Here is a 60948-nt window from a genome sequence, read left to right as displayed (position 1 = left end):
TCAATTATTTAACTGCAAAAAACAACAAAGAATTTTACGAACATTGAGATGGTCCAATTTGCACATTTTAACAATATTCTAAGCAGCCACGGAGGTTACCGCAATGTTTGTGATTACACGTGCTCTGTGACGGAACTTGGTTCCCTGGACACAGCAGTGGATGATACATTCCCTTAAAAAGAACAATAGACTTGTGAAAAAAACACATCTCAGGACTGAAAATTAAGTCTGTATTTAGATTACAAATATTCGCTGATGATATTTAAGGCAAGGTGGGGTAAAACCTACCAGCTACATCACTGTGAGCTTATTTAATGAACGAAAACTGAACCGCTTATTGTCAGCGTGGAAGATTATGTGCAAAGTGCTCAATTTAGTAAAGGAAAAATAAGATCTAATTTTCCTGGCTCTGGTTAGAACTTTTGTGGAAGCTTCTGGACCCACTGGAGGGTATTTACTGACTCAACTGGGCAACCTATTTGCAAATAGAGTTCCCAAAACCATGAATATTTTTTAGTCTGCAAGCGGTAGGAAATTATTGATTTTTATATTATTTCGTCAGTGGGAAAAAAAGCTCTTCTTGGCATTTCTATTTTGGAACTAAAAGGTAGCTCTTGATCCAATATAACGACAGGATTCCTCACGGTGCTGCTGGAGGTTATTGCAAAGCCGTTTCGAGCAGTTACTGTATATTATTTGAGACCTTGCCTCTGAAGTGCTGGGAGCCAAGGACTATCATTTCAGTTTTATCTGAGTTCATTGATAAGAAATTACCAGTCATCGAGTTCTTAATGTCTTTGAGACACGCTTTGAGTTTGGATTGCTGACTACTTTCATTCAGTTTCATTGATGAAGTCGCCTGTCAGCTGCTTGCTGTAGAAGTTAACAGAGAGCTTTCTCATAAAGAATTACCAATACTGGTAAAACCACAATGCCATGCCAACGACATGTTAAGTCGTGTCCAGTGGCGGAGCTAGACTGTTTTTGGTGGAGGGAAGACTATCGCACTTCAAGCTAGTTTATCAAACACTGCACAGGCGCATGTGCCTACTAGAATGTAGTCTCTGGACTCGTCCACACCAAAATTAACAGGAATATTTAGTTGGAGGGACAAAGACTTCCTTTGGCCCATTGCTGATTTGCATTCACATGAGGCTGATATGCCTGAAGCATTTATGTAAATCAAGATGATGACAGGGAAGAAGTAATTGCTCTACACTACAATGTAGGTTGGAAAAAAAAAACCATCAAACCTTTCCAAAACCAATGATGTCATCGAAGCAACAAGGATAGATAATAAGTTACAATTTACAATTAATTGCACCAATTTTCTTCAGGCATGAATAAAACAGTCTAATTTGTGGGACTGTGTTTTATGAAGCAAAAAGGAAAAACAACGCATCACCTAAAATTTGTATGTAGTCCCATTATTCTTTTTAAATTACACTTATTCTTCTAATGCATTATTTCAAATGATCAAGTCATCATTTTATTTATAGAATCTGTGGTGATTATAATTAAAGGAGTAATGTAATTAAACTTAAGCCTCGGCAGAATACAGGAATAGGCGAAAGACATATTTGGCTAAGAGCACCTTACACGTTGAATCTTGGACCTCAAAAACAACTCGATTGAACAGAACAAGAGTTTTCTGGGTATGATTTGTCTGGTGTTTTGAATGGACCAGTCTTTGTCTCACACTGTTGCCAGGTTGGAAGGGTACCACTATGTGGTGTTAACAACAATATTCCGAGGAGAGAAGCCATCTACATAAGAGAGTGTGTGCGCGTGAGTGTGTGTGTGTGTGTGTGTGTGTGTGTGTGTGAGTGTGTGTGTGTGTGTGTGTGAGTGTGTGTTGGGGGCGGTTACAAAATTTATACTCCAGTGTTGTCCCTTTCATCTCTGCCCAAGAGATTCAATCATTTAGCCTCAACAAAATAAACACAACACAGCCACAGTTGGCCTTCAGGTGCCTCTATGACTTGTTACAAATGAATGAATACTAACAAGAGTGATACCACCGAAATGAGACTGGCAGAAGCGTATGTCCACTAAATGTTAAAAAAAAGACACGAGCCACAAGACGCCAACATATGAATATACCAACAAAATTAGTTCAGAAAGACTAGAAAGATTTAGAGAGGGGGGAACAAAAGAATTGCACAAGATAGATACAAAAGACACACACATAGGAGGATGAGGCAAATGCAGCTACTCAACATCAACAACAACTCAAATGCAGCTACTCAACATTCTGGCTGAAGTTATATATGGTATTTACCGAGTCCATCTGCAGTCTACCTCTGACAATTCTTCTAAAATTGCAGTAGCTGTATTTTGCTAATTGTAATTGAAATGTTCCTGGGTCCTCTCTGAAGTACTGCTACTACCCCAAGCACATTACAAAAAAAAACAATTTCTAGTTCTGTGGCAAAGTTCTTGTTAGCATTAACAAATCCAAACACAGATTTGGAGCCTTCAGTTAACCTCAGAAACATGTTTTACGGATGTGGGAGGGAGCTGGACTGTCCGTAATAAACCTATGCAACCTTCATCGTCTGATTGTGTGACATAGTATCACAACTTATTCCGTTCACGGTCGTGTATCCCAGCTGACTTACGGCAAAAAACGAACAACATGCTGAACTTGCCACCAGTACAAGGCACATACAGAGACAAATAACCATTCACACTCAGCCTCATCATGGCTAAGGAGGAACTGAACCCACACTGCCGGCAAACAAATCAGGTGTACCACTATACCCTCAGTGAAAACAATTTAACTAATAGATTACATTTACAAATTAATTCATTTAAAACACAAATGTTTTCAAATGAATGACAAAATTGATTAAAGAGTCAATATACCAGATTACAGGCCTTTTTGGAAAATATGTTTTATTTTATGCTGCTGTCAGACAATTAATAAAGGGTGATATAAATTGTGCAGCGTCTGACAGACCTGTCTGGCTGTTTGACCTGTAAATATCAGAGACTGACATTCAAAGGTCATCTGAGCATGTTGGCACATTTGATTTGAGATTAATGAAGTGAATGTATCATCAAAAGTGCACATGCAAAAGTAGAGGAGATTTACAACGCTTGTGTCTGATCACATGCTTTCCTGAATTTAAATATGCTTTTACAGGAAATCTACCTGACCAAGATAAATAGCATTTTGAAAAAAACACACAGAATAAACTTGTATCATCATTGTGGTGGAATATTCCAGTTACTGTTCTGAAGAAGTTAAACTGTACAATAATATTAATTTTGGCAATGTTATATGCCCCTAACTGCAATCTTATCAGACCTAAAAAATTGCGGTTGGGTAGATGAAGTATACCGTTCTCATAAAAAAAACAATCGCAATGATATAAACGCCCGAGTCACATTAAGAAAAAACATGACTAGAATACTGGATAATCACCCTGTGTCACATATTCTTCATCTTTTAAGTGATTTGATCAAAACTTCAATATTTTACAGGAAACGTCAGAGTTAAGAAGATACCCAATAATCTAATCCTCTATCTAGATCAGCCCATAAACCATTTTGCTTCAGATGAATCGTGTCACAACAGCAGAGCAATGTCGACACAAATCAGAGAGAAGAAAAAGCAAACGAGGAAAACAACTATTTTATTCCTCTTAAGTGAGAAATCAAATGAAGGAAGATGGGCCTGGGCTGTGAAGACATTAGGTCATTATTAATTACAAAGATGTTTCAACTGATTTGTCTTTCCAGGCTCTCACACCGCAGGCTGGATTCCTTATCAGCAGCGAGGGAGAGCGAGGAAGAAGGAGGGGCGTGCTAACGGAAAGAAACAAGGCAGAAAAATCTTTATAATTAAACCATACTGGCTTTTAATTAAATAGTGTGTTGTTTAATTAAGAAAATTATCACTGAAGCTAAATCCATCATTACAGACGTTTCAGCAGAAAGGTTTTTTTTTTCTTAGGGTAAGCCGTAGTGGGGGGGTCATTACGCAAATGTAATTTCCGCCCATTGTCTGAAATCTTCATTTTCATGAGGGGGAAAAGACAATGAAGCAATTAGGCTACAGCTTGTTTTTCAGCACGGGGACTTACAAGGGGTAAGGTACTGAATGTAGGGTGGCAGAGTGCTGGCTTGTGAGCACAGGTCCAACTATTTCGGATATCATGCCATAGTCAGAGTCTGTTTCTGAAACGTATTTAACCCTAATATTGTGTCCGGGTCAAAATCGAGCTGTTTTCAAGTTTAGGCGGCTAAAAACGAAACTAGTCTATCCATGACATCAAATTCATTATGCTGACAAATAACTGACACGAACATTACACATGTCTTATTGTATACGAGCAACCCCAACAAAGGCCGCCCTGGTGGTCACATGAGTGACTCACTCAGATGCGTTCTAAATACGTCATCAACAGCATGTTCTTCAGCAGTGGGCTGCAGTAACATATGTTCTTTCCTGTAGCATGGTGAATCTGTATGCTTTTTATACCAAAGGTTTTTCTGTGCAAAGCAGAAATACTATTTTAATAGTGCTATATTCACACAATTAGAAAAGGTTAGATCATGGTATAACCTTGGTAAGCTATGAAGCTGCTCTGGTTGATGGATTGTCAGATCATTATGGATACAGTAGTCAGGAGCCTTGCGGAATAATACTTCAACATAATATTAAGAAGGAGAACATGAGTGACTGGCTGAGAGAAGTATACGTCAAGTGATCTGATGGCTTTTCCTACTAATCTCTGCGACTCAGTGAGCACCCATCTCACTGAAACTGTCATCCGAAGTGAACTACTTCCAAGCTTGCCATCATTCCGGGTGGATTAGCCAAGGAACTCCAACAGCTTGTTATTGGTGTCAACAGGTCGTTCAAAGTTAAACTGTGAGCTGCGTGTGAGCATTGGATGAGAGACAGACAGGCGAGTCTGCCAGAAGATTGTGGCTGTCTGGGGTAAGGTATCAGTCTCAAATTATCACCGAACAGCTACAGTAAGTATCAGCAACGAGAACAACTCAAATAATGACAAGAGGGATCCGGGCGCGATCGATGTCAAAATCGCCCAACTGTGAAACTCAGACACTGAGGACGAAGTATTGGGTGGATTTGTGGAAGACAAACTAAAAAAGTGAGTGTATTGTTTTGTATTGTGAGTGTTAGAACTGAACAATGTTGAGGGTTATTGTGGATTAGTTGAATACAAATTTGACTTGTTTGACTGTTTTTATTTTTTTAATGTGCTTGATTATCCGGTGCAATTCATGTATGAAAATAAACCAGTTCATATGTTCATATTGCAATTAATAATCGGGAGCGTCTTCTAGTCCCTACCTTGTACTTCAACAAGCACTTATGCATCTGAACACAATTTAATTAGTTCAGCTACATTTAAGATCACAGAGTAGTTCAGTGAAAACTCGTTGTGACCCTTAAAAATACCCTTTTCTGATTATTTGATTTTGATGCCTCGTCTTAATAATCAAATGGCGATAAGAAGCCACTGGGAGGATAGAATAATTGATGTGCAAAATTGAAAATATAATGAGTATTCCAGATAAATTGATTAGACTGGTATGAAGACCCAGTTCACAGTGAAAAAATAAATTTAATTTATCTTTGGTATTCAGTGCATCAGGCAAGAGAGGCCCATGAGGGGATCCTTATCAAACCCGTTTCGTTCAGAACGGGGTAATCAAAAGCTTATGGGTAGTTAACTTACTTGCACATTTTCATCACTGAGAATGTTGGTGGAGAAAAGTTACTCGGGCGAATCGAGTGAATAATTGATGCTACTCAGTTAAATGTCTAGTAAAATCCTACATTACATAAAAGGGAACCATGATAAGCAAATTCATTATGTGACACTTCAGAAAGAAAGCAGAGAAGGAAAACTCATTTCCCCCCTGTAAATAACTATAATCCCATTTCATCCTTCACGGCAAAAGTAATTGTATTTTATTTCGAAATTTGCATTGAAAATCACGACTTACGGTTTTAAACTATATACACTTTGTAGTGCGCACTGGTCTGGGATTACGTATCACAGACCAACCCACAAGAGTGGAACCCTTTTAAAAAACTGGGACATTGGAGAACAAATCTAGGCTAAGAGTCAATCCAAACACCACAAATGAAGACTCTGAAATGTATCACTGTGTTTAGAAGAGTGATTACCATACTGTCCTCTATATGTCCCTTAATCCTGCATTCAACCCAGGTTGTTTTTTTACTATGATAGTAAATTTCATGACATTCTCTTGATTCACATTAATAATTAAAGTCAACCTTATTGCCGATGTAATTCACGTTTTGTTTAGTTCACATGAATCCGGGCATCCTGATGTTTAATTTGGAATTTTATGTCACCTGTAGGTGACAAGAGACCCATTATTCCCCCTCCAACACCTGTCGTCCACCAAGGTCATTGTCAATAAAGTCCTACCCAGGGAACTTGAGGGCTACCCCATTTGCATGCATAATGCAATAGTTATATGCTAAATACCTTGTCTAAAGGGTAGAGATTTATCAGGCAAAGGAATGGTTTGACTTTTTTTGGGTACAACTACGTTCCTTGCAGTCCTGTACTATGCCAGGTGTTATTTGTGTGTGTGTGTTTGGTAAAAGAAACTTTCTTATCAGTAATACAGATTATATCCTAGAGAAATGCTATACTGATACAATAATAGTAACACACTTCATGAAATTACACATTTAAGGTTAAATTCAAAGAGCTGACTGCTCCAGGCAACATATTTTCAGAAAGGGGAAAATAGATCTGGTCAGTGTGATGTAGTGCAAGCAATGAAATGCCATTTTGGCCGATTGAACGTGACATTTCTTCTCCCATTTACCTCCCTGTACCTCTCAGTGAGGAAGTGAGCAGAATGACCTTTTGTAGTTTGCTCGAGGCTTTGCCCGAGCAAAACAACCCTCGATATTTTGCAGTGCATCTAAGCTAATTGAATCTCAAATAGAGCTTACGAACCCAGGCCTTTGGTAATGAGAGAAGAACTGCCTTCACACAAAAGGTCTCCAAAATGATAGAGGTGGGAGATCCCTCTGACAATTTGACTCCAAAGGTCATTTGCCAATATGATATGTTTTGAGAACCATCTGGATACATTTTGCATTTAACAAACAGGCAGGGAAACACACATTTGCGCTACAAAGCCAGTCACACAAAATTAAATATGTACTAAGACACATATTTAAATCCTGACTTGCCAACAACAAAGAACAGCCGGCTCATGCAAAGGATTTGCGGCCATTTTCAAAATCAATATCAACATTTCTTGAGGATGCAGCTGATATATAAAATCAATACATCAATTGCTGAATACATCAAGTAATACTATTAAAATAACAGTAATATTCAAGTGTGGACAGAAGCATTTTGATTCTCAAATGAGCGTTACTTGGAATATTTAAATTACCCACCAAGCCTATGTCAAATCAATCAAAATAAGAAATTTCGTACATTTTGAAATCCCACATCCAAGAAAACAATTATTTTTCAAGACGTGCAAAAGGTCAGAGTAGAGGACCAAAATTATGTCATCTACTATGTCACACGAGAGAGGTTCTTACTCAACTGTGATTTGCTCAAGCAGCCTACAACTGTTCAAAATACTAACTCTATTGTCTTAATTCATCATTTCTTATCTACACTTTAACTATAAATCATAAGGCATGATTCATGATTTTACAAATGACTTCAGAGTTTATTAAATAAATCACCACAGAAAAAAACCTGTTATGAGCTGAAAAAAAATCTTGCTGAATGCAGTCATACAGCTCGGAAAATGCATTTACTGCATTAATTATAAAGGGCCTACATCTAATTTCCGACCATTATGGTACAAGACCTTGTACTTCAGTATATAAATGATTTATTAAGCTTGCAAAAACACCTACTGAGAAATGAAATTACGAGACTTTAGAAATATGAGTGCGGAACAGGAAAAGACAGAGTGAAATGAAAATTCAAATGTCTATAAATAGCTCTTTAACACCCATATTGAACCATTAGTCGTGTGGCTCATGCAAGATAGACCTTGTTTAAACTACCTATGGCTTTGTGTGTCTTGACATATGAAGGGATTGACAATAAAGCTGACTTTTTTGACTGACTTGAAATGCACTCATTAACATTCAGTTATAATATATTTTTATATAAAATGGGATTCAGTTGACAGAATTATACGTTCAGTTTGTGGTTAAAATGCAATGTGGCATTTGGTGCAATGTTGTATTTACTTCCTTAGTGTAGGTCGGATATTTTATTGAGTTGGCACATTAGAACATCATTACTTTGAACTGTCACCAGCCAGAGGCAATAGTTATCGTTTGTTTTAAGTGCACGGGTGCTTGATGAGGTATTGAAATTTAAATCATTACATGTAAAGATTATCAACTCACTCATAGTATATCACTCATCAATGCAAATGAATGAATGCAAAAATTTTTTTGTTCATTATCAATGACTAGACATACATTTGTACTACAATTAATTATTAGTATTGTTATTGTAGTCATTAATTAATACAATTACTATGGTATGCATGCTGGTATCATGCATTCCTATTAATAGTCCACGTTAATAATTTTTAACGTATGGAAGTGCTATTAGGAAGTGTGCTCAAAGATTGTGACATGAAAGCCGATAAATAGAGTTGTTCACAACCAAGTAAAAATACTATATGCCTTAAATCAACTGGTTATTCATTGAACATTTCTGCATTTAATTTTTGCTTAAAAAGAACACTTTCAGGAATATTACAAATATAAAACATTTACGAGGCAAAACTGATTTGTTTAAGTACAATGTGTGTTCAGGGAGTCTGTACAAAAAGAAAACATTTTTCCCCTTTATTGCCCTACCCCAAGTGGTGAACAATATAATCAATAAAAGTGGAAACAATTAAACAATCTCCAAGTCTTTAGTTAAAAAATAAGCCACATACCATAAATGTCCACTGAGCTGCTCTGTCGCCTGTATGACATAACCAAAATGGTGTATACTGGTTTGGAGGAAAATTTAAACCTTAGTATCCTGTTTCTTCTCTTCCCACATATGGTTTTCTCAGTATTTTCTCTTGTCCAGTCAGGGTGTCTAGATCAGGGACTGTCCTTAATTATTGTGAACTGAACTCTATAAATAACCTTTATTTGACACAACCAGTGCATCTATTTGCAGTGGGAGCCCTTTCTGCACTCACGCATATGACAGTGTGATCTAACTAGAATATCAGTGGGGATCCATATCAGCTCAGATAAGAAAAGCTCATAAAATATATTTGGATGGAATTTGAAAATGTTTCAGGTGTCATTTTTTTCCATCTCCCTGTTTTTACTGTAGTGTCAGGTTGTGAATAATTTCCTGTCTCGATGCCAGCACATTGTCTCATAGGTCTCCTGGCCAAGAAGATCCATGGCAAACCAGATATATCGACACATGGAGAATAAAGCATTTACATTTTTATATAATGTGTTCTCTGCTTGTCATCTGCATCCATGTTATTGCATTTCTCTTTGTTTCTACCTATTCCATCAGTTATTATCATCCTCTATGCTTATTTAATAAAACATGCTAACCTCTGGCCAAAATCTCCCAGCCACTCAGAATGGGGAATCACATTAAATTTGCTATTTTTCAGCACTGTGTCCCTCAAAATAAAAATCTCCAACAACCTCATGCTGGCTGATTGCACCCCACTGTGTCCACCAAGACTACAGCACTAGCTGTATTGCATGACCCCAATGATCAAAACAAGACTGAACACCCAGAGGCCATGTGTGTTTGCGGTGACCCACAACAAATAATTGGGGTTTTCTGCAAATAACGGAAGATCTAATCCCATCAAAAAGTATGAATAGGTTAATTTGTGAATGCCCAACTGCAAATATGTTGAGGTCCCAATCTCCTGTTGCATAACAAGACTGTTTGGCAGTATAAGGCATTCAAATCCAGCAGCTACATACTTCCACTGTAAATACTTCAAAACTAAGCTGCCCTACAGGTTAAATAAAAAAATAAAAACAACTATTAGCTTGGGACCTCCTTTAAATTCTGGTCACCAACCTGAGCACATGCTCCACTGGGATGGAATGTTCAGGTTCCAATAAAGACGCTACAATACCAGCACAAACAGGCTAAACGGTGACAGGCCTATGAGCCGAGAGTGTGGTTTCTTCCGACTGCATGGGCAGAGAGCCTTGTGGCATTCAGTTAAATTACGAAAAATAAAAAACACATTAGCTCAATTATTCAATTATTTCAACATCCTAAAGCATAAATCTGGAAGAAAAATGAATTTTCTTATTTGTATACAAATATACAGTATAATCATTTTTTATCCATTCATTATCTGAACTGCTCATCCTTACTCTTCGTGCTTGCTAGAGCCTATCCCAGCTGACTTTGGGCAATAGGCGGGATACATCCTGAACTGGTTGTATAAATAGAAAAACAAGCATCCAGACTCACAATCATACCTAAAGACAATTCAGAGTGCCTAATTTTTGATTTATCCAAATTTCAGGCCATTGCTGTTGATTATGACATTTCAGATTTTTCAAGATTACAGCCCCACTTTATACAACCTACTTCCAGATTCTGACTCAAGTTTAAAAAAAATAACCACCCAGCCACGAGAAGATATCAGTAAACAAGGCTTGGATTTTTGTTTTACTTATGTGTAAACTTCATCTGGCAACAAAACTGTTCTGTGAAGTATGGAAACTGAATTAATGATCTGATATATAGAGACAGTTTGGAGTATTCAATCATATAACAAATTGATTGCAAAATATTCATCAAATACACACTCAGCCAGCATGAAATTAATTAAGTTATTTTGTATGCATGTTGTGTGGTCACCGTTTGCACATCAAGGTGTATAATTCGTGGGCCAGGTTGTAAGTGTCTTATTCTACGTCTGCCCTCTGGACCCACAGGTCACGTGTTTACCGTTTTTGACCAAGCTGTACAAGATCACAGTGCACAGAAATGGCTTAGTTGATGTGTAGCTGGCACATAAGTAAATGGTGAGCTTCAGTATCACACACTTGCTTTGTGTATTACTCAGTTCCCATTTGTCAGCCTTATTGGACATTTGATTAAAGACGATACAAACTCAAAAAATGCCAGTTGCTTCCTCAATGTGAAATTACAGCTGAGGGAAAAAACCCAAAAAACACTTACTCATTAAGCTCTGCAGACGGTGACGCTCAATCTTCTGGTTTGGTTGGATGGTCTTCAATCTCATCTGAAAATGTATAGTAGAGATGGGCAACTTAAATGATGTAGGGGGCTGCAACCTTTCCTCATCACAATTTGGGGGGCTACATACAACTTTACACTTCAAAAATAACCACCAACTGTGTTGTTTTTCCCTTGTTTAAAGGTCTCCTATTCAAAGATGGCAAACACTAAGATTAAAAACAATAACTCGTTTGTACGTGTTCACAAAAATTGACTGAATCAAAGATTTTAATATTATATACTACAGTATGTTTGTCCTGCATTTGATTTAAAATCCCAACAACAGACTGGCATACTTACCTGCGTGCAGTTTAAAACAGTAAAGTTCTTACCTGATGCGTACCACCATACTTGCTGCTGGATTGGTATGTGGAGACAAACGTGGGGGTGCTTAGAATACATTATCGAAGAGTACTTTTGACTTTTGCCCTCTGAACTGATGAAAAGTCACAAAAATGACAATGGCTTGGTAAAAAGCTATACATGGCGAATGATGAGGCAAGCTAAGGAGAACCTGTGAAATGGTAAACAAGCTCCTTGTGTTTGCCTTACTAACGGTAATACAAACCTTTTTCATCACCATATACATAGTACATGTATGAACATACTCATCACATTTGAAGAAAAAAAATAACTCCATTATTTCTTTAACATTGCTAAGTACTAAAATCATGATGACTGCTTATGTCTATGTATAGCTTTTTTTAATTAGAAATAAGACACATTCACTTTGTGCTCTGAAAACTGTACATTACCAAACAGATGGCCCCAGATAAAATAAAAAAGGCAAGTCAGGAGGTGTGGGAGGGCTCTGTGAGAAAGGCTGGCGATCGAGCAGATTACAGGACAGGGGACAACAGCAAGGAGATCCAAGAGTAAATGGTTGTGGTATAAAAAACACACAGGTTACATTGTGATACAGAACACGCATATAGTCCAGTATCTTGAAAAGACAGGAACGGGAAAATAAGGAGATATATCACAATAGATCTTTTCAATAATAACTCTTCCCAAGCAGAGTATGGGATATATTTAAATGCTGAAATCCACTCTGTAGAACTCTGTCAGTAATTACAATGCTGTACATCATGACTCCAAATGAGCCTTGTGCTTTCATGTTCCTTTTGTGTATCACAACATATATGGTATATATTTATATATTGAGTCACATATCCATCTTGGAATTTTCAACATACATACTGCTTTCTGATACCAATGTTAAACATTTAATGTTAGCTATCGTAAGCCTGCCTGCTTGTCTTTGACAACAAATGCCACATCATGGTCGGATAAAATGACAGACAAGATGCGAGGTACCCCCGATCTTCAAGGGTGGTAGCATTGAGGTCGAGGCCCCATAAGTCAACAAAGTTTGCAAGAATCTCAGAGAAGGCCTTTCTCCATTTGCGTACTTGATTTTGGTTTCATCCACATTCCCCTTCACTTGTCTCTCACCACTGCCAACAGTGTCAAGGTGGAAAAAAATGTCAGAGCCAAAAGGATAAAAGGTGAGTTGTGCAGGGGAAGGGATTGCCTTGAGAAGGGTAGGAGTGGGTGCTTGGCAGCCTGTCCTCAAACTATTTCAATTTATCACCAAAAATGTATCTTGATCCAGTGCTGATTTGGAGAAAGAGCGGGTGCAACAGTGATGTAGTAACACTGAATGGAAAGAAGACATGACTAATTTGTACATTACAACCATCACATACATACTAGACAACAGTGTGTATGATACACAATGGAGTCACCAAATCTCCAACCCAACTGTCTTCCACGTGAGCCAGAATGGTACTCCTGGCCATATTCGGAGAGGCAGTTCATGTCTGATGACAACAAGGTCCAAACATTAAATAAAACAACATACAAAGACTTCATGATACCAGTTCTTTTATGTCAATGTCCTGCATTTATTGTCTTTTTTACTCATTTCTCCTCACATTTGCAGCGAAGCCCCTCCAGTATATGTGACATGTTCCTTATTTGTCCAAGAGTGAAGTGAAAGGTAAGTTGAAGAAACGGTTTATTTTTCACACCTCCGTCTGCAGGTCCATGATATCCTGGCCTACCAAAGGAATAGTTGCACTGGTCTTCTCCCACTCCACCGTCTGCAACTCCAAAGGGGAGATCACTGCTTTTGCCGGGTCTTTTTTTCCCCAGGATGAAGGCGAGTGGGTGATTTGAACACCCTCCCATGCCCTCTTACTTGGGGTGTGCTGCTTATCCTAATGACAGAATGAAAACACATTTGCTAATTATTATTATTATTGTTTCCTATTTTGATGACATGAGCCATCTTGACCTCTACAGATATTGTGGATAAGTCAAACTGATCCATGATTGCCAGTATGCAATTAATAAGCTACTTCATTTTAAAAGAAACTGTGAAATGACGATTAGGCCTTTCATTTCTATTTGAGAGAACTACACACACACGGCGAGGGTCCTTGTACTACACATGAATGAACGGAATGATTCAATGAATGAATGAATTGAAGATAGCTATGGCAAAGGACACTAACACAAAAGTAAAGAAATTGGTACAAAATACACAGGATGTATAGGTATGGGAAAAGTCATAGCAAGCCGCTTTTAAAGGAAAAATGAATCCTGGTTAACAGTGGTGGTTAATCACTGTAGCAGATAGAACTTCCCTCGTATTATTAACTTCCTAAATAGTTGATTCAAAATTCAATAGTGGCACTTTTGTGTGTTTGCTAATTTGGAACATCCCTTTGTGACAGAATTACATTTTTGATTATCGAAGCTTCAACTCGATATATATTTGTATTGTATATATATATATATATATATATATTGTTGTTGATCAATACTCCACACCATCAGACACTTTTAAGTGAAGAATCAACGTATCATAATTACTGCACAACTAGTTACCTTAAATAGTGCAATGATTGTCTGTACTATATGTACAACTGACATTGTATTGTAATTATTATCCTTTTTTTCTTCTACCACTTGGTCAACATAACTCAGATTCTGATATCAGATCAAGAATTAAGGTTCTCTCATCCCACAGTCATTTTTTTTAATGTTAAACTGAAACAATTTAATTCTATGGACAAAAAAAAATTGTCCTCTGTGTTTCAATATTTTTGGGAAGTAGTGTGTTCCTTCTTAGCATTTCAACAGAGTACATCTAGAAACACCATGCCAGCTTGGTACATTACACATGTAATTAGTCTTTTTCTACAGAATGATAGCTACACAAATGCTGTGTTTGTTTAAGGTACTACGTTTATTGAATGTTCCTTCTAGTCACCGTTAACCAGTTCAATTTGAGTGGCAACAGTGATTGAACTCTATCTTTTCAGTCTGAAAAAGCCCTTTCCAAGGGTTTGGGGACTTCAGGAAACAATTATCCCCAAATGGAGAAACCAGGGTGAACATCCACAGAACACCAACCAAAATAGCTTTTAATGTGCAACAATGACTTATCCAGGAGGTCACAAAAGAAATCAAAGTGACATTCGAAGAACTGCAGGCCTCACTGGCCTCAATTAAGATCAGTCATCATGGCTTAACCAGAAGAAAGAAACTGGACGGGAGTATTTCAAGGATAAAAACATTGCTGAAAAAAAAAAGAAAATGCTTCTCACCATTACAGCTGGCATAAGAATAACACTTTTTGATGAAATGAACATCTTCAAAAAAACAAACAGAGCTGTATCAGACTCCTACTTTTCTGCTTCACGACCCTGACAACTTGGGAATGATGACTAAGCAGAGGCTCACAGGGGCTCAAGAATCTTTCATTTCCTGTTTTCTAAGCCCCCTCTCCGTCCATCTTTAAAACTGTTTTTGGCATTCGACTCAGCCTGACACTTGGAATTGTTTGTTTTATTGTGTTGACTATTTTCAATGTTATTAATTTATTGGTTTTAACTGTCTGTCTTTTCACGTCTGAGTTTCACTTTATGTGCAGCACTTCGTATGCAGCTGTGATGCCACGTGCATCGTGGTTTGAAAAATGTTAATAGCTGCCAATGAAACACGGTGTAAACAGAAACTTTAAATTAGCCAATACTTACGTATTGCCTGATCTGTCTATACTGTGATCCCACTAAACTAAACAAAGAAAACAGGTGTTGTTTACCCTTAATAATGGAATTCTAAAGTGCAGGGAAGTAGACAGGGTATTTTTTAAACCATGGTTGAAATTCCAATGATTTCTACTTGTATAAATAGAAACCTGATCACTCCACTACAGGGATAATAACTCAAACAGTTATAAACATTGACTGAATTACATCCAGTTTGAAATAATACATTCTCTATCAAGCTTGGACTGTCTCATCTCGTCAACAATAATCTATAGCAGGACCACCAAAAGAACACTACATGGGCAAAGCTACACTCAACCATCAGGCCTGGAAGGGAGGAAAACAGCGTTAACATCCCTTTTCTCGGGAGGTTTTCTCACAAGTATGTACCTAGGTATTGTCGCCATCTAATATATCCATAAAAGTTCAATTCCAAAGGAGTTTTGATTGAGGTCAGAGCTTTGTGTGGGCCTGTTAAGCTCCTCAATGCCTAACTAATTGATTAAGTTAAGATGAAAGCTAATTGGACCTAAAAGAAACAATGCCACCCAATTGTTTAATTTTGGCTTGTATTAGTTGAAAGGATAACATTATTAGGTCGGTGGGGGGTGGGGAGCAGAACAGAATAAATTTAAACTGTTTACACTTATGTTGGTCTTGTCGCTGCTGGCAGAGGACACACTCCATCTTTTAGTAGCTTTGGCATCAACAGGTGGAGACTCTACAGCCATGTCTGCACTGTGAATCTTCCTGTTCAGGTCCTGAAACATGTCCTGGTGGCGTTTCCGGGTGTGCATTATCTTCTACACAGGAAGATTGTACATCACGCACAAGGGAAATAGCACAGACGGCCATCAATACCACGTTACCCTCAATTTATTAATCTCTGATCTCTCGAATAATGTTCCAAACCAAACAGTGAATAATCAATGTATGCAAACATCTACATAATATTATACTAAAGAGACAAATCAAATCTCTGTGTATGAATGAAAGAAACTAAAATTACCTCAAAGTCAAGCTCTGCATAGCGTGATTTTCGCCTCTGAGGGGGGGGGGGGGGGGGTGCAGATGATACAGACAGATTAATGACTTATAGTAAAGATATCATGTGCCACGTGAGAAGTCAAATGCTTGAGTATCCTGAATACATTTCATTCTGGTGGAAAGTCAATAAGGGATTTCGGCGACTCACAAGAGAGTAGAGAATCACAAAGGGAGAAAACCAGGTTTGTCGCTGGTCATTCCAGCTCCGTTGGCAAAAGCTTACATTTAACAGATTGTGACCGAATGACCTTTAAATCAGCTGTCACTGAATAGTGAGGGAAAACCTGACCTTCAGGCTGCCCAGTTGCTCTGGCAGCTGCTGCCTCACACGCCATTATGGGAGTGTGTTTTGCCCTGAAGTGAAAAGACACCAGCCGACAGATGTTGAGGCCACTGTGTGCGGCTCACTGTGTTGCAACATCTTGCGACTGGAGTCAACACTAAAAACTGGGACAAAACTATCCTTTTCACCATCCAGGGTTTTCCTATGGCCAATCTGGCTTATATTTCAGGATGCTGTTTTGTGTGCCCATGAAATAAGATGCTTTTGTGTAATTTAACAGGATCATTCGAGCAGTGTGACCTGAGGACGTGAGAAATGTATTGAGGTGACATATGGATAGAAAACACCAACAAATCAAAGTGGATATTATGTGATGAGACGAAAGGATGTTCAACATACCAAAATTAATTCAAACTTTGACCCATGTACATTACAAAAATCCTACTGATTTGGCTACCATTCTAGGTGTTGCTACTAAAAACAATATGTTTAATAGTAACACGGCAATAAACTGCCAGCGTCTCATGATGCCACAAAACTCTGCAGAGTTCCTTTTTTTTTTTTTTATTTTCCCTCTTGTTCTTGTCACTTGACTCAATCTATCTTCACCAATAATATGCCACTAGAGAAATCCTCATTATGTTGTTACAACATACCAGCAGGATCTGTGATCTCCCAGAATGCGGCGGCCATATGTTACATTCACACAATAGCAGACAACAAGATAGATGGTGTTACTTCTGAGGTATATCAATATTCAGTGGTGTATCCCTGTACGTTATTGATTACACTATATAAAAATGACCTATATATATTTAAACAATTATTACATAACATCAGTGCTAATGTCAATACGCCCATGTATGCGGCTTGACAATATACTGTATGCAACCATTATGGTAGCAGGCTATTTATTATATGATTTATTATAATAATGATAAATATACAATGTTTGTTTTAGTTTTACAGTAAACTTCAACTGCGATTTGCAGTGTATGGTGGATCTGACAAGTGTCTTCCTTAGCTTTCAGGTGGCGTACCTTAATATTTGCTGTACTTTTGTTGTGTTAGATCGAAGATGGAGGCTGCATAAAGTATTTTACAGTCTACTGAAGTGTGCTCATCCAGCTCAAATTCTTTCTACCTTCAAATACACATTTTAATGAAGTGACAAACATCCCGCAAGAGGTGTTCTGGGTTACATGAGCAAGGAGCTCTGCAATGGATGAGTTTCTCTTTTCAAGCATATGAATACACAGCTGTCGAATTATTGTGTGTGAAGACTGGGTAAAAGTGAATTTATCTGATGCTTATTTGAGTCATCCTCAGTTTCATACAAGTTTTACTGTATTCTTCGGAGAGGAGTTGTAAAACAACATATTTGGAAAGGTATTTATCTAGCCAATAGATAGTTGTGTTTTATTTTATTTTTATTATTTCTTCAATATATTTTGTAAACAAATGGAAGCAGGGTGGAAGTTTGAGGAATTCTTTTTCTGATACACTATGTTATCGATAGATATAAAATCAGTAATAAAGTGATATAAAATTTTGGCAATATCGCACACCACTAAGTACTGGTGTACTGTAGAACCTTACCAGTATCTTTTGATGAGTTTAACCATCAATTTCCAAATTGCTCAGATTATTGCTGTTGTTCATTACACATCTAGTTTATTTTTTTCATCAAAGTTTATATGAGAAAAGCCATCAATAATTTTCTTTTTTGCTTTTTTGTTGAATTGTAGGTAGAATTTTGTTAGTAGCACAATAAATATCTGATCCACACAGAATTATGTCTCGAAAGGTAAATTGTATATTTAAATTTAAAATATAACAGTGTACTGCTTGGTTAAGAACACGGAAGTCAGCGTACTCACCTCCAGGGAGCTTGTTGATAGAGTGGAAACAGTTTCACTCTTGGTCATCACAGCAGAGTTTCCGGATTCTGCTCCATTGCAGGTGCTGCTGTCCACTTGAGAGTCTCTTGGTAGGTTGTGACGGTTATGTGCAGGTGATTCTCTCTCTGAGCATGACACACTGACCTGGTCAGCAGGCAGGCTCTTCAGTCCAAATCCTAGCACTGGCTCACCGGCAACAGGGTTAGCCAGGTGGACAAGCCTTGTCTGAGGTAGCTGTTCAGCACTTATGTTATACTTGGTCGGTTGCTCTTCTTTGCCCTTGGCTGGCCTTAGGGTGCCTATGTTGTTGGTTGGTAAATGGACGAGCCCCGGGGCTTTGCCAGTGCCCTCACAACTGCTTCCTTCTCCATTCCTTTGTGGAAGCTCACCTTCTAGTTGTTTAAAGAGATCACTATCGCAGATGTAAATTGATTTGGCACCTGGCAACTCAGTGCTGATTCCTTTAGTGGTACATTTCTCTCTACGTAGAGTCAGTGTGTGGCTATTATAGTCAGCCATCTTCTGGAGGTGGACTTTGGCCATACTGGCTGGCATGGTATTGAAGTTAGAGCCTCTTTGGAGGGTTACAGCCCCAGAAGAGGCTTTTTCCTCTCCCTGGAGGGAGGAGTGCTTCATAGTGCCTAGATGAGCAGAAACGAAACATGAGAACAAAACTGAACCGAGATTTTCCAGACAATATTTTTTAACACAAAATGTTCTGTTATAAAAGACAGAGTTTTAGTTGTGACAATATTTTAACAACACAAGAGGTTGTTTGGCCCCAAAATGTGGTTATAATAACTGTGACCACGCCTCTCATCTGTTAAATTCCAAAAGGGCAAAAATGAATCAAAGTACAAGACTAAACATATTTACCTGATCTGCAAGCCATATCAACATCCTTCTCAAAGTCAGTCTGGTGACAAAATGTAAAAGGAAATACATTTTATTCCAAATATCAACAATAGATAAGACAGATAAGATGCCATAGATGGAGTTGATATGAAAAGTCCACAGATTCTTGTTCGACTGTCAGTTTTTGTGAAATAATCTTATGCAGTATTAATGTGATCATACCCTCTAACACCCAATTGAGATTATGGAGATTATGTGAAAACTCCGACTGGTATTTGGAACTATACATGTGATCCTGCAATATGACTAAAACCACAAGTTCCAGTTGGAGAAAGACAGCCCTGTGTGCTTCCCCATAGGTGTGGTGGTCTTTTTGTCATAAGCAGTATAATTTTTGTGGCACACATATGTTCGGGGGATTCCAAGTCTGTGTTTTTCCCCCTCTGTAAGATAAGGTTTGCATCTTGCATGCTGGTATACAGTACTTGATATATTAGCAATTATTTTGTACCCTTCTCCTGACTGAAATACCTTGAAAGAATCAGATCATTTGGATGATGTGGAAGCTCTCTGTGGCCCTTGACTTGTGCTAAGAGATGTTACAACGTAAATGTCAGAAAAAGTCTACTAAAATATTTGAACATTAATCAAGGTTAAACAGAGACATTTTAAATGGTGGCAAGGTGTACAGACTAAAACTGTAATATGAACAGAAGTGTGTAGACTTTTTGTATCCACTATAGATCAAATGATTGACACAGTAGACAAGCTGGCCAACGGGCAGGCAGGCAGAGGTAGGCAGGCAAGCAAATTAGACTGTGAAGTAACAATAGATGAGAAGACATCAATAATAACACATTCAGCATTGTCATTTTTTTTCTTTTGTAACATTTTGAGAAAAAGAGTCTACAATTATCCCTATTTTTTAACGATAAATCAATATTTTTCCCTTGATTAGAACCATGAAGATTATGTTTAAAGTTACCGAAATTCAAATAAGAAATGATTACAAATTTGTCCAAACTGTATATAATGTTAGTATTGACAGGGAGAACATGGCAGATATAACATTCATATGCATACCACAAGCTGAGCATGTCCATTCTGGAAAGAGCCACCAGAATCCCCATTACCATCTTCCTGGCGATCTACCACACGGCATTTTACTGCTTCCTGAACCTGTTTAACACAATACAGCTCCTGGCTTTACATCTGATGTGTTAAAGAGACATTTCTTAAACAATGGATGAGCCCAACTTAATAAATGACTGGAACATTTTCAGTTCAAAGGACAATCAAGATTATTTTGTGTTAATATTTTATGTTGATCTAAGTAGGCTGGCACCTATTCCCTTTTTGTATCTTATCTTGTGTTGAGCTTTACATGAAATTCCTATTTGTGGATCATAATCAGTATAGCGGTTTAAAAAAAATACAATTTTCATAAAATATAGAGAATAGATGTATCTCAAAATCTCCTCGCTGTGGCGGAAATCACTCTCAATAATATAAAGCATCCGCACCAAGGTACTAGAAGCAGTTTTAAATGTTGAATTATTCGCATCCCAATGAGAAAGAATCAGAAGTAAACGGGCTTAAATTTCATCCTTCTTGATATTTCCAAATGGGTTGTATGGATGCCGAGGGAGAACCAAAAAATTTGTAGCGCCTGACAAAGCCACCCCGTGGCTCCTAAATGCTAATGAGACATTTGGGAGCAAGAGTGCGGTGAAGGAATGAGTGCAAAACCTTTAGATATCATCCCCTTAGGAATAACAACATAGTAGGTGAACACAATGAACCGGAACAATTAAAGAGCAAAATCGTCACTATTGTCTTAAAGGTAGGTGAACAAAAAATGGTGGAAATGTATAGTGTTGTTGGCATGATGATGTTAACATACCTCTCTTCGCAGGATGCAATGGACCATGACGATGACAAAGCCTTCCATAGAATCAAAGACAGCAAAAAGAATCTGGAATAGTGCAGAGCGCCGATCAGTGATGGCAAGTACGGCTGACATCCACGTGAGAGCCAGAAGGGGCAAAACCACACAGGAGCTCCACAGTGAGGCCCTGCAGAATGGGAATAGGATAGCAGTCAAAGACAGCAGCAATAACGTTTCATCAAGCCCAGGAAGAAAATGATTATGCTAATTGAAATCTACTGTTTTCAAGTGTTGTTAATGTTCAAAACACATTTAATTTCTATGATCTTAAAAAAAAAAAAAAAAAAAAAAACACTTCTCAAAGCTCCCCTGTATAGTTCATTCATTAAAAAGAGCATTCTACTTCAACGGTGCATGAACACATCACAACACATTCTTTGCACTACAGCCACCTTAGGAAAACCATACATCCAACTCTCACATATATGTTTATACTTACATATATTCCATGCATGTATGTTCAAGATGGCTCAGAAAAATTGTAATATATATAGTTTTAGAGGGAAAAGAAGGACGAGCAAGGGTGAGGGGCACCGGGTATATCAGGCCAGGACAGAATGTAAATAATAACAGAAAGAAATGGCCAGAGAAGGACAAGCAGGACAGAGGCATAGGCTGAAAAAATCCCAAAACTTGACTTCTTTTTACAAACGTCTCCCTTTCCTTTTTAAGTTATTTCCAACCATTCAACATAACTTCGATATAAGAGGAAAATTACAAGAAAAATAGGTTCTTTATGCTTGCAACAGAAAATAATCAAGATTAAAAAAAAAAGGACATCTTTGGTCATTTCATCAAAGTTCTCTGACTTTACCTTAAGTAGTACTGTTTGACTAGTTACGAAAAGGGTATTAATTGTTTTCTTCTGTGACTTCTTTGGCAATCTTGATGCTATGATGTGAATGAAGTCAACCCAGGCCAAAAGTGTCTTATTATAGTAATCACAATCCACTGATACTAAATCTTTAAAATAGGCCTGAATCATTAATTTGAGGGAAGCTGGACTGATTAATATTTTGGGTTTAGTCATCGACTTTATCCTTAGTATGGACTTTTTGCATGTTCTCTCAGTGTTTGTGTGGATTTTTTCTGGTTAGTGTTTTTGAACTTTTAAAACCCTTTGGAAGCAATACATATTCTGTTGATATGTATGTATCAATTACAGTCATAGTCATGAACATAGAAGATAGATTAAAAAGTAAACTAGGATGCTAAACCTAATTATTCCAACAGCAAATGTTTTAATTTTCCTATTGGTGCTATTGGGTTAGTTTGCGTTTAAAGACATTGTTGTGCTATAACTCTAAAATATACTATTCACAACATTTGTTTTGCTTTCGTAAAAAAAAAAAAAAGGGGGCCAATTTAAAAAGATCTGATGTGCCAATTACTGTATTTGCATATATTGCATATTAGGGATAGGTATGGCACACTGGGACTTATGTTTGACTTTCCAATACCGCAATCTCAGATCATGCAGTTACAACAATACCCATCAACGACCACACATGCACACACTCACAGCGGGACGCACACACAATCTGTCCCTTACAGATTAGGAATGTGCTTTTCAGTCACCACAAAAAAAAAACACTGACATAAAAAAAAAAGTTTTAAATCCCAAACTTCACTCCTCTTAAACATGTAATTAAAATACTGCCAATAGTTTTGTTGTTTATAATTGTAATGAATATCACTAACTGAAACATTTAGGTTTGACATTCAATGATAAATATGAGACAAGTGCTCATCGTTTCAGATCTTTCTTCTCGGTATTATATATCTGACTAGACAACCTACAATATCACGCATTTTGTTTGAACTCACACATCTTTTAGGTGAGCAATAGTCGTTAAACATGACTGGCAGGTTACCAAAGTCTGTGTAACATATCTATTCCATTCTTTTGGTTCACACAAACAATCAATGCATTTTGTTACCAATAACATCAAAGTTGATTCAAAGTTACAAAATTCCTGTTTATAAAAACTCAACGTGGCTCTCTTGTCTCATGTTTAGCTTTTTATGTCAAACCAAATGTTACAAACTGTCATCAACAAAAAGGAAATAATTTGTGTCACTGTTCCAATACTGTTGGAGGGGCAAATATATATCCTGAATTGGATGCATATAAAGCTAGGTTTGAGTAAAAATGAGTCTGAGAATGAAAACAGAACCAATCGAGTGAGGGAGAACAAGAGAGGTGTACAGTTGAGAAGATAGAAGCAAGAAGAGTTAAGGAAAATAATTAGCGGGACTAACATGGCGTTACTGGTAGCTGTGGTGGATACGTCAGCCGACGAGATAACTCCACACTTGGCACATTTGAGCGTCATATTGTACAGTGGCACTGTCATCTGACTGCAAAGTCAAATTAACACGCTGTAACAACAACACAAACAGATACAAATGCACCTATACACAGATTCATACATATGTACATACAAGCACACAAAAACAAAACAGTCACGCCAACAGTGAGTCACAGTAGTCTCGCACAATCTCTCTCTCAGGGTTTTGAGTCAGCTCAGAGTGTTTGTGTGTTAAGCTTTTATCTAATATGACTTGGAAGAAGATCGCAGCATGGATAAGACTGTCATCACATATTTGATTTTCTTGAAAGAAAGAAAAAAAAAACATGATAGCCTGCGATGTTTGGGACTCTGCACTGAGTGCTCAATATTATACCAGCTAATCGTTCATCTGCTTGTATTACATGAAAGCCATATCACATTCGATTTTACGTACATCTGGTGATTATCTCATCCAAAAATCAACAACACATTTAAAGTCCATCTACTGAGGATATAGCATTTTAATTCCTTGTATACAAATATTTGACTCTCTGGAGAAAGCTATCAAGTGTGAATTTACACCACCAACTATATCTTTCATGAGCAGACAAATTCTGAGAATTTGTCTCTGGGCAAGCTACTCTGATGCCACTGTGCGGTTAACATACTGAAAATTCGGTTATGGGAAACAGAGGCCAGAGGCCAAGTGAAATACAGCTTCGGCAGTTGTTGAGGCAGAAATTCAGGCTTGGGAGCAATTTGGCTAGAATGTGGGCAAAGGCTTCCACATGGATCTGAGGAAATTCTGATTCTCCATCTGACAGCTCAGGAGGCGGTAGAAGCTGTGCACACTAAACACTGTGTATAATGGAGATTGATCTGTGGTGACCTTAACTCTGAATATTGTAGGTCGGTGAGGAGAATATTTCAAAACCTCCTCGGGTCCACCGACATCACTTCCATGAGGAAACTGACTCCGAGGTAAACTGTCTTATCTCAGGGATGTAAGTCGGAAAGGAAAAAAAAAATCTCTTGGGTAGTAAGGCCCAGGAGTGCATGATATGTAAAGGCTCTAGATCAGTGGTTCTTAACCTTGTTGAAGGTATCGAACCCCACCAGTTCATATGCGCATTCACCGAACCCCTCTTTAGCAAAAAATAAACAAAAAAATTTAAATTTAAGACAAAAATGTTTTTTACTGGTGCACAAAATGAGCCGTGCATGATCATCACCTTGTTCAAAGAACAAAACCAACACAATGCATGAACTCAACAAATTACATACCTGCAAATCAGTGTGCCTTTGCGAAATCAGTTCAGAAATGCATTATCATGAATTTACGAATATATGTATGCTACAGGCACCAATAATAAAAATCAATAAAAACGAATGTATTAAAACACAAACACACCATTTACGTGGATATGAAAGTCAAAAGGTAAAAAGTGGCTGGGTAGATGGATCAAAGATACTACAAAGGAAAGCATTTTGAAAAATGAAGTCAAACGATTTATAACAAATGACACCCTACAGTCAATGTGTTTGAGTCAAAATGAAGGGATAAAACCTGCAACGGCATAACATTCAACCATTAGACGAGTTGAATGGCTTTAGTGTTGTCTAATTTCGTGAGGTCAAATTAGTTTGCTTTTGTGGTACAGATACCAATGAAGCCTGTCTCCAAGGGAGAATCTGCCTAATTGAAATGTTTCTGTGTACTTAATTGGATGCTGAATAAACTAACTTAATTAACCATGTTTTCAATTTCAATCTTAAATGACATCATGAACGGTGAATCAACTTGAAAATATATTTCCATTCTGCACAAGTAAATAACAAATGTATAACACACCAAACGCAAGCCCCTTGGGGTATACAAGCAAACAGCTGAGACTGATCAGTTTGCATTCTTTCCTATTATCTCAATCCAAACACGCGGGCCAAAACCACTTTGAGCCCCGTGCAAACAAACTCTAATTTGATTTGGTTCACTTCAGTCAAGTGTGAACTCTGCACAGACGTGCAGTCAAATGACAGCAGCACAAAGCACAGGGAGATCACACGGCTATAACAGTTAAGTTTAGCACAGGTGTCTCAGTCACAGTCTGCTTTTGGCACATTTGTCTGTTTGTGCTGTAGTGCATGCATGTGCAACTGGGATCCCCCAGGGGCTTTTGAAGGAACGTTTTCAAAGTTCTTTGTGACATATTAGATACAAAGAACCACCACCTCTGAACACAAATATATGCAATACATCAATTATATGCAAAGATAACATTTGCATCAATGTGAAGAAGACCATGGTGGTGCATTTCAGGAGGAACAGATGGCCCCTTGTCTTTTCAAACATTGGAGGAGCATCAGTGGAAGTAGTCCCTATACACACATTCCTTGGGGTCTACCTTGCCAAGGAACCTATTGTCTTAAGAGGGGCATGATTCTTAAGAAGAGCAGTGAATAGAGGGTTGAAGTAAGACCAAAGCACTGAGTCAAAATATCAACGAGGTGACTTCAGGAGAGATCTGTGAATGACTAAGCAGCCAAGAGCCCACACTTGAATTTGTGCTGTGCAATGATGATTCCAATCTAATCTGATGGAATTTGTGAGATGCTCTAAAAAGGAAAATGCCAAAGAGAGGCAGGCCAAGCTTGTGGCATCATATTAAAAAAAGACTTGAGGCTGTGGTTGTCACAAAAGACGCATCGACCAAGTATAGAACAGTGACTGGGGATGAATGAATGAATGAATGAATGAATGAATGAATGAATGAATGAATGAATGAATGAATGAATGAATGAATGAATGAATGGATGGGTGAATGAATGAATGAACGAACGAACGAACGAATGAACGAATGAACGAATGCATGAATGCATGAAGTTCATCTGGAGTTGTGCATTAGAAAAATAGTTCCCTTAACGAACTACTCTCAAAGTTATAAACTACCCAATATACCGTAAGCAGCATTTTTAAATGGATGCATCTATCAAATTATTATATTTCAGACCTGAATATGCCTCTCAACTATAGGTAACACTGTCAATTCATAAGCCTCTACAAGCACTATAGATATGACTAACCAGAAATTGAAGAATTCATGTTACTGTGTTCTACACAGCTAACATGGGATAAGATGATTTACACGATAAGAGACAGAAATTCTAATATGAAGTGAACTAGGGGTGTTTCCATTCTTATTCACCAGAAGTGGTAATAGGCAGGACTAGAACCTTTAAGAAGAGAATGGGATAGGCAACCAATACCCAGTCATAGGCTGATCTGTTCCTGATTAAGAAGCCCTGAGTGAGAGAGAGGGGGGATTCTGTGCAAAATCAAAAATGACATTTCAGACAGCAATGACAGATCCAGTAAAAAAAAAAAAAGAGATCACTGAGTAAATTATTTGAATGTACCAACAATGCTCATGTGGACATAATAAACTGCCATGTAAAGGAGAGCAGGGTGCACGTTTCCTGAAATGATTGAAGTTGTCAATGCAATATGATGTTTTACCATCTCAAAGAAGTTAGATATTTGTGACAGTATATCCAACTATTATAAGTCACCACTTGGTATTCAACTAATACAATTCATTTCCTTTCATTTTTCATCATTCCTGATGGATTACAATGTGCACATTTAATGAACATATTAAGACATATCGTGCTGTATGTGGTACCTCCAAAATCAAAATGATCTGGAGTACCTAAAAACGGCAAGTTGATCTTTCATCTTCAAAGTAAGCAAGCCATTTTCAACACTTAAAACTTGTCAATCATTTGTAAAAATAACACCCACATCTGTGGAATGACCAATAATATAAATTTGTGGAAAAAAATATTAAATGTACTAAATTGTGACGCATGAGGATTTGGCCCAACGCCAGTGAATAAATGTCCAATGTATGTAGGCATACATGTATAGAAATAGTTGGGTCATTTATGAGATGTGGATAATGTGCATGTTAATATGATTCGCCAGGCCGATACAACGTAAATGTATGTAAAAAATGCTGGGACCCTTAGACTATCAGCCTGACATTTTAAAGCAAGAACTACTATTGTTGTTCTTATTTGCCACACGTGTCAGTATTTTTTGGGGATCATTATTCTGATTTAGTGGTCCAAAATATAATTACTTATTTCTCACTAAATGGTTATACATTGGAATTTTCTTTGAAGGTTTTTATGAAGCCCTGCTTACCCTTACTAGAAAGAGATGAGAAGAAAAACAGATGGAATTAATCACTACTATCACAGAACAACCCACAGAACAGTTGGCTACTTCTAAAGCATTGGGATGAATCACCATCTTCATACCAGTACCGATAACCAGATGGAACTCTTCAACTTTTGTGCTTTCTTATACATAATACAGTACTTTGGTGGTCTCATGATCTATTACTGAATTAAATTGTATTTCCATGGCACCAATTCAGGATCATTTTGGAATCAATTTGAAATGTTTGATCCAAAGAAAATGGGCTTCATTCACCAACTGTTTTTGAGAACACATTTGCACTTTTCAATAAGAATATGATATTCACCAATGTACAATTTGACTCCACGATATACTTACACACATTTTAGTGGTTTACATTTATCACATTACATTATATAATATTGGATGGATTTTGAATATTATATATCATCATTGATGATGTTCAATAATAACTCATCATAAATCCCCACTATTTCAGAAACTTGTTGAAGGGCAAATGTAGCTCTTAGGAACATGTTGATGAATCAAGCTCAGCAATTCCCTTCGTGAGCTACACCGCCAGGCTGGTTATAGGTGACAGTGTAAAAGTGTGGTATAAGGCATACCCCGCCCTCTCCTTTAGTTTCATATCAGTAATGCCGTCTTTGGACACCAGTTTGTTAAAAACGAGAATCCCAATAACCATGTTAACCTGCCAAAAGAAGAGGCATACAATTAATACATTAAAGACATTTTCCTTTTTGACAGCATGCAGAAATTATCTGATCATATCTGATGATGACAGCAGAATACATTAAATAATCAAACACTACACTTGGTTATACTTACTCCAGAAGCTTAAACTGTTTGTGATTTCAAAACAATATCATTTGTTGAAAACTATTCTACAGGAATTTATTCTCTCATTCCAAGTACTGAAAATAGAACTCTATGAAAGATTAAATGAATGTTCATTTGTTAAATCGTGTATTGATGTTGTATTTAAATGTTTTGCAGTTGAATTAAGCCGTTTGCTGCATGGACCCACCACGAGCATGTCAACAAGTCAAGTCAAACTATTGTCAAAATAACTGCAAATGACCAAGATACAGTACTGGTTAAAGGCAAGCACCACAGAGAGACAAGAAAGAATACCAAGACAACAGCGGCAGCTGGTCCAACAAATGCATAGAGAAGACCTCCTTCCAGAGATAACCAGCAGCTACAAGAGAGGAGCAGGCAGACATGCATAGTATCATATACAACTCGAGAATGCAGTCTGTATAGAAATTGTGTGTAAACGTAGAGAAGCATTTACACATTTATAAACACTGGAATCATTTTAGATCAAAGAACTGCAAAGTGGGAAATATGATAAAGAATAAATTACGAGGGGATAAGTGAAAGAATGGGTTGACCAAAAAACAATGTGTGAATTAAAAAATACATATACTGAAAAAGCAATAACACTATGAAAACCATACTCAATATTCTCAGAGCAACATTAAAGGTCAAATAAATCATCTCCAGAAAACCATTCTTACTAGCTTGGTGTTCCATAGCCTTTTGCCTTGGTAAAACCCACTGAGATTGCAACAACAAGGGCAGGGAGACCTAGGAGAGACAAAAGGGATATTAGAATGGAGCAGATTACAAAAATGATTCAAATAGAAACAAGGGATGATAAGACTAACCCCAGCCAAGACAGAGAAAACGCTTGCGTATTATTCGATTCCGTAGACGACCCGTCACTGCCATGTATGACTGCCAAGCCTCCGTCAGGACCCAACAGAATGATGACAGGAAAAAAAAGTGAAGAAACGCAGCGATTACGGTGCATAGGACCTAGAAGAGCAATAAAGAAAGGGAAATGGAACTGTGATCATACTGGCTTTCTTGATTTCAAGTTCAAAACAAACATTGGGACTTACCTTATTTCTTGTTTGGGTCTGTCCGATGAGAATTAGAGCGTTGGAGGAAATGATTGAAAGGCAGAAGTTGATAAGTATGACGGATCGTTCAGACCGAATATATCTGGAGGAAAATGAGAGGAAACGTTGAAAATACAACAAATACGATCCTGCTTCACAGCAGCACGACAAAAAAGAAAAGACGATTTGTGTTTGGTTATTGGTTATTTCAATTTGTTGCTTTTCTGCAATACATTTTATTTGGTTGAGAAATACGTGTATTAGCTTTCTAAATGGTGCCACATTTCATTTAACCAATGAGCAGCTGAAATGAGTATGTATGTGAGTACCCAGAATAAAACCCTGTCAAATCTCTGACAATGATAAACTGCTTACTTTGCTGTTATGGATTTGTTTGGTGTTACAGATTGGATGACTGAAGTTTGAAGAAATAACATATTGTCAGTCAACACTTTATTCAGTAAACAATCACTAGCCGCAGAAGCACATTGAAGACTAAGTGACAAGTACAAGTCTGGCATTTGGTCCTCATACTGGTCACACATTGCTTTGAGATGTGATTTAAAATATAACAAAATGTTGGCATGTTAGTCTAAGTTCCCCTTTATAGATATTCATGCAACATATTTTCTCACCTCCAGACTGACACATAGATGATGATGAGTAGCAACAATGTTAAAGAAGACACTCCACAACCCACAATTAGCGTCACAGATGGGAGCTGTGTTTTATCCATATTCTGAAAAAAGGAAGAGAACACAGAATACTAGTGTTATTATTTAAAGTAAAGGAACTAATCTCAAACTGGAGCTCATAGACCCCAAAGACCATGTGTCCAAAAAGTAGTGGTAAAACAAGGATGAAATGTTTTAAAAAAATAAAAACCATCTGCCTCCAACCTATGATGAAGCTGATATCAGATGACTTGTCCATGTGCAAGTTGCATTACACCAATACATTGTGAAATTATAGCTGGAACTATCATATCAGGCAGTTATAATTGTAGAGCGATAATTGTGTGAGTGTGTGTCTTTTGTACTATGTACAGCATGGTTGGTCTCCATAGACAGCATAGACTCTCCCTTTGCCTGCAAAGGTTTTTAATAGTTTCCTAATGCATCCTCAAAAGTACAGGCTTGAAGTTTGCAAAATAGCATCTCAATTATCCACAGCATTAATGGCAAACAGTTTTGTGGAAATATTAAAGAAATGCCAAATTGTCTCAAATGAAAACATAGCGTGTGTAGGGCCCAGATTACAGCTGTGTATTTGTCCTGTAATTTGTTTGCATCCAGCAGTAGTGCACATAAGACCGTAGCTATGCAGCCTTTAGGTGACATGGGTGATGTCTTTTGTTTCCAGCGATGGTGTGGATTGTTAGTCAAACAAACAACAGTGACAGGTGTTGCAATGCAGAGATGACCGTAGCACTTAGATCCCATCCTCATTAAACTCAAGATGCTTATTTTTGCTCGACTACAAACCATATATCTATAGACGCTCTACACAGCCACAGACCGCTATACGCACATATTCCCTTATTTGCCTCTCAGAGATCGCATGAACACTCCAACGGGAAATAGTTAATTAATATTGAATATTAGGACGGACTCAAATGGTTTCATTGGTCCACTGTGACAGAAATTTCCGTGGTCAGGTGTGAGGAGACTATGAGTAAACATGTTGCAAGTCAGATTTTTTAACCCTAAACCCTATCCAGGCTATTCCAGGACATCAACCTTTAGCTTTTGCAAGAGATAATTGGCTGAGTTTATTGCCTGTCTTGTCTGCTAGTTTGATGTGTGTGTTGGGGCCAAGTTAATTAAATCCCTCTGATTAATCTGCACTGCAGTCACTTCCTTCTCTAAAAGTAAATGGGGGAGAAAAACATTATGAGTGCAGTGAAATGGAAACATGTCTGTTGAGAGAGTTTTCACTTGCTTTCTTGATAGGAGGTCTTGCGTAGAATGAAAATCAGTTATTTTTTGTCACTACACAGATTATATAAATACACAATGAACCTTGCTTTGGTCCCAAAGCTGCAACATTCAAAAATAGTGCACAGCCCTAATAAAAATGTCTATCATGCAAATATTAATAGTTTCTTCTTGTTGCATAGAAATTTTAAAACTTTGATGGCGGCACTCAAAAATGTTTGTGAATGTCTGGCAAACGTCTTTGAATAAGAATGTGCTGCTGCTTAACTTCTGCTGCAGAGCAGTTGCAGTTAGTCTTGATACTTCACATGTTTAAATGAAAAATATAATATTTATTGGTCTACACTCAATACCCTGCCCCCATCTGTGTTATTTTAGAAGTGCAGCAATATAGAACTACATGAGTTATTTATTTTCTATTTGCCCTTTTTATATGGAGTGTTCCAGTGTTATTTGCTTTTGGGACACATCACCAAAAGAGAGGCGCCTTGTTTAGCCTTGCACTCTACAGGATTTTCACTTGGCAGTAAAGCGGCGTTGCGATTGCTCCCTATTCAACTCATGTTTGGGCTCATAACATGCACGCACAAGTATCAATGAACTGTATTCTCCATAACTGTGATACAGCATTTAAGTACTGTCCATCCATCCAGCCATTTCATTATCAACAAATATTCCAAATGCACATGAGGATAGCCTTTTATTTGAACATTGTGTTCATTATTGATGATCCATGGCAAAGACATAAGTCCATTAAGCCCATCGGACAGGAATCGAAGTGGGGTGCTTTCAGTAGACCTGCATGTCACCTCTAATCGGAGGCAACTACAGAGTGAAAGAGAATCCGAGATGAGGGACCACACAGCATGGCTCTGATCCCTATGATGAGACGAATTCTGAGCAGTGTTTTCCCTCGCCCTGACATAGGTCACCAAGAGACCCTTCGGCTTGGTGTCTGTAGATTTAAGTTCACCATGGTGGACAAGAGGGTAGCCTTTCTACACCTCGGGTGAGGGGACGGGTTCTGACCGTTGTTCGTGCCTATGGTCCGACCAGGAGCTCAGAGTATACATCTATTTTAGAATCCCTGGAGGGCATGATGTAGTGTGCTCCTACTTGTGCGGGGGGACTTTGGTGGTCACATGGACAATGACAGTGAAACGTGGAAGGGTGTGATCAGAAAGAATACTGAAAGAATGAAAGTTTCCTCTGCAGGGTGTCCAGACTCTGCTTTTGAGGAGCTTGCTTGAGAAAGATGTTTTTCTGCTCCTCCGCATTGAGAGGAGCGAGATTAGATGGCTCAGGAATCTGGTTAGGGTGAATTTTAGACATCCCACCCGGAGGAATCAGGAACGACCCAGGACATGCTGGAGAGACTTTGGGTTCATCTCATTCCTCTAATTACAAATTCCTAGGTCCTTATATTAAGTAACCTCCCACACAGAACAAAATATGAACAAATTAAATAATCCGTGTGTTTTATTTAGGAGACTAGCTAGTAACTATGTCTGTCACACATACAACGCAACAACATCCAAAAATTTCGCCACAATTTCTTCTCTCTCCACAATTGTCAGCTTGCCACCCTATTTTGCTTCCTAATCGATTTTCAGTGCCATGAAAGCACTCTTCTTACAAAATAATTTTTTGCATCGTTTATTTAGGGTTTCCCTCAGAAAACGTACGAGACCCGGTGGTACAGAAGCCAGCCGGCTTCATAATAGCGTCTGCTGATCAGGCCCTAATAACTCCTTAGGCCACCCTCAGCACTTTATATCACTGACAATGAGTCTTTCAAATCTCTGATGAAATATTGTAGTCTATTCTGCCTTGCAGTATTGCTTTAATTCAGCAGCACTGGAGAACTTTTCAACTATGACTAGCATTTTAAGGTCATGTCACAGCATTTTAATCAAATACAAGTCCAGAATTTGACAAGCCTACTCTAAAACCATCCATCCATTTTCTCTACCGTTTGTCCCCACGGGTGTCGCGGGCATGCTGGAGCCTATCCTAGTTGACTTAGGGGAGTAGGCGGGGGACACCCTGAATAGTAGCCAGCCCATCCCAGGACACACAAAGACGAACAACCATTCGCACTCACAATCACACCTACGGGCAATGGTCAATCTGCCCACCCTGTATGTTTTTGGAATATAGGAGGAAATGGGAGTACCTGGAAGACACCCACACAGGCATGGGGAGAACATAGAACAGGAAGGTCAGAGCCGAACACAAACCCACCACCTCTGCACTGTGAGGCGGACGTACAGTTCATCACCGTGCCGCCACTCTGAAACCGTATTCATTCCTTCTTTCATTCCTTCATAGAAAAGTTGAGTCTTCTGTTGTGTTTTGGATTGTTGTACTGCTGCAGAACCCAAGTTAGCTTCAGCTTGAGGTCACAAATTGTTTGTCTTGGGCCTCAAATGACGACATATGCCCTGGGCTGAGCCAGTGACTTCGGAAGAAAATATGCACTACATTTTAAGCAAAGAGCTGTGGAACCTAAATTTAGCACAGATTAAACATTCAAGTTATTTAAATAGATGTGTTGCTCCATTTTCTGATTAAATCTGTGATCGGGTATAGTTTTTTTCACCACTATTGTTACTAACCCCCCCCCCTTAAAAAACATATTCCAAATTACCAAAAAGATCCTAATCAATACATCAACCATTGAACACGCGCCACACACACACACACACACACACACACACACACAAACAGACACACACACACACACAGACACACACATTTGTCGTTGTACTAAGCCAAGACTCCAAAGCGTTTCCCTTAAAATGCTGTGAATGTTTTCTTTCACTCTCCTTTTTTAATCTAAAATGCCTGCAGCAAATTTGGGCTGAGCAAAAAGGCATGAGAAATAACAGCAAGAGAGTAATAGGTTATGTATGCTGTAAAAAAGGAAAGTGGAAATGTAATGCGGCATCAGAGGGGAAAACGACTGAGGGGTACAAAAGAAGATCGAAAGTACAAGTAAAAAAAGGAGTGAAGGTGTTTATTATTCTGGGGATGTAGGAGGCTAGTTACAGACAGACTGGCTGGGCCATTTAGAAACTAGTAAGAAATTCACAGCAGATCATTGGCATGGGGGCCATAGATATATAAAAAAAATAGATTGCAGAGTGCATCAACAGCAGAGGAAAGAGGGGGAGTTTGCCTACCCATCATATTTGACCAGAGCAACGAGTTTACAAAGTTGAAGGCAATCAACAGTAAAGGAATGACTGCATTAAAAAGTGCAGATAAAAAAAAAAATCACAATACCAATTTAATCCAGGGTTAATTTGTTCTTTCATTCAATTTTCTAGATCAGAAGGAAGAAATTGCATAGCGGCTAGCTTCACACTACCAATACAACACTGAAATGTTCCACTGGCCAGTAACCAAACAGAATAGTACAACAGAGTGGTACTAATAAGTACTAATATTCCAGTATACGTCTGACAATGAACAATAAACCGGGTAAAACAAGAATACTGTACCAAATTATACTGCTTGGTGGCAGTTCAGACAGAGCCGAGAAGAAAATGGAGATAAAATACATATTTACACTGCCCTCAATAATTATTGGCACCCATGGTAAAGATATATTCTTTAGGTTTTAATAAATTCAATTTTGTCTAAATATAGGAACAAAACCTTTAAAGAAAAAAAAAAAAAGGTCAAACCATTAATTCAAACATATTTATCCAGTAAGAAAAAAAAGCTCACATTAAGCAATAATTATTTTACATCACATCGTGTTCCAGAATTATTAGCACCCCTAATGTTTATACATTGCCCAACTCTCCTTTCAAAAACGTGCAAGTACGTTGGAACGTATTTCCAAATATTCAAACGTACTTGCAAGTCCGTTTAATTGTATTTGCTGGTACACATTTCTTTGCTTGACATTTGCTATAGGAAGCATGCTGTTAGATTTGTACCACAATTCCAAGCATGTAATGAGGAATTATGAGCACAAAAGCGTGTTTTGACTGCAGCAAAATTGCTGAGGACTCATCTGCCGCATGCCTATACAAAGAATCCGCTTGCACAGTCGCACGCACATGCAAATGCATGGCAAACCAAAGTGTGCCTTTGTTCGAATTAATGATCAGTCGCCTCAGTGCATCGCCTCAATAAGATTGTATTGTGCAAACCAGATTAAACACCTCTGGATGGATGCATGGTGCAGAAAGAAGTAAAGGACATCCATGTCTTGGACTTGCTATCTCAGAAATTTAGCCGGCTCAGACGCTTGGCATCACCATGAAGTCACAGGTACAAACAATAACGTCTCTAATGGCAATAATGAGCCGAAATAAAGTAGACATAAAGGTCGGTCAAGTGTAATACAGGCACTTCAAGAAAGTATTAGTTCGCTTCACTTAGCACTGTATGAACAACGAATCAAGGTTAATGCAACTATCAAAGATGCAGCATCTTCTGCAAGTAAGCAATAAGTAATAACACGTATATGGCACTCCTTGAACTGGAGCATGGATGTAAACAGCACTGCATGACAATATGCACATAAAACTGGCACATTCCTGGACAAGAAAAAAGTTTTACTACCAGATATTTTGAGCAATATTTTTCCTTTGGAAAGTTGTGTTTTTATTGTAATTCACGTAATTATTACTTATTGTAATAAGACCTCATGAACAACAAAACTCTGGAACAATTTGCTCAACACAAATTCCTACAACAATATTTAATCATAATGTACCATGCTACCAGAAAGAGCCTTATATGAACACATTTTAAGAATCACTAGTCTACACCATAGATACTTGGCACTATCATATAGCATCAACTACAGTTGATGCATTTTGTATTGTATTTTCAAGCAAAATAAAATCATACTAATTAGCTTTATTCATGCAGAAAATACAACCTGCAATTGTATGAGTATGGTTCAATCTCATATACTGTCAACAGTGGGGGTCCTACCTTGCCCTTACACTATTAATTCATCGTTCTTAAATTTAGACAATAGTCATGATTTAAAATGATGGCCATTCTAACACATGAGAGCATATAGTCAAATGTTGCTGCTCTATTCATTTGGCCTTCTACTTGAGTTGTATTGGCCGAGGTCTAAATTGCAGCATGCCTTCCTACTTCTTTATGGGAACCCATGCTGTTACCAGGGTAACCAGCGAACAGGAAGCTTTTAAAGCAATTACACTCTAATAATAACTAATAGCAATATGTGAAGACTGTTCACAGAAAAATTGTGATTTCTGGGACGCTGTTTCCCCATGATGACACAATTCTGCTTGGCTGTGTCGGACTCCAGCCACATTGTGAAGGAACTGTGTTGTTTCAAGATTAAACTATGCATTAAATTAATTGCCTTAGCACTTAATCTTAAATAATTCTGCGCAGGGGATAATGCAGAATATTATACATTCATGAAAATGGACCAAATATGGAGCAAAACATGTACAGTGCAAATTAGATTAGAATATTTATAAATATAACCAGTGGTCAACATGTAATACTGCAAATCCTACATGACGCCCCCCAGCCCCCCTCCCCCGACCCAAACACAAGCGCATTCTTAGGTTGATGACGTAAATAATAGCTATTTATGGTCAGCAAGCTGGTTAATTCTTTCTTTTTACGCAGCATGCTTTGGTTTGGCGAGGCAGAGAGATAGTGACAAAGATGGGGAGAGGGGGAGGATCTGTTGATAATGTAATGACAATGACGCCCTGGGTTAAAAAAAAAAAAAAAAAAAAAAAAAAAAAAAAAAAAGGCTGGTGCGTGGACATTACAGCGCACTAAGACACTCTCCGCGACTCGTTCTTTGGACGAAATCACACTTACCATTTCGGGATGAAGTCGTGCTAAAATGGCGAAGGTGGACAGTCTGTCACACTGGCATTTGGTTCTGTGTGAATCGACGAGAACGGTTTTGCAGCCCCTTGCAGACCAGGATCCCAGCAGAGAGGAGCTACATCGATACGCACACACAAAAAGAGGCGATGCAGTAAAAGTAGAGATGGCAAAAGGCAAAGAAAGCAGTCAGAAGCCCCCAGACATACACCCGCATCCTAATCCAAGTTATCTCCGTTATTTGCAATCTAACGCGCAGCAAGAAACGTGAATGCGGTGATATGGAAGCGCTGAGGCGGTGCGCTGCAGGTTTCTGCGCGGACACGTTTATTTCCAAAAGAGAAACATAAAACAAAAACAAAATGCAAACAAACAAACAAAGACATTGCCCTCTATCAAATAATAAAAAATAATAGTTTGCAAATACCTATAATGGAATGATCCAAATGTACAAACACTACATCATGTGAAAATATAGGCTATAGTGTTTTGGAAATATTCGTTTTCCCTTTGTTGTTTTAAGTCAAGGGTCACACTTTCATTTCGACATCTTCAAGTAGCTTAAATGGATCTCTATTTACCTTGTCCGAGGACAAGTCATTTACATGTACGGCACAGGTGTCAAACTCGAGGCCCGGGGGGCAGATATAGCCCGCCACATCATTTTATGTGGCCCGCGAAGACAAATTGTGCATCAAATTCGTGTCATTACTAGAATTGGAAATTGTCTTCACTTTTAATCTCTCTTTTATTTTTAATATTTGACCAGTTTTTACTCGTCTGATTTGAAGACGAGTTATTTGTCAGTTTGTTTTGTAGCTTTTATAGTATATAATATGAGGTGCTCATACATTTATTTGGGTTGACAGTCATAATGGCCTTCCAAAAAAAGCTATGACTACAATGCGGCCCGCGAAAAAAACAAGTTTGACACCCCTGATGTACGGTATAATTTTGTGCAAATCAATGTGCACAGAAGAATACATTTCATATGAATTGTGGATGATTGGTCTGTAAAGATCTTACCACTACATCTTACCATTACATTTTGGTGAGATGCTAAATAATTGACATAATTCATAGATTCCTTAGCTTGTAATTGGGCAAAAACCTCTGTTCCTTGAAGTCAATTTGCTTTGCTATGCAGGATCAGAAACTGTAAAATCACACTGTATTTCATGTTAGTTTCACACTTTTGCACATCTTCCAGCAAATTAAATGTAACAAGGGAAATACTGTAGGCCTACCAGATGCTTGTCTCTGCAGAACCTCCTCCTAGTAATTTGCTGTGCTAATAGCGGGTCCAGACGGACAAATTGTTAACATTTGTGATGCTAATATGTTGGGAATTTATCTAATCCAGATAAAAACATCTCACAACTTGATTATTGTAGGAAGCGATTGAGTAACTGAAGACTTCGGTTCAATCTCTCCCCAATGAACTTAATGTTCTAGGAGAAAACGGTCATGACAATAAAAAGAACTTTTGTTCGGATAAGTTATTTTTAGTTATATTTACTTCACTGAGGTATTTCTTCGATGATTCAGGTGGTTTGATACACCTTATTGTGACGGTTATGGATGAAATATGAATACATCCAATATACAGTCCGCAGAGCTCAGAGCCAGCCTGTTTGCACCGCCATCAAATTCATCCAAATCACTTGAAACTACCTGCATCTATATAAATGGGGTTCCAGGAGGCATTAGGTTTCGTCTAATTTCAGCCACCGAATTAGCAGGTGCGCCAGGCGTGTCAGAGGAAACACTCTTGGTACACCGCATCTCCCAGCATGGGGCAGAAAGATGTACCAAATTCCCAGAGAAGAGCATCAAGGCTTGCATGGGCACAAAATTCAGGATGCAACAATTTTTCCGCAAGATATAAATATTGAGCCCAAAGTCTGCATTAGTTTAGTTTGAATAAATATTAAAACTTATCTTACCTCTCATTCTCATCCCAGGATATACATGTCTGGTTGATGGTGCCCTGTTAAATGGAACAGTTGTGAAATTGATATAAGAAGGCATTGACTGCTGTGTTGGCTTGCTCTAAAACATTGATTTGTCACTCACGTTGAACAAGTGAGAGAATTCAACTGTAACTGGAGCAGAAAGGGAAGCAGGAGTGGGTTTGATGGTGACTGATACAATCTTGGAGTTGAGTACGGTGCCATTTCTACAGGGAGAAAAGAGGAAGAAAAAAAAAAGGAATGTCATTGTGGCAATCACATCATTTTACAAAACACAGATTTGTTGCACTGGTGGCACAGTGGGCCTTGTTTTTGTTTCCAATGCAAGTTTGGCATTTAGTGTGGTTGCAAGTACGAGCCAGAGTATTATTTTTTTATATAGTTTTCTTTCATTTGGTATTTTACCAGGCTTTACAGTTACACTTGGGACATGGGTCATTGTTAGAGGAAACGAAGAATTTTACCAGGTAATTGTGGCGTTATCCCTTGCATTAAAATCAGGATGGACGAAGCACATGCTGACTTGACATTGTAGAAACACAAATAGACACGCTAGGGGTCTGTGCACAACATTGGCGTGCAAACTGCAAGAGCTCGCCTTGCAGAGGATGGAGTCGGGCCTATATTTAATAATTATTTAATAAGGGTTGTATTTAAATGAAGATAATTCCAGTCAGACAAAAAATGATCTCTTGGACTTTGAATGTCTGTTGAAAATTTAAATTAGGAATTCAAAGTTATCGTGAGGAAACCATGAGGTCAGAACTACTCTGCAACATTATAGTTTTGCATGTTAATTGATGCTTAGCAGAATTTGAGGGCGCCAACCATTTGTGCACCAAGCCAAATTAAAAAAAAACAAAAAAAAAAACACCGCAGGCTAAACACTGTATGCTCCATTACATTTCTCACGGTTGTCGTTTGTGTGGAACTGACCTCAATACTATTGAGCTTTTAGAGTTTGCCCCTCTCATGTCGCTAAATTAGCTAACCAAAATACGAACCACTGTACTCCATATAATACTGTGCTGCTAACCACAACAAACACAATTATTTTTTATTGTATAAGACGATTTAATACAGCTCTTAGTATGCTTGTATATGAGTTTATGTTCCAAGTAAAGCAATTTCTTGATATTTTTTTTTGTTCCTAACATGTGAAGCGTGGCAGATTGTTTCCCAATAGTTTCATAGCATTTCATGCCATTTTATTGTCCAGCCTCCTCCCCATTTGTGATTCCTATTTTTCATAGGCTCTATCAATCATGAGGAAAGAGACAATCACAAGGAAATGAATTGCTAATGGGGGTTGTATGCCGAACGATTCCGAACGGCCAATTGCGTTGAAATCCTGCTCCCTTGCTTTTTGATTCTTCACATCATCAGTGTATGCTTAAAGCACAATCACGCTTTCACCAGTCCAAAACACAATCAGTCACTTTAATCTTTCATGTCATCTAGTCTCTTGCCTCAAACTCATCTCATTTAGCTGGAGGGGCAAATCAAATGCAAAAAATGGAAGAAGATAAGAACGAAATGAAATGGCAGTGTGAAGAGGAGCTGAGCGAGATGAAAGCAGTTCAAAGACTGCAAACAAACATGGGAGGACTGATGAGATTCAAGGTTTAATTTTCACAATTCTGTATGCTTCTAAAAGATCAGAATACGTTCTACAACTAAAAAGTACTTGACGTATGCAAACACAGTGACAAACCATTGGCAGATGGAGATGGAATTGTCACCGCATGCGCTTTTTTTTTTTTTTACACAAATCAGTTTATTTATTGATAGACATCAATAGAACTGCTGCACATATATGAAAAAGCACTGCAAAAGTGCACGTCATTGACTATTTATTACTTTGATCAAATTTGATGTTTCATTTTTGGGGACTACTATGATGTGTTTTTCAGGAAAGGTGTAATTAGTAACCCTTTCAAACTTAGTTAAAAGGATTTGGGCTACGAGTACGTCCTATAGTAGACAGACGTGCGAAGAAATTAGTGATGGTATAACTGTAAAACGGTGTCATATTTGAATAGCGCCCAACCATAGTGGGAGAACTACAAAATGTAATCTATTATAAAATAATGAGTCCAACACAACTTTGACGTCGACTTTCATTCGATGGTCTTACCTCTGCAAATTCAGAACACTTCCCAAGTTTCTGTACAGAATGATACCTGTTACAAATGGCGAGGAGTCATCTGAATCTGAGAAACAGAGAGAAAAGGAAAGAAAAAAAAAACAGTCAGGGTCACAATTTAGAATCTCAATATTACAGTCATTGTTTGACCCTGTGACCTTTGTTTAAGGAAAATGGAGGTCATCCATGCCACTTCAATCTCCTCCAGCTCTAGAATGTAGGTGACCTACACTAGTCAACTATAAACGTTGCCTACTTGCTTTGATAGAATCCCTTGGACACATTCTTATCAGGTATGTTGCCAAGATTACTTCAAATATACTCTGAAAGTCAAAAATGATTCCAAAAGTCAAAATAAAGTTGAAAAACTCACAGGTTGAAAAGTCGATAACAGTAGGCCGCCGCACTTTTTATATACCGTCAGCGTAAAACACTGGAAATCACAATGTTCATGATGAAGGCGTTTTGATTGTCGTAAAAACTTAGCATCTTAAATTGAGTACATCTTGTTCATTTCAAAGCCACTGTGTTGGTGTTTATAAAGACAAAAGGTTGAGAACTGTGTCCATGACTAATGATAGAAGATGTTACTTTATACATGAGCTCAGCTCATCCATGTCTCATCGGGTAGATAATAAACATCATCACTCCATCCCTGGATATGAATTATGATATGTCTCACTGGTCTATGTTTATCATATTGGGTAGTGACTTGACTTTTTCTAAAGGAGAGTAATGATTAGATCAACGTTCTCCAGTTTTTCTGGTTCCAAAAACCTATTTTATAACCACCCACCGAACATCACAAAAAGTATTAACATTGAAATAATGACCTTGTCTCGGTTTAGCCACTTAAGTACTCAGGGTGAAAATCTGGGTTTGTAAAACTGAACGCAAAGCTAATATATTTGCAGAGAGCCATTGTAAAGTTAGTATGAGTTGTAACAACTGGCTGCACAGGTTGATTGGACCTTTTGTCCAAATGAAGAGTATTTATGTGTTTTTCCCGTCATTACTATTTGTCACTTGCAAAAATAGATCAAAATATCATTTGATTACCATATTTTAAGTTTTAATCTACAAGATAACAGAATTTTCTAAGAGTGAGCGAGCAAATGTCAAACGGACAACCATGAGCACAAAGATACTTGTTTAACTGAGGATTTTGTGAACTTTCTACCCCTGACTGACAGACAGACAGACAGACAGACAGAAGGGAAGGCTCAAATGTGGCACAGGTACAGAGACCTCAGGCAAGAAGAACACTTATTTCCCGCTGATGTTTCAAGGGTGAAAAACAACTCCCATCTGGTGAGCCATCTGAAAACATCCAGCTCCTCTCCACTACGACGCTACATGGCAGCTTCATGGTATGCCAAGCTGCAGGCGGAGAATGTAGCTCCGAGGCAACAGCTGAGCTTTCGTGGGCATCCGGGGTGAACCAAGTGAGTCGTGCATTTTGTGTGTAAAGGAGATTATGTATTATGTTTCCTATTCATCTAAATTTAGTCCGGCGTATCTGAAACGCATATAAACCAGATTGTCAGTGTCCAAAGAGAAACTTGCCTGGAGGTAACATAAATCGGTGACTCAAATAATTTCTTCAAAATGAGGTTGGTTTGTTTGAGTAGTGCTCTGCATGCTTAATTTTTAGTTTGACTTTGTTGCGCTGTAAAATGCACAATATTTCCATAAATCGGGGTTGTCTAATAGAATGAGAAAAATAGTCACACTGTAGGAGCAGTCAGTGAAGATCAGCTTCATTTAGGAACTGGCCACATTGGGCTTCATGACAAGCTGTGACTCAGCCTGCCTGATCTTGGCTTTTACACTCACTTCACTTATTATTTTTATTTATTTATTTATTTTTGTCGGGTATGTCATATTCTGGTTTATCACGACCAGTTGGTGGGGAAAGAAAGATCTTCCAAGTTCAAACTTTATGTGGACTAAAAATCCAGAGAGAATACAAGGCAACTACTTTGTACAAACATTACAAAGACAAACATGCCCCACACCAACAAGGTCCTTCAGACCACCTTATTTTTATTTGTTAATACCAACACACAAGCCACTAAAAGCCAAACAGGTCTGTGATTAAAAACATCCGGCTCCAGCCAGAAGGCGCAACCTCAGCTCTGTTGGATAGTTTCAGGCATATAGGCTGGGATATTTTCAAGATAGCTGCCTCCCAGGGTGAGGACAAGAATATCAGTAAAGGCTGAAGCAGTTACCTCCATGGCACAGATGCCACTGTCAGCAGCAAAATGGACCTATGTGGATGAATACCTCTCTCCACTTTCATCCCCGCCAGCTATAACCATCAATCTGTGTGACCACACAGATGATTTTAAACAGGGTCAACTCCAGGAAGCAGAGGACCCAGACAACGTTGTAGGACAAGCGCTAAAACCTTGTGCTGACAAGCTGGCCGATGTCCTAACATTTTTAGCATCTCACTCGGTCTGGTCATTGTCCCCAGTTGCTACCAAACATAATCCCATCAGCAGTTAACCAGTTGTGGTCTGTCTGGAAATACGAGCGAATTTAAATTTGTCATGTCAACTCCATATGAGTCACACTGAGCATTGCCCTATAAAAGTCAAAATCATGAAAAATACATAGATAAGCCGCACTGGACTATAAACCACAGGGTTTAAAATTTGTGCAAAAAGTAGCGGTTTATAGTCCGGAAAATACGACATGTCATTTTAATACAGTATTTCTATTATTACAAGCAAGTTGCTACTTCATGGACATCGTGAGGGTGCACATGCAACAGTAAACACTGGATTTCTTTCCTCACTGCCAGGTATAAGTGAGGTTCAATTTATTTTCATTAATCTTTGAGAAGCAGGCTTCCGGTCCGTCATGAGTACATTGACAATTTCTGTTGTTTTTTTGAGCTAGACAATCTATTTGACTTGCCTTTATTTCAATTTTGACCTTCATTAAAGACTGAGGTAGTATAGTGATAGAAATTTCTGTTAGCGCTGGACTAGAGGCATTTAAATACAAAGAGGTCATTGCCATAAATTTTACAGACACAGATGTGTGTTCATGAACTCACTGCTTCGAGCTACAACTTCTCGTTACAAACGTCCCTGAGCTGCCTCTGTCACTGTCTTCTGGTAATGCACCTGTTTTCCAGTCACAGCAGACTTCTGACTGCAGGGAATGTTGTAAGATATTGAAATTCTCTCCTCTCAGGAGGAGGTGACATTGCATTCACACACACACACTATTCTGTTTGTGTGAGACTCATTGCACAGTGTATTGCTGTCTTGGCAGGAGAAATTGATCATCCAACGTCAATGTTACATTTTCTAAGCGGCGTAATTTGGCCAGCCAAGCCTGGTGCTTGTCGTGTCTGTTTATTATTGTTACATTGTTTTTAAACAGGGGGGGGAACTGCAGGGGACAGAAACAGACCTCTTAACATGTTTCTTGTGTCATGCCTGTAAACTAAGCCTACGGTTATCGATATTGATACAGCTTACTTCTCACTATGCTTTTGTTTCTCCCTTAACTGACCTATTTCTTTCTTTTTTGTCTTTCATTTTCCCCCCCGTGGAGGCCCGTATGCTTTCTGAGGTGCAGCCAATAACAAAATTATTATATTTGCAATAATTATCTTAGTAGAACTGTACCTGCATTACTAATCAAGTAATCAATTACCCTACACATAGCTGGTATAGTGTGTGTGCAGCAGTCAACCTGGCTTGCCTGTTAGAAGGATGTGTTTAGGGATGATGACTCTATCTTCTGTGTTGCGGGCCCAATCCACCATGCCCCTCCAGCCTTTCATTGGGAAGCTGATGTCTGCGTTACTCAGCATTGGACGCTTGTGGATGCTTAAAACTGTAACAGAGATGACAACCTTAACACATAACCTTGGAATTCCCTGGATTAAGATGTTCAGTTTGAAACAACAGACCAATAAAGAATGTATGAATGGGGGTGTTGGTTTGTTCTGTCTGTCTGGCAGTGATTGTAAAAATGTTTCTGCAGATAGAAGCATGCTGTGTATTTCTAAATCATAGTATGCCGCTTGGTTACTCAAGTCTTTCCGAACTCTGTCCGCTCCATGCGGATTACAGTGTTAGGGATTCTGTTAAGTAAACGCTCCGCCAAGCATATCGTGGGATGCACTGCTCCAGAGGTGGTGGCTGAGTATGATGCTCTGACTTGTATGTTGTAAGGGGTATGAATAAGTTTGAGCGTAACTAATCTATTTGCAACAGGTATAGGCCAACAGCCCAAAATTATTCAGAACCAGAATGACAATGAAAATAAATACCTGTCAAGGCTTACCTATGTTATCAGTGACTTCATACATGTCTTGAAAGTCTTTCATTCTCAGACCAATGACATCCACAAAGTCCTCAATCAGGCGGAAAAGTTCTTTGACGTTTGGGCCCAGCTGTGAGACAATGTGAAATAGAATAAAATGGATTTATATTCCAAGTAAAATGTTCAATTGTTTATACTTATGATCTAAGGAAAATTCAACTTACACCTTGATATGTAAAACACACAGCAAGTGACTTTTTTTTTTATAGTGTACTCTATGCAATATCAAAAAGATAACAATTACCAGTTGCACCTCTTCCCATCGGACTCGATTTTCTTCCATTAGTAGATTACTGACTGACTGAACAAAGTTCTGAAACACAGAAAAATGTTTCAGAATTTTTGAAAATATTTGACAAATCGTTAATTGATCAATTTAAAAATGTTAATATGTTTGACACAGGTCCAAATTGATATTCAATTTAAAAACAAATATGTGTATGTATAGTAAAACATCATAAGATGTCAGTTTTAGTAAAATCAGTATATTGAATGTGTTCTTTGTAACATGTAAGTGAAGAAAAGCTTAAACAAAACAAAACATTCAAAAATAATCACCCTCATGTCAGCGCTGCTGGGACTGTAGTATGCCCTTCTGAAGATCTCGGTCATGTTCTTCAGCACATCCAGGATGGCCTGCAGATCACCACTGTAGCTGGTGCCATCACTGGAAGTCACCCTCAGTTTTGTCATCACTTCAGAGACTCCATCACCCATAAGGCCTCGTTGTGCTTTGGATAAATGATCTCGAGTCTGACAAAAAGACACTTTTTGTTAGAAGTATGTATACAAAATGTAATTATTACTCCCAGATTATTATTTTACTTTCATATAAGTAAACTTAAAATGTGTAGTTAATTCGCCAAACTTAAGTTTGTTTCTTTGAAAAATGTAAATCAATGTCTTAAAGTGTATAAATAGTCATGTTTGCCTTAGGAAATTTGTTTCTTTCTGTGGAGATTTCTAACTCATTGTACTCAACCTCGCCAGACTCCTGATTTTGAGTCAAGCCTTGAGAGCCAGCTGAATAAACTTGTGCAGTTTTTCCTTGCCTATTTTGCTTCAACTCACAAGTTTTCGAAAAGGTTCTCGACCAGAGCATGTGCCAAAACCCTGACTTGGGTCCCTGGCTGCCCAAACTCTGCACTCACCCATCAAATCGGCGAGCAGCCAAAGAGGCTATAGTCCACTTCCAACAATGGACCAGCAGAGCTGATTACACATACTTAATTAGGTCCAAGGCCTCAAAAACTTAATTACCCATACTTGATTGCCCATTGGTGTAAATGTAAGTGTAGCTTGTTTTTTTTTGTACTTTATGTGTCGGAGACCAATATACTGCCTCTTGCCCGCATTACCTCAGATAGCCTCCAATTACCCATGAGTCCAACGACGACAATTGATCAGCGGGAATAACAAATGTTGAATGAAGAGTTTCATTGTGTGAGAGCAAACATGTAATATTTATTATTATTTTTAATGATAATTATTTTTTACACTGTGGATTTACAAAAAAATGTCAGAGTGATGGAAGGAAACACAATAAGTGAAATGAGATTTCCAAGCAGCAGGCAGTGTTGTGTTTATGCCAGAACAGTCTTATATCATACCAAAAAACACTGAAATCATATTCCTGCCTGCTAAAACAATCACAAATACACAAACATGATAATAAAATGAAAAAAATTGATACTGAAAAAAACATGGCTATTTTTCACAATCAATCATTGTAATGATGGTGATTCTTACAATCCCACAATTTGGTGGATTGAGAGTGTAAAATATTTTATATTTTCTAAAAAAAAACACATGGAAAGGGAATATTTTGTGTTGACTCGGCATTCAATAAGTATGTACTTGGACTGAAATGTAATGGCGAAATACTTTGATTTCAAATAAGACTCGTTGGTGTAATTTTATGACAAGGATAAATGTTTTAGGTTTATAGGCTCAGTAGGAGTGTTTGCTTCTCAATTCTAAGCTCGTGGCCTTGCATGGCAGCAGCCTCCCATTAGTGTATGAATGTGTGTGTGAATGGGTGAATATGAGGCATTGTAAAGCGCTTTGGGTACCATGTGGTGTGGATGAAGCGCTATATAGTATAAGTGCAGTTTATTTACCATAAATTAAATTAAAGTATAATTAAAATTTGACTTACTCACAGGAGAGTATGGACATAATTTGTAGGCACAACTGTTTGTGCATAATGGAAACTCGTATAGCTTCAGCTGTTTTCAAAATAGACAATGCAAATATGAAACTCACCAAAGTTTGGATGCTGCGATAGTCATTGGAAATACACTTCATATAGGTTGGGTTCTCCCAGTATGCAATACCCTCCTCGTCAAGGATGCATCGACGCAAAATCAACCCTGTAATTAGGTAGAAGTAACTATTGTTTTAGAATGCCCTCATGTATTTGGAAATATGTGTCTCGACGGCTGACGCTAACCCATCGCGTTGGGAGGACATCGCACTGCTGCGGTATCGCCAGCAGGAGTCATCTTCCAAACAACGTTGGAGTAGTTGTCCTCGATGCATATTTCGTGTGGTTCTAAGGACACCAAAATATGAATCGAGTTGTTGATAGAATAGCATCACAAAAACATATACATTACCAGTGACAAGTTTGGATACTAATGAATGATACCCTGTTCTGAAACATTTGACATCGTTTCTTTAACATAGGGTTAAATATTTTAGGTTTTCACATTTCTCAAATGTTATCCAACTGCAAAAGCATCACGCAGATAGATTTTACTTACCCGGGCATCGTTTTTCGTTGCAGTGTCGAACCTCTTCTCGTTCTCCAGGGCAAGACTGCCCTCCAAAAAAGGGTCCATAACAAATTCTGTTTCTCTCCTGGCTACCCCCACCACAAGTCTTGGAACACCCTGACCACAAAGACCATGGCTGCCACCTGCCATCGACTGAAAGGATATTTGCAATGTTAAAACCTTCGCAAAAAAACTGGAACACACACACAGGAGTACAACATATAAGGACATGCATGGTCTTAATCGTGGTCTCTCCCCTACCAGGACATTCCCCAAGGAAGCAGTCAACGGTTTCCAGCCACTCTCCTCTGCATTCAGAACCTCCAAATGAGGGACCGTTACACTCTCTTGTCCGTTGCATGGTCCCATTAGCGCAGGAAGATGAGCAGGAACTCCAACTTGACCACTCATTCCACACTCCATCCACTGAGAATTGACATTTGCAAAGCATAAAAATATTTTACAAAATGTGTTTCAGTAAGTTTTGGTGGCACCGTGCCACACAGTTCACTTCATAGCCATTCTTGGATATTTGAGCTTTCTGACACTTAGCAACATTCACTCCAGAATGTTTTGATTCATCAGATTGAGAAATGACAGAAGCATTGTTTCTCACCTGGACAGAGAGCTATATTACAGAATTTAGTCTGTTTCTCTGGACCCTCACAGGGATCTCCTCCAAACTGGGGAGGGGTGCATGTTCGTGTTCGGGATCTTAAACCTCTGCCACATGTTGATGAACATAAACTCCATGGTGACCATTCATCCCATACGCCGGCCACTGCAAATAGAGGAGCTACAGAATGATTTACATACAACAACACCCACATTAATATGATCAAATACATTGTAACTTTTTCCAGGATCATAAATTGCGATCCAATGTTTGTTATCGAAGGATTTTTTTTGTCGCTTAAGGCCCCAAACTATCGACATTGAGGGTCTCCTGAGTAACAGTCTGGGTAGACTCGAATGACATGAAAGCATCAAGGTGAGGGCTTGGCGAGTGCAGGGAATTAGCTCGACGGACAGGGAAGGGGAACTTACCTGGACAAATAGCAGGATTGCAAGTTCTCTGCTCTTGCAGTGGCCCACTACATTGGGTACTGTACGAGGAGAAGACACAGAAACGAGTGCGACTCTGCCAGCCCTCCCCACATGTAGCAGAACACGCACTCCATGCTGACCACTCCTCACCTGAGGTTGAGTCTACTGAGGAGGAAGGGCAGGGAAGAATGGGGAAGTAGAAAAAAGAGGAGGAGGAAAGGAGAGGGCCATAACTAATTAGCATGCAGGATCTAGTCTCTGAAGGGCGTGTGTGATGAAGGGTGGTTTCTTGCCATTGTACAAAACAGCAGCCCCCTGTAACGTGCAAATTTTCCTGAGCGACATATCAGAATGTCCAATTCCGTTGCAAACCTCAGAGTGACCCCTTTCAAAACAATAAACTGCAAACTGCTAAGAGTGTCTAGATTAGTACGTTAGTACGATTGGGATCAACCAGTCATTTGCATTCAAATGTGTACAGATCTGGGCATGTGGCCGAAACTGTTTATTCTTTCCATTTATAATTTATTGTGAAATTAGCCCCTCTGGCTTAGGATATGCAAGTCAACGTCAGTGGCTACGGCTGCACAGACAATGCTGATGACGGAGGAAGAATCTTGATATTCACAGGTAGAGAGCAGGGAGACGAGAGATGAATTGATTAAATTAATTATTTTTCCTTTTACCCTCGCTACTAGAGTGCACTTGGTCACGCGTTTCAATGAGAGAATAAATAAAGCATAAACATATTTTTACAACCTGATGGCTGGCCTAAAAAGTGTGTCTTTTTCCTCCTTAGGCGAAGTTATATATGTATATATACACACACATGAACAGGCAGTTATCAAGAGCAAAGAGCGAGAGCAACATGGTCTGATTCAGACTACCGTATTCTGAGATTATCATACTCACTAGGAAATTCAACTCACACCCCAATGTATATTATGTCTAGTGCAAAACACATACAGTACATAGTTCTGAATCACAAACATTGAGGCATGCAAGAAGAGATTCAGAGTGAAAAAGATGCACAAAGATTGATGCACTTCTTGGGACGGGGTGGGGGGAATAGTGTTTTGCTCCAAGACACCCCAAATAAAAGCTCTTACCTGTCTGAGGGTTTTGCGGTCCATTGTTGGGCTTCTGTCCATCATCTGGCTGCTTACGATTGTCCGCTGAACGAAGTGACTGACTGCGAGAAATACGCAGGTCTTTACCTAAGAAGGTAGGACAAGGGAAAGAGTGGAAGCAGGGGTTAGAAGTCATCAAGGCAGCTCTATTCTATTCTTTTTATTTATTCCATTATTAACATTACATTTTGCTGTAGTAATTTAACTTTCCTTCTGTTTTCCACTCACCCAACATTATCAGGGAAAGTGTCAAAAGTCGAACAACAATTGAGGACTTTAAATGTTGGGTTATATATCACAAAGTCACAATATACAGGATAATCTATTTAAAATACAGATGTATTTATACTGCTGCGATAGGCTGGCAACAAGTGCATGGTGTACCCGGCCTACTGCCCGAAGTCAGCTGGGAAAGGCTCCAGCACGCCTGCAACCCTCGTTCGCAGAAGTGGTTCAGAAAATGGATGGATATCTTTAGACAATGTTAACATGCCTGGGTCAATTACCTGGGACAACATCTGATGTCTCTTGTTATATTTGTTGTTCAATATAGCACAGCATCATGTTTTTATGATTTCTACTGTATTATTCAATTTCTTGACATCCATCTTCTGCTACCATTTAGAGCAGTGCTATGAGTGAACCGATTATTTCATGTTACAGCTCAAATTTTAACCAGCTTTGAAATCAATAATCTGCCACCAAACCGCTGCCTCCACCAAAAGATACACGTATTCCCGTCCACTTACACGCACAGAAGCACACACAGGCACACAGGCACACACACACACACATGCACATGCACACGCACGCACACACACGCACACACACGACAGAGGCCTTCTTTACAATTGCTCGACATTTATTGATTTTTCAGTGTGTTTTGATGTCTATGCATGAGCTACCGGGAAAGAGAAAAGACTAAAATGACAAGAGTGTGGAGTGAAAAAATACTTGGAAATAAAATGCTGACAGAATAGGGGTGGTTAGTTCACATAAAGCTCTATGGTTGAATGGAGGATAAGGCAAGTGCTGACACCCAGAGGACAGAAGCAGTCAACTGCATGTTGGAGATAACAGGCAGTGAAAGGAAGAACGGGTGGGGGAGGAGAAGAGAGGGGAAGCAGGGACAGACAGGAGAAAAAAAAATAATAGGACAGATAAGATGAGGGGAGTGAATTGAAGTACAAGTGAGGGGGGGCACAAAAAAAAATGATTCAACCGCATTCACATTTTCATTTATGTGGTTGCAACCAGTGCATTATAATTAATTTTATTTCACTAGACAAAACTTAGGGACGTTGGTTAGAGTGTCCGCACAAGCCCTCTTGTGTGAAGACTGCTTATTTCCCCCCGCTTGTTTGGGTACTTCTGATCTCTCACACAATTAATGATGGTATACATGGTAGGTCTTTTCAAGATTCTAAAATTGTTCATAATAATTCTCAATGTAAGTATGAATGGCTGTCCGCCTATACAACCTTTTCCCTGCGATTAAGTGCCTATCAAAGTACCTTGCCGCTTGCCTAACTCAACAGCAACAGGCTCTTGCTCTCCCTGACCCTAATCAGTAAAAGTAATTTGAAAAATAATGACTAGATGTATCAATGAAAGGAAATTTGGTTTTCACTGTGTTGCATATGTTATGTATGTATTGTGCGTATCACACCACAAAAAGAACCAAACCACAGTCATGCATTGTTCCAGGCAAATGGGAAGGGGTGCACAAACAGTTGTGTGTGTGCGTGCGTGTGTGTGCGTGTGCGTGCGTGCATGTGTGCCCTATTTTGTAGATATGTAAATATGTATTAAAAAAAATAAGACTAATTATGACCCTTTAACATATGTTCGGAGTAAATTATATTCATAGGTTTCTTTTGCTCAACTGAGGTTAGGCAATTGCTTTTCCAAAGGGGTCATGTGAAAAAAATTGATTGTTTGGGGAGGGTCACACTAACCTGCTAACCTCAATCGTACTTCATATTAATTTAATGTGTTCATTTAAAATGGCCCTCTAATGGGCCTAACATTGGTGCCTTTTTTTTTTTTTTTAGTTTGGAATAGAATCCTACCGAAACAGACTCAGTAGAATTTTGGACTAATTTTCTGATGGTATTTCGCAGATTTTAGAATGCCCACATTTAGGTTGAACACTGTGACGTCATACTGGTGTCAGAGGCAGAAGAGATGCCCATCATAACAGTCCTGATTTGTCTGTTAGTTTTATATAATATGCACCGTATTGCATATGCTCAGTTTCTGTGCTAGTCTTGCTGGTGTCACCAACCTACCAACGATTTTATTGTCCACAGAGTGGCAGTTGTGCACTTTTCACGAGTGCAAGTTTCCTTTGACAAGTGAAATCTGAACTTTATTTGGAGTTAAACCACATCACACTTGTGCAGCCACATTATCACTATTTTTTTTCTTCGCCTGTCAAAAACATTTTCTTTTCCAATTGAGTCGGGCAAGGGCAGCATGGCAAAACACTGGTTAGCACATCAACCTCAGAGTTCCTCCACAAGTCGCTGCACTACGCTGCCCCCAAATTATTTTCAAGGTAAAGCCTCTGGTTGTCATCTCTCCACCATGGAGGAATTTTGCAAACATGAGGATCATCGTTGCATTTTATGCAAAATAGTCACTAGAGGGGTCTGAAAATTCAATAATTATAGCTTGCATGTCAATCAGCAACACTGAAGACAAAAGTGTTGCTTTTGCTCGCTGGTGTTGGCCACACAAATGTACATCAAAGTATTTTTGCTTGTAATTGTATTTTTTGACTTCATAAAGACGGTCAAGAATGGTCAGAGGCTGTGGATTGGTCTATGCAAGACCTCAACAATGAGTGAATCCAGCACACCATGTACATATATATATGCCCATCCAACAATTCTACATTCTGGATGGTATTGCAGTTAAAGCCAGTCTTGTAGTATAATACACCCGGCAGCAACTTAGTGGTTATAAATAATATTGTTCTTATTTAATATTTTATTTGTATTTGTCTAGTTTCCTTCATTAACGTGTTGGCCACCTTGTTACGCAAGCAAAGAAAATGATTCATAGAATGCTACTATAACACTAATGTTGTCTGTTAAAAGTTTTCTTTTATTACAAGGCAGCGAACGTGTGCCTGCGATGAGTGATTTGACACCTCATAACTCATTTTGGTTTATTCTTGTTTGCAAATCTCCGTTTAAGAAAACAAATGAAGGACAGTATTTATGTTTTGTTATAGCTCATTGACTATTGCACCTTCATTTTACTTGAGAAATTATTCAACTTGTCAAACTGCGAATAAAAAATGACTTTAGCTTGCTTATAACATACAGGCCACAACCCCGACAAAATGAATTATGTCTTTAACAGCTCAGCACATGGACAGCATGGTGAACGAGTAGTTAGCACGTCTGGTCACAGTTTCGAGATTTGGAGTTTGAATCAGTCTTGCATACCTGTGAGGAATATGCATATCTTATTTTCTCCAGGTATTTGAGCTTCCTACCATATTCTTAAATGTTGGTATGTTGAGTTAAGTCAGTCCTTCTCAAATAGTGGGGCGGGCCCCCTTAGGGGTACGTAGTGCGATGCTTGGGGGACTTGCTGTCACACCAGGGAGCATAACAAAAAAGAATTGACAAGCACTGGGTTAAGTGAAGAGTCCAAATTCCCCATGGGTGTGAATTTGAGTGTCAGTGGTTGGTCATCTTTATGTGTCCTATGATTATCTTGCAACCAAACCAGCGTGAAGATGAATGGTTATCATGAAAAAAATATATAGATTTGATCATTTGACAAATTTGTAAAAAAAAAAAAAAAAAAAAGTAACACAAAAGTAGCATACAATAATCAAGGTTTCATTATTGTGTGTCTACATAGAGCCGAGGAATCCATCCACCCAATTTTCTAAACTGTTTGTTCTCATTAGGGTTATGGGTAACTGCAGTCTATTCAAGCTGACTGGGAAGCAGGGCACACTCTGGCCTGGTCAACAGTCAATCGCAGGGCACACACAGTCTACACAATTATTCAAGGCAGATTCACATCTACGGACAGTTCGGTTTGTTTTGGGGGTTTGGAAAGAAACTGAATTACCATGATGAAAACCAACACAAGCACTGGTAGAACATTCAAATCCCACACAGACTTTGTGATTCACACTGGAATATCCAGACTGTGGAGCACTAAGCACTCTGTGAGGTGGACATGCTAAACGGTCGACCACCTATGTGGAGCACTGCATGATAATTTTTTTTAGACATATCAGCAATACTAAATTCCTTTTAAATGCATCCATAACTACTTGTCACTCAACTTCTATCAAATAGCTCAATCAGCATTATTTTGAATTATAACAAGAAGACAAGTTACCACAGCCCTCTGTTTCACATAGCGCCACCTTGGGTGCCAAACCACACTGTCTATAAATACATATCATGTCGGATACTCCTTGGTTTCAGGTGCAGGTCAGCCAACCAGACATTTCAATTCCGAAGATGGATGTCCTATTTTAGAGGGAGCGATTAAAAAAAAAGCTCTTTCTTTAAGGTCGTTCAGCATGGGGATCGGATTTCCCTGTTTTCACCAGTTGGATTGACAGCTCACTTGGTGGGGCTTTGTTTTTTTTTTGTCCTCCTTGAATCACACGTCTGTTGCTGATAAAGCTTGTGTGCGCAGTGACTAAGCAAAGTCACAGAACTCCCAAAGTTTGCTTTCAAAAGTCATTTTTTTCATCAATTAAGGTCCCACTTTTTCATTGTATTCAACGTCACACAACTCCCAAAGTTTGTTTGCAAAGGTCAGGTTTTTCATCAATTATGATCCCATTTCGTCATTGAATTCAACAGAATTTCGTGCAGTTAGAGTTTCAAATTAGTAAGAGCTGCTTTGAAATTGATCTGCGACGGAATGGAGACCAGTCAGACCACCCAGAATCAGCTAGGATGTGCTCCACCGCACGTGTCACCCTAATGAATGCCAATGCGATAAAAAATAGATGCTTTCAAACTTGACTTTAACACCATTTGTTAATATCTTTTTGCCCCTCACGAACAGGCTGTTTATGTAATACCTGTCCAAGACTTTATGTCTATGACTCAAATTCGCCCCCGCTGTGCGCTCTTGTGTGCAGGTCCTTGCTGGAGATTCTACATCTACAGTGAATGTGTCATTATTTCTTTTCTAAGTCTTTCTCCAAGAAACTTTAGCGGTTTATTAGCCATTGAATTTTAAACTCATAAGGGCTATGGTATAAACCCAAGGAACATATTCATAGGCAGCCAGGGATTGCAGACCTATAAGCCTTGGCCGTTTTGGCGCACATACAAATAAATGGAAGCACACACAAATGCAGATCTCTGAGCAATGCAGTTTAGTCTTCCCACGCTTTACAATGCTCTCATACATCAAGCTCTTGTCTCCCTCCCCACACCGTGTGGGAGGGTGACTACATTGTGACTCACAGAGAGAAAGAGAAAAAGTGGTAGCAATGGATAAGGAGTTGGTGGAGTGGGTGATGTGAGCCTTATTATGGTAGGGAAATGAAAGAGGTGTGCAATTACAAAGTTTGGATGGGATGATAGAGAAGTGTGGGTAATGTGGTCGATAGCGGTGGGTGTGTGAAGGGCAGCTTGGTGAACTTTGTGAAACTAAGACGAAACAAACTGTTTATGCTTTGTTGTGAGGGTGTTGGATATTATGCTATGGAATCTTTTACTGTCTGTTTTTGTCCTTAAATTTCTCTCTGTTAAAAACTTAAACATACCGAAGGCCAAAGTCTTGCAAAACAGTCCAATGTAATGTATCAAATGTATTCTAAAACGTTCACGTTAATTTAGTCGAGATGTATTCGAAGAAATTAGAAGAAATCGTCCAATTAATCGGTAATTGTTTTTTTTCTCTCAAACATGGGTATCAGCCTCAGAAAATTAATATCGTCGAGCCCTAGATTTCCAATACATGATCATCTGCGTATAACTATCTTCAAAATGTTTCAAAATAGTATAAAAGCTCAATACTGTCATCTCAAGAAAAATAACATTACTTTTCCAAGTGTGCAAAAGTGAGTAATCTATTGAAGAGAGCCTACTTGATGACTCACAACTTTGACTCATACTGAAGGAGCTAAAAATCAATTTTGCTTTTAAGTTAGTTGCAGTTATTGTTGCCTTTTTTGTGCAATAATGCAGCCAAAAAGCTTTTACGTTTTCTCAAGACTGGCATGTGTCTAACAACATATGGTTAACCCTAACCACTAACCCTGAAAATAGAACTGCCCTCAAATACAACTGCTTTTAAAAAGGACGAATGGGCCCGATGCTCTGCATAAGGAATGAAAAATCTGAACGTGACTACAAAATCAACTAGGTTTAGCCAGATTAAAGCATATTTAGCAATGAGTCGGTGAGGCAAATGCATTGTATTAAAAGTGTTTGCAGTTTAAAAGCAACTCATGAGGGGTGAATAATTCCTCTAGAGTTCCAAGAAGTCATTCAGAAAGCTGGATGGCCACAATACCCCATGAAAGTTGCAATGTCTAAAAGGAAAAGGTAGCGTAAAGGAAAATATAAATCTCTGAAGGTGCCTGAAGGTGTCAAGCTTGCCTTTGCAAAATACGTGAAATGATAATTGACCATTTTATGTCAAGGTGTAAAGAGCCATGCCATTATACCCTAACCTCAATCCTTTTGGGAGCCTTTGTACTATCCTGAAAAAAGATCTCTATGTGGGTGGGCGACAGTAAAACTCCAAAGAACATTCAGAAAGTTTTAGAATTAACTCATCACACAAACTCTTTAAACAGATCACATCAGTCACCAATGCAAGTGCCTCGTATTAACCCAAGATAAAGCTCAAATGTTCAAGTCGGCTTTTCTTGATATTTTTGCAGTCACATCTTACATAAGATGCAGCTAGCTTGGCTATACTGTAATACCAAATGGTGTGTGTGGTGGGTGATGAAAAAACAACTCATATCACACACACGAAAAAGAAAAAACTCAACTACTAAAATGAAACATGGGTGGTAGTGCCAATGCTGCTTCAAGGATCTTTATCTTCAGCTGGAGCATTAGTCAGTGTAGGGTATTATGTACAGTCCAAATACTGCTAACCTTCTGTTTGAAAGCTACTGGGATTCCAAATGGTGGCAATTGTTTGTTGACTGCCACCTAACATGAATTTGAATGTGACTTTCTCGTTCTGAACACAGTTCTATGCACACTGTTGCAAACACATGTCCTCATTATTTGTTTATTTACTTAACTATGACTTTTACTCCCCTTTCCTGAAAGCTACTTTTTGAAGGAGGTCAGACAGATGGGTAAATGGCCATGAAGGTATACATGAATCCTAGTCTTTGACCGAGAGCCAGTGGAGTCTCTGTACTTGTACTTGAAGGTTATGGAGGAACTTGTGAGTGATGCTTTAGAGGAGAGAGTTGCAACAATATAAACAGGAGGTGACAAATTGTTGACAAGGATGGAGGCGGTATGTGGGATGAGAGAGGGGCGGAGTCGATTGATGGAAGTATGCTGACCTGGTTTTATTGATATGAGAAGAGAATGATAGTGTGATGCTGAACTGTAGAGTAAATGCAGATTTTTTTTCTTAGGTGAAATGGATTTAGCAATATGTAAATACGTCTAGGCAGGTTAGACATAATTTTGATTATTAAATCAACAACACTAATAGGTTAGTACTTGGATAAGGCAGTATTTGCTGAGATGTGCTAAATGTGTGTGTGTGCATGTGTGTGTGTGTGTGTGTGTGTGTGTTTGCGCATATGGTCATCATAGTATATCTTGAGCAGTTCAGTTGTATAATCTGACAGCGTTTCACCTCTATGTGTCGTTTTGGGTGATATTGCTCAGGAGAGCAGCTTTTGCAGCCATTCCGCAGTGCCACCCACTACTCTTAACAAAGACAGAGGCACCCCGATGCAGCAAAACAGGGATAAGCACCATTTTTCCCAATCCAGATATGGCACATGGTAGCAATAAACTTGCACATCACAGTGTGATCCGAGACAATTCATTGTCTATGCCATCAAATCTAATGAACCACAATGAGACAGTTAGACCATGTCCTCGCAGTCAATAGAGTGGGATATACTGACAATTCTCTATTTTCTCCTTCACACCCAATTTCACCCTTCACGGATTCACAGCCCCTTCATAGTAGACTATTTTTGGGGGAAGTGACAGCTTTTAATATCTAGGATTCCGTCACAACATTGTAGAAGGTAAATGGTGACACTATGCCTGCCAGAAAACACCATCCCTATTTTATCCATGTTGCATTGTTTCCCACAGTCATATGACATGACTGATGAGAGATAGGGGGAAAAAATGAATGCATTATACATTTCTCATTCTCAAAAAAGAAACAGTCAGGAAATAGCACAATTGTTTAACAAACCGCCAAGACAAAAATGGAATCAATACTGGATGCAGTATCATTGATTTGACATTAAAAATCTCTATGTTCATGACCAACACAGGTCTGGCATGAGGCGGAATCTCAATTCATACAGGAGCAGGATGGACTTTTTTGTTGTATTTTCACAGACAGCTTCGCCGTGTTTAAAACGGGCATTTTGCGCTGTTGTGGGTGTGAACACAAGTGACTTGAATAGCTGCTATTAGAAGCGGCTGCTCTCACTCCCTAATCGCCACAAAAGATGCACAGTCATTGATGTGACGGAAGGTGAAACTGATTTGCTGTTGTCTTTCCAGAAGGTCGGCGCACACACAAACTGCATATATAAGGAACTGCAAGTAGACCTCCACTAGCTTATAAAGTTGTCCAGGAAGGTCACAGATCTATGGAGTGGGCACTTTTTGCATTACCTTCTGCTCGATCGTAGATATATGTGTGTTCCTCTCAGTGCAGTGCTGCACGTCATGTATGAGAATAACATATCACCAACACACGAGGGGGGTGGGGGGTCTTCGAATAAAAGCCTAACCAATAATGATGTGGACATTCATTTTGACATAACAGCAAAGGTATACTGCAGAAGGTGTTAGAGAACTAGAGCAAAACATTTACTTCAATTTTAATTATGCTTCTAATGCAGCGTGTTTAATGACCACCAGGAAAAAAAGGTCATTTCAAACTGAGGAAAAAAGATACCATCGAGAAATAAATTATAAAAAAAAAAAAGGCAGATAGCATTTAAACAAAGTGGGGTTTCTAACATGGGCTGTATTTTACGTTTCATTCTGTTAGCTTTGACGTGTTAATGTTAAAATAGTATTTTTTAAAATGAAATTATACTAAAGTAGATTTTTTTAGAGGCATCCCCTGGAGGCTACGACTTATCACTTATCTGTATTGCCTCACAGCCAAGCTGGTACTGGCTGCAGTTAAAACCTTTATCATGCTCACTGTCATGTACAAACTCTGTATGTCCACATTTGCACGCCGTTTAAGTAAAAAGAAATGTATAAATATAGAAGATGAAAGGGTTGATATTGGGTAGGTTTGTTAGTGTCCAATACACAGAAACAATATGAACATAATACATAGATACAGATAACGTGACTTGCGGTACAATGAATTGCCAACGATGCTAAATGATGACAGCAATGTGTATTGTATATCAAATTACAGTCATGAATCTTTGTTAGTTGCAAAGATTATTACTGTGGTAAACAGCAAATATACAACCATTTTTCTTTCTATAGCCCCTCTTCCTTTTGCATTCACACAAATACATAGTCTTCGAGTCTGCCTGCAAACAGGCTGTAGCAAGCAAGCATCAGGCTGTCATCAGTCTTCAATTTATTTCTACCCACACTGTACCCATGATACCAAGGACCATACTATAGCTTGCTGCCCGCGCATTTACGCTCAACTAAATGCACATATCAGCGCTATACTTTTCCTCAGTCAGCCACCCACCCACCTTCAGTCAACAGGGACCAGCTCTTGGTTTCAACTTCCAG

General features: G+C 38.6%; 1 protein-coding gene across 1 annotated transcript; it reads right to left on the bottom strand.

Moving 5' to 3' along the window:
- Positions 1 to 12001: 12001 nt before the first annotated feature.
- Positions 12002 to 41752, bottom strand: LOC133161571 (adhesion G protein-coupled receptor B1-like). Its single transcript, XM_061290156.1, has 18 exons — positions 41680 to 41752; positions 39646 to 39748; positions 39516 to 39559; positions 37561 to 37687; positions 30418 to 30521; positions 29783 to 29885; positions 29546 to 29696; positions 29396 to 29465; positions 29007 to 29073; positions 28478 to 28563; positions 23619 to 23717; positions 21312 to 21483; positions 20492 to 20587; positions 19430 to 19469; positions 18533 to 19194; positions 16332 to 16367; positions 15967 to 16125; positions 12002 to 13483 (listed from the first exon to the last, which is right to left on the bottom strand). Exons 4-18 carry the CDS (start codon positions 37561 to 37563, stop codon positions 13289 to 13291), a joined length of 2043 nt encoding a protein of 680 aa, XP_061146140.1. The 5' UTR covers positions 37564 to 37687; positions 39516 to 39559; positions 39646 to 39748; positions 41680 to 41752; the 3' UTR covers positions 12002 to 13288.
- Between the last annotated feature and the right edge of the window lie 19196 nt (positions 41753 to 60948).

Source organism: Syngnathus typhle, linkage group LG10 (assembly GCF_033458585.1).
Source record: "Syngnathus typhle isolate RoL2023-S1 ecotype Sweden linkage group LG10, RoL_Styp_1.0, whole genome shotgun sequence".
In the NCBI taxonomy this organism is placed as follows: domain Eukaryota; kingdom Metazoa; phylum Chordata; class Actinopteri; order Syngnathiformes; family Syngnathidae; genus Syngnathus; species Syngnathus typhle.
This window is presented reverse-complemented; position numbering and strand designations above follow the sequence as displayed.

What these genes read in the sequence shown, in the direction of transcription:
- LOC133161571 (XM_061290156.1), bottom strand. An exon ending in ATCTATGTGTCAGTCTGGAG is followed by an intron (nt 29,886 to 30,417) that starts GTGAGAAAATAT and finishes ATTTTCCTCCAG; the next exon opens with ATATATTCGGTCTGAACGAT. An exon ending in AGACCCAAACAAGAAATAAG is followed by an intron (nt 29,697 to 29,782) that starts GTAAGTCCCAAT and finishes TTGCTCTTCTAG; the next exon opens with GTCCTATGCACCGTAATCGC.